Source organism: Alnus glutinosa, chromosome 5 (genome assembly GCF_958979055.1).
Source record: "Alnus glutinosa chromosome 5, dhAlnGlut1.1, whole genome shotgun sequence".
NCBI classification, from domain to species: domain Eukaryota; kingdom Viridiplantae; phylum Streptophyta; class Magnoliopsida; order Fagales; family Betulaceae; genus Alnus; species Alnus glutinosa.
Window position 1 is genome coordinate 25760890 of NC_084890.1, and position 72089 is coordinate 25832978.

Genomic DNA, 72089 nt, shown 5'->3' on the forward strand with positions numbered 1-72089 from the left:
AAAAAAAAAACAAAAAGCAAGAACAGTTTATGCTTTAAATTAAAGTCGGATAAATTATTCATGAGTTCCTTTTTCGAAAAAAAGGAGAAACTTTGTTTTTGGAAGAGCTCGCCAACACCTTTTTTTAAACAATTTTGACAAGTGATTGTGGGAGATTATTTTTGAAATCCACGTAACCAGATAAGTGGTTAGATAATTTAATTTTTAGTTAATTAGGTAGGTCTTACAAGTGGTACCTCACAGCCACTTGCTCAAATTCTCTCAAATTCAAATAAATAATTATAAAACTTCATAATTTATAAAAAAAAAAAAAAAAAAAAAAAAAAGTTAGGTTGTAGGTCCTAGTATTACTAAATAAAAATCTACCTTTTATATTTTTTTTCCTCTTCATTTCTTGGTTGTATATCTTTCACAATCAATGCGAGTTGTAACTTTCCACCCATAAAATTTACGTAGCTTGAAGGATGAGTTCAACCCAATTGGTTTAATAATGTAATTAATTCTGGGCCGGCAGTAGAAGCATTGGAGTAGGTTTCTTACCTGGGGAATGCTGGGCTTAGCCCAACTCTCCACACCCAAATGCTTATATCTTGACATGGCATTACCAGGTCAAATTTTATTTATTTATTAATTATTATTATTATTATTTTTATTTTCATCTTCGAAAGAAAATATAGTTGATTTTTTTTCCGTTTCCCCCCGAACCACCATGGCACCGCCCACCCCGAAACACGCTGTCACTACCCACCATGGACCACACCTGCACCGCCTACCCCGAACCACCACCACCTCTGAAAAACCACACCAAAACCGCCAAGCCAAACCCCACCACCACCACCCAGGCTGAGCGTCGGAGAATACCATCACAACTTCGCTCGAACGCATCAAAAAACTCAAAAAATTGCATCAATTTATCGTTGGAACTCCATAACGTCATTACCGAACAAGACTGATAGACATTTGAGAACAATATTGCATTCTTACACAATCAAGCCTGGGTGATGAAGATTGGATCTGTAGAAGAAAAAAAATATCGGTGGAGCTATAGATTTGTTAAAATGAAGATTAGATTTGCAAAAAAAAAATACCGATGGTTGAGTAGAAGCGGGGGAACCTGAGGTGCTTTTCTCCGACGCTCGGCTTGGGTGGTGGGCTGTGTGGTCCGGGGTGGGTGGTGTCGTGATAGTTCGGGGAAAAACAAAAAAAAAGATCATTTCTTTCAAAGAAAAAAAAAAAAAAAAGCATCTAATGAGATTTGTGCCACGTTAGGGTATAGGTATTTGGATGCGCAGAGTTGAGTATAAGCCTAAGCTTTCCCCTTTTACTTTTATAAATGTTTACATCCTTTTTCCTTGTCATGCATGGTCGGCCACTTTAAATAAAGATTTAAAAGATATGGTATTAGAGGATAAAATAAATAAAGAAAAATATTTATAAGATATGGGAATGAAAGGGGAAGGTTACTTCACATCAGTTTACAACCATCTCCGGCCTGATACAGCATTACAGCCACAACATCAAAGAGAAAAATTTGTACTCCTCTTTTGGTTGACAAAGTGATGACATTGCTACATCAATACATCTTTTCTTTTTCTTTTCTTTTTTAGGTTAAAGTGGGAGTGCCACGTCATGGAATAAAGAGGGGGGTTGTAAAATGGTTGAGAAATGCTAGATATATAATTATACTCATGCTGCGTTAAAAAGATTGCAAAACTAAAGTGCAGGCTATTGCAAGTAATAAAATTATTTGTAAGACCGAGATTAATCCACAGAAAATGGTAAACACTCAAGTAAAATTTATATTATCATGCAGGTAAAAAAAAAAAAAACGGTTGATTGTTGTTTTTTCATTAAGAAGTTGAGCAATTGAACAATTAAATTAACAAGTAAAATGGAGCTAAAAAAAATTAAAGGGAAAAGAATTAGGGCTTCAATGATTCACCTAACATTTTATGACATTATTGAGACATTTTTTACTCGAATAAGTAGAGGGTCGACTCTCCTAATTAAAAGATAAAACAATTAATTAAGCACTAATTAAAATTAAAGTCAATTAAGCATGTGTTTAATTAAAAATTTAAGTTCAACGACATGTTAGGAGAGATTAATCTAAACAAAAATCATAGTGTTAGTAAGAAATATTTTTCCGACACAAAAACATTTGTTGTTCTTGCTTACACAGGTTGATTGGTTCCTCTGACATACAAATTGCTGCTGGGCATCTTTTCTTTCTCTCACTATTTCTCACAGTTTTTCCTCAAATAAGACAAAAGCTCATCTGACATGCTTTTAAAATATGATAAATATCCATTAATTGTAAAAAGCAAAAATGAAACCTTCACGTGGCAATGCAAATTTTTGTATTCCTTAAAATTCTGCCAATTTCCTACGAATATCTAATTAATTGCATTGATACATTATTTAAGTTCAAGTTTAATAAATAGACTATATTCCAAAATTAATTACAAAATACAAAAATTAGTACAGACTAAGCCTTAAGTTAAGGTATGATAATACTTACTTTTAATTTAAAAATATGTACATTTGCATTGAGCTATTACCAACCTAATCTTTGGATGAATTCTTGTTAAATAATTTTTTTTTAAAAAAAAAAATTATAATAGTTAATTTGGAGTGCCATGTCAACATTATTGAATAATTATAAAATACAAATATAATATCTAGCATTACTCATAAATAGTTATAAGTCTAGTATTATTCAAATAAAAAAAAATAAGAAGCGAACATTTAAGACTTGGAATAAGCTATTAAATAGGTGGTTAAAGCAACGGACCAAAATGAGAGCAATTACGATCATATTGTGGAAGGTATCAAAACGGGGTTGAACCAACTGCGATATTGGAGAATCGAACATTTGAAGCGGGATGCGAATAAGGCCGCTCATATTATGGTCAAAGAGGCTATTTTGTATGTTATATATAGAGTTTGAGTTGAAGAAATTTCAACTTGTATATATGGTATTATATCTAATGAGCTTTTGCCCCAAGGTGGCTAGGTGTTTAAATTTTATTCAATTAATAAAGATTATTATTAAAATAAAAAGAAAAATGAAGAATAAGCTATTAAACATACGTTTTATTTTGTATGCCCATATCAATCTTTGTTTATTATGTAAAGCGAGTTCAGCCGCGGGACGCTTTTGGATTTTGATAGAAATTTGCTCAGAATTCTTGATTATATGAATTAAAAGGCATTTAATGCTATTTTTGCGGGAAAAAAAAAAAAAATCCGTTTGTTTTAAATTAAAAACATTTGCAACATTCATTTTTTATTTATTTATTTATTTTTCTTTCTTGAGCTCATATGCAGCATACTTTATTTGATCATAAGGCCTATGTTGGTGGACATGTTGGGTACAGAAACTATACTCTTATCAATATCCAGGGACAGAGCCAGAAGTTTTTATGGGCAGGGGCCAGTGACAAAAAAAAATTATTAGTAGGGGCCAATAAGCTAAATTTTTAATTTTTTAACTTATATTTTTTTTTAACCTTATAATTTTTTTTTTAAGGAAATTTGGGGGGGAGGCCTTGCCAGCCCCCCCTCCCTCCGTCCCTGTCAATATCGAATATTGTATTTTATAATACTCGTGAAGTTTTAATATTATATAACTCAACTCATCATTAGCTTTCACACCAGTTGGTCCAACGCAACTTATCGCGAGTACGGAGGGCAATTTATGATACGAATGCAAATTTGATACGAGCTGAACATAAAATTAGTGAGTTATTAAACGGGTCAATTTCGAGTCAACTTGTTTAATTAACTCATAAGTAACCCAATTAACACATTTATAAAAATCATTTTTTTTAAAAAAAAGAAAAAAATCCTAAAATTTGTTAAACGGGTCATATTTGGATCGAACGGATAAACAAGTTTCATTTCTTAAGAGTTAAAAGCTTGAAAACACTCATTCAAAGGGATTAATCAAGTCGTGTTTGGATTAACTCTACACGACTTGTTTATTAAATTAGTATGAGGGTCAAGTCGGGTCGGGTCAACATATTAAATGCATCGTGCCATGTCACACGCTTATTTAAATGAGCTTTGTTAAGATTAAGAAATCTAACTCATTTAGCTAAATAGATCGTATCAAAATTAATCATTAACAGGTTGTCAGGTCATGCGGCCCAATTCGAACCTGATCTGCCAAACATAAATGGCCAACCCTTCCTTATTCCTTTTTCTTTTTTTTTTTTTTTTCTTTTTTGAAGGAACCCTTCCTTATTCCTTACTCCTACAAAAGAATGATATTATATATGTAAGGTATATGTGATGCACATGCATCATGAATATTATATATATATATATATACACATATACCTTTTACGTAAGCAAAACATTCTCTAGAAAAAATTAGATCTAGTTCCCGACTTACATTGCATACTTCACGAGGTTGTTTTCCCTTGTGTGTTTTCTGGTTTTTTAGAACAATATCGTGGAAAACAGCTAGAACATAAAATAAGTGTCGGAAATAGTCTACTTTTGAGCACTTATACATGCTACGTACCCAAACATATTGTGTTTGGTATATAAGTATGATTATTGTCTAAGAATATGAATAATTATTATTATAAATACAGGAAATTAGAATAAAATGACTATTCATAATCATTCATTTGGTAACGATGCGGAGGGCTGCTAGAGACAACAATGAATGGTGACCGGTGATGGTGAAGGATCATCGAATTAGGTTTCCAGCAGGCCGGATGGAATGGTGGCCAGCAGTTGGGTGCTCTGGGTGGTGGTTGACGATTGGTGAGGCAGGGCAATGGCTAACAGTGGGCTGCACCGGGCGATGGTTGGCGAGGCTGGGTGGTGGATGGCAGGAGAAGAAAAATACAATACTTTGTTTTTGTTTTTTCCCTCAAACACAAAGAATGGTATTTTAGAAAAATAAATTTTAGGTATATTCCATTTAAGGGGAAAATTATCTATAATCTTACAAACTATAGAATATGTATTCAGTTTATGAGTGTATTATTGTGTACCAAACTGACCTAAGAGAAGAACTTGAATGGGAGAAGATTCAAGAGCTAGAAATTGATTGGATTTCAATAGTGCAAATGGCATAGCATCGAGATAGGATTTTAGGAATGAGATATATCTCATTCAAAAAGACATTAATTTTTGTCTTAAATAACTAATTTAAAAACTTATATTATAAAACGATGCCATTTCTGTAATATTTTCTTAATCAAATTTAAAAGGTTTGGGTCCAGATCAACCCGATTCAACCCTACTCTGGTTGATAACCGGCCTGATCGAAACTAGGTTTGAAGTTGGGTATGCAACCCACCTCCGTATATTATTACAATGATTTTATAATTTTATTTCCAAAGCTAGAAGTAAAACTTTTAGCATTACAATGATTTGTAATGCTACGAGTAGAAAACCAGATTAGACTTTTATTTTTATTGTAGTGATTCCTAATTTTTATTTGGATTATATAAATCAAGTATGCATGTTACCTATAGGCTCTAAAAACATAGGACAAAGCCCTAAAAAAGAGAATTTCTTGCCAACATGGTGCATATGACATAAAAGATATTATGGTGGTGTTTGGAAGAAATTATTGAGTTCAATTTTTTTTTTTTTAATAGTAGTAAGAAGTGATTGATGTAATATAAAATAAGAGAATTTATATGAAAAAGTAAACAAGTTTGTATTGTAATTAATTTTTTATTATTTAAATAGTAATAAAAATTATTAATGTGATATAGAAAGTAAAAAGTGTTAGAATGTTTTGAAATCGGTTGTTTTTAAGAAAAGTAAAAATAAAGGAGTGGAGTAGGTTGTTCGTTGCCAAATGCCAAACACCTCCTATGTTTCTCTCGGGCAGGAGAAGAATTTTATAGGGGGAGAAATTCTATATCATATCTTTTACTTCTTTTATAGCCTACAAAATGGGAGAAGAATTAGAATGATTAAGGTATAAATTTTGTTGTGCTGCTAAAAGTATTATAACTTTTAAGATAAATTCGTTACAAACTCGGGCCATTGGCCATCTTATCTTAAAATTAATTGGCGTCCAGTGAAAAAAGCCAAAACTCTTTATAGAATTCGAAACCGTACCCTGCAAGACATATTCTAAGAGCTGTTCACGTGAGCAGAACGGCACTGTTGCACTCTAACAATCCCTCCCTTAACGTGACGCTCTTGCACCACAAACTCATGACATTGGCTTTGATACCATTTGTTGTATCTAGCCTTTGACTATCTAATCTGAAAACAAAAACTAAAGATTCAATTTAACAATATTTATTATGTCAGACACTAAAATATTTCTTAAAACATAGACTTATGCGAGTTAGTTGCATTTTCCCAATTTTTTTAAAAGTAAGTACACATTGACTTTTTGTCTTTAATTTATGTATTTGTTTATCTTTCCTGTTGTTTCCTTCTCCAGTTTTTTCATATAATGGTGTTTGAGTTATTGTGGCTCAATACACTTCACAAATTACCTTTAGTGCTGGCTCCGATTTTGTGGTATCCGTGCCTCAAATCATTAGGCCCGCATCTTCAGAAGCATTGCTCCCACGTACTCTCATTCTTAGTTTTAATTTTGAATTGCCCGCCTTTGTTTTATATTTTCTTTTCTTTTTAATTTGTTCATGTATCTTAAAAAATAAAATAAAATTAAGTACACATTGACTAATTTGATTTGATTAAATGGTTTGAATCAAACTCACCCTATGAAGTCCATCATCACAACTGAAACCCCCCGGGTAGAAATGCCCCCCCTTATCCATTTCAAAAGCCTTCACTTGCTCACTCTCTCCAGCCTTAAACCCCTCAGCTCAAAAACCCTTCCAAGCTAAAACCCTCCATTTTCATCTTCAATTCCGACTCTGCGCACTCGTGTCTCAACCCTCGTTTCAGTTTTCTTGTTTAATATCATACTACTTGACATTTTTCACTAATACCCATTTCGTCTTAACGGGTTGATACTCTGTTTGTTTCGTCGGAAAGTGTTTCCCGGAAAATTTACAGGTTTCGAATTCTTCTTGTTCTCTCAACTTCCATATAACGAATAGTGTAATGAGAATGAGATAACTCCGAGTGATGAGAAAGGAGGGGAGAAAATTTGGGAAAAGTTTGTTTTAGATGGAATTCACTCCCTGCCTCACTGCTTTTGTGTGTGTTTCTATGTGTGTGTGTTTACACGTGCATATTGGGTAATTGGCTTCTATAATTGTGCTAACCGATTGATTTTTAATTCGGTAATTTCTGCAGATGCATATGTGATATGCTTTGTTGAATTCTAATGGCATCTGTTTCAGCAACTTGGTTGTATCAAGGTTTGTTAGATTTAATTTTTTTTATCAGATAAATTCAATTGAGGATGAATTTTGTATTTATTATCTCACTCTAAATCTGAAAATGCTGATTCTGTTAAAAATAAACATATACTACATACATATGCATGTATATATAAACTCTCTTTTTCTTTTTCTTTTTTTCTTTTTTGGGCTATGGTAGATAGAGGTTTGAGGGTTATAGCTTCTGCAGATGGCTTTGTTGCTGGGAAGCCATATTCCAAAAACTTCCAGGTTTGTTAATTCATTTATTCTCTATGCGATTTTTTTTTTTTTTTTTTTGGTTTAATGCAGGTTGCTCAAGGTTTCATGCCTGCAATTGTGCATATTTCTCTTCTTGCATAGAGAATTCTTAGTAAGTGTTATGGGTGAAGCCTAAGTTACATTTTGTTTGGTTGTTAAGGGAATGTTAGCTAAGAAAGTAAAAAAACTAACTCATCAAAAAAAAAAAAAAAAGTGAAAAAACTCAACTAGATTAATGCAACCATGCTGGTTAGTTGGGTGACCTTTCGTTTAGAGTGCCAGAACATCATAAAACGCAAGAGGTCAAAGCTTAAATTCCACAAGATTTCTTGTAACAAAATGACCTTTATTCATCTCTCTCCTGTCTCTTGGTGGGGAACAGGATACCATGTCAGGCAGACATCTTTTATTGCTTTCTGGTATCTATCTGGTCCTCTGGTGGGTGTGAATAATTATCTTTTATCAAGATATATTCATGTTTTTCTAGTGTTTAAGACATTGGTTAAATATTTTATCAAACCAAAAATCTGGTTACTCAAGAAATTGGCATAATCTGTAACGTCTATGCAACTATGATCTAAAAATATGAATCTTAGGGATACAAGATTGATAATTGGTATAATGATGGTCTAAAACTTTGGCAGTAGACTGGTATTATCAAATCTCTGCCTGGCAACTGCACGGTCGTGGTGAGTCAGATTCTGTGAACTTGATTATTTCTGTGGATGTTTTGTTGTAGATGTGGAACAATATTTCACTTCCTTAACAAATTTGAATTTGCAATCTCTTCAATTATCCCCAAAAATGTGGAGACAATACTATGATGCTTTTGATCTAAAACAACTTGACAAAGATTTTCTAAATAATAATAGAGTAGTTCTGTGTTTATTGTACATGGTTGACAATCACCTTCACTTTAGAAATGGTGAAGGTTGTGCTATTAAACATGGTTTTCAAGTGCATAAGCGTTTTTCTAAACAATATATGCTTGTGTAAATTCTATCACAGCCAACAATGACATTCACCTTTGACATAACAGGTAAATGTTGTTATGCTATTAAATATACTTTTCAATTGAGTGACATACATTGAACACAACAACTTCTCTACTTGGACATAAACAATTAGAAGAAGCAATATTGTATGGACTTTATCTTTTCCAGTTTATGAGTTTGGCGAATGGCAACTATAACTTTTGGACACTAGGTATTTAGCTTAATTAGCCATGCCAATCATCACAAGTACTTATCATGTACTTTATCATGTTGCAACTTGCTGCAAGTCTGTCACCCCATTCCCCTTTCTTGTCAATATAAAAGATTAAACCTTGTCCTTCATATCGTGAAATCACATGCGTCATGTGTGTTTGGGGAGAACAATTAAGGTTATTAGCTTCTTATAATCCATCCTTAGTCATAGACTTCAATTTCACAGCACTGATTGATATTAAACCCATTTGAGTCAAGTAACATGTTTCTTTCCACTAAAAGAATTTTAAATTATAATTTATTTGTTATGAGTTATGGATGTTCCACTATACTAAAAGATCCAGAAAGAGAAGGTAATCCTGGATAGATTGAATCCACAATACGATTTCTGTAGGATTCCATATCTTTCCTCTATAATATGCCAACCTCAGGCCTATGCAAAACAAATACATGTCGTATCTAATCTCAATGTAGAGCTGTATTTGTCACTCCGTGGGATGGAGTTTAGTTTGGTAATAAGTTTGACCTATTTTGGGCAAAAAGTCTTCTTTCAAACATTGCATTCTTTCCATTTTCGAAGATTTATACGTGTTTAAGGATTGCTGATGGCATAATCTTCAGAAACAGGCTTCATCTTATAGCCTACCTCTAAGTAGAACTGAGAGTCAACAAGACACAGGTACCCATAAAATACAGACATTGCAGGGACTTGATGATAAACAAGTTTCAATAAATATATTTAAGAAACGTCACATGTAAGTTATTTTATCTGGAATAATGTGCTGAGAAGTTATTATAATTGGTGTGAAGTAAATCAACGTGAAAATGTGAGTAATTTATCAAGTTTGATGAGGGCTTCTGTAATTCTCTCTGTGCCTACCCTAGTTTAGGTCTTTCTGAAATGTTAATACTGTTTTACTTGTGACACACACACACACACATAGAGAGAGAGAGAGAGAGAGAGAGAGAGTAAAGGAAGTTATTAAGTAGTCATCGCTGGTTTCATCATTTTTCTTCCATTCCATCCCCCCCCCCCCCCCCCTCTCTCTCTCTCTCTCACACACACACACACACACACACAGTTTTGATATGAGCCATATCTAACCCATATTCTAGTTGTTCTTGAGCATGCCCATCTTCTTTACCGGATATGTACAAATTTTAGGATTTTACGGCATGTGTATACCACATGCTGGATCATATCCAATGTATGTCTGCAATTAAAATGCATTAGACATGACATGGCTTCTTCAAGGGTACATCTCTGTATCACACCTTTGCCTCCTCCCAATTCGGTTGTATTCCTAACTTCTCCTCTTCCCACTTTGCTCACATCCTGAATCCAACTTGCCTTTAGCAGCAACAGGGTGAGCTATTGAGTGTATTGACAACTCCTTGGAGATGGCAATACCTGCGGTAAAGATTGATGAAATCTTATGCATATAGATTTAAAATGAACATATGAAACAGGGAGAAAAGTGTATATTGTGCCTATGTGTGCACATTTGCTATGTGTACTGTGTAGTTTAGAATAGAACATTAATTTAACTATTTCTGTAAAGTTACAGGCATGGTGGAATTTATCAAGTGGTGATGCCAAACTACAAAATATGCATGGTTTCTTTTAGAGATTCTTCCTTCCAATATCACTTACCCTCGCTTTGGTGTTCTTTTTGCCTTCCTTTGTTATTTTCTTATGGTGCTAACTTATATAATTTTTGTTGAACTGTCTAGTCATCATTTGTAGGTTCATTTCCAGCTGGAATATTGCAAGTTAGACTTCGCTTGAGTAATTCACAGAGGAGGGCACTTCTACTTCCTTGTATAAAGTGTGAGAAGGAAGATGAATCCTTTAAAGAAGTATCTGTTGAGCGTCCACCCTACTATAGTTACATGGACTCGACATCTGGGCAGCTTGAACCAGCCTCAGGTGCTCGTGCAAGTATTCCAGGGCAGGACTTATGGCCAGAAGGCACAGCAAGTCGCGTTAGGGCTGCCAGGGCTCCTGAACCAACTGGCAAATCTTTAGGATCTCCATCTTATGGAAAAAATCCAGGCAGTAGGAGAAAGTATAAAACATCGGTTGCTGCTCCTGAATCTTCAAATGTGAGTTTAGAATCAAGTGATCCACTGGAATCTGAAAGTTCAGTGGACACAACAGAAGAGCCTAGTGCTGTCTCTTCTGATTATGTTGTTTATGAAACTGAACCTGATCAAGAAGAAACTGGATATGGACTAGACAAGAAACTTGGACTTCCTCATCCCTTTGTTGATCCAAAAGTGAAGAAGCCTATAGAAAATCCACTTACTAGTGAAGAACTATGGTGGAACTGGAAAAAGCCTGAGAAGGAGCAATGGTCAAGATGGCAAAGGAGGCGACCTGATGCTGAGACGGTTAGTGCAAATATAAAGGAGAAAAATGAAGGATAACTCTAATTACAATACTTCATATTTTGGTTGTGATTCCATTCTAATTTATGTTGAAATGTAAGAGAGGGGGAGGATTAGAGAGAGAGAAATTTATGTCAAACCCATTGGTCGCTTGTATAAACATTTCCACAAATCGTGCGTTAGGGTGTACTTAATGTGACCAAAGGTCAGATGGCACTAAAATATGTAATGCATGGATGCCCTCACATGTCATTGTGTGATATTTTCCCATCTGATGGATCAATAGGCCCAAGAGTCAAAGCGACTAGATGGTTTTGAACTTTGTGTTCTATTAGCTCTAAAGCTTAAATCCATCTATTGAATTGGTTTTCAAACTAGATGATCCCCTTTTTGGAACTCTTTCATTAGTGGGTCTGCACCTTTATGCATTAGTTGCACGATGGATTATGTTTGCATGAGCATTGCACATAGAAGTATTGTGGCGTGTATTAGGTAACTAATGAAATCCATTTTAAGCGCATTACTCAGCCAAAGTGTGGTGAACACAATTCAGCACATTCTTAGGACACACTAAGAGGCCTTTTATATAAATTTTGAATTTGTATTTTAACTTTTTCAGGTTTTTCTCAAAGCAATGGCTGAGACAGGGCAAGTAAAGCTTTATGGTGAACTTCCAACATTAACTGAAACTTCTCTTTACAGAGCTAGACGACATCTTTTCAAGGAAGAAAGGTATAAATGGTTTAAATAATAGTCTTTATTTTTTTGTTTTTATATTGATTTTATTTAATGCTTCAGCATTTATTGATATCTCTACTGGTTTTTGGTCCCCTCTCTGTCTACACAAAGACATATAAACGTATGAATATTAGTATTTCTATCCTTTTCTGCATGGTACACAGGAAATAGAAATCTTAATTTATGTGAAACTATATATGAAAATGAGGATATAGTGACAATTCATCGCTGAAGCATCCTTTTGCAAACACACACACACACACACACACACACACACCTAAATGGTTTCGATTTAAAGAGATGGAATATGTGTTATTTATATAAAGCCATGAAATAATGAGAATGTGTAGTAAATGTGATGTAGGATGGCCCTTTAACTCTGAGATTTGGGTCTTCAACAATCCATATGAATGGGCTAAAAGGCTCTAGATTTAAGGGTTTTATGATTAGGAAACCGGGTTTGAGATTATGGAGGGTTCGAGTCAAAATTAGAGAAGAAAATTGAGAACAAAAGGTGCTGTCCAGGGGTTGAGCAGTACCCACCATCCACCAAGCCATTGGCTGTTGGCCGCCCTCAACCAGCCATCTTCTGCTGGCTACCATTTCGGCCACCAAATCAAAGCTCCCCCCTGCCAACCACCTTCTTTGGTTAGGGGCATTTTTGGAGACTTGGGCAAGACTTGTTATCATTTGCAGAATGTTTAGTTTCATTAAACACGAGAATACTACATTCTCAATAATTTGGCAGGAAAGGTACATGGTAAACCAAATGAAAAATCCCATATTACTAAGCATTTGATTCTGGAATATCCAGATTCTGTAATGTGGATTTTCATGGGAATCCAGGATTCCCTAAACTCAATGGTCCTTAATAGTTTACATGGCCATAATTACCTGGGTTGTGCCTTTCGCTTTTAATGATATTTTGATTACTTATAAAAAAAAAGTTTACATGGCCATAAGAGAGTCCGAAAAACATTAAAACTCCAACCAAACATGACTCGGACTAAACCTACACAAGAATTAAAATAAACTAGATGCATGAGCAATCAACTAATAACTTAGAATACCAAACATCCTAAATCTGAAAATTACTAAAATAACCCTAACTTATAACATTGGCCTTGCAAATCTTCAATAGTGCATCCTGCATCAAATCGATAGCCAAAGATACTATAAAGTTGCTTTCTTATAGATTTTCTCATTGATAAGAAAGGATAGATGAGGAGGATGTTACTACTAGAGAAGTGCTGGAATAATGGAATGAACAAGTGCATTTAGAAAATTTTGTGATATTAGATTACATGAAAGCCTATTAGGGAACCTTTTCTTTTTTTTTCTTTTTCTTTCATTTATTTTCTTTTTTATTTTTATTTTTCTTTTTTCGTTTTGAGGCTATCTATATTTATGGTACATAGTGGGCATGGTAAACATGTTTGAAAAATATATATAGCTGAAGTGAGGATGTTAACATAAATGAGTGGCAAGAGAAGGATAAATAGAACAATGAGTACAGTCATGAGAAGGTAGAAATGGCGCTGATTAAGGATAAGAAGCATTCAAGTAAGATGGCTTGCCCATGCATGATGAAGATCTATGAAGACACCTATATTGAATTCATTACTTATTATTACTGGTCAATTGATGTGGAGATTAAAAAAAAGAAGAAAAAACCTCAAGAGAGAATATATCTTTAAGATCTTTCAGTCATGTCTATTTTAGGCATGTTTTCCCAATTGCTTGGAATCAATTAAACCTTTTTAGCACTTTCAACCAAAAACCTGAAAAGAAAGGGGAAGAACTTTTACAGAGAAGGCTTTTTTCAATAAAATTTGTACTTAAAAACAAATGCAGCCTTAACAATAGGATTTTGTGGTGCTTGCGTTCTTTCATTAAAATAAACATTTTCTTTGTCCACTTCAACCAGATAGAAAGCTTTTCAGTTTGAGCTGCTTGAGTGCTTAGTTTTTTTTTTTTTTTTTGGATAAGTAATTGATTAAGTTAAGTTTGCTTGCTCAAGTTAAGTTTCCTCACTGTTTAAGTATGATTAAGGTTATTGTTATATGTAAAAGAATCTTCTTTAAACACAATTTACTATCCACAATGTTTTGCTGCCACATGGATTTTTTTTCCCTTACTACCTTTCTCTATGTCATTAGTTAATCTCCTACATAGCCAATCTGCATTATTAGTAGATCTTCTACATAGCAAATCTGCATTGGATGATCAACTTATGCTCTCTCTCTCTCTCTCTCTCTCTCTCTCTCTCTCTCTCCATTTTTTGTATATATTAAAATTTGTGCGAGAGATGGCTGTCAAAATCAATTTGTACTTCATACTCTCTCAACATAACTATTAAATTAACGAACCCCAGATGTTATAACAATAAGGGATATTTAAGCGTGTTAACACAACAAAACCTAGTTGCTGAAGTATGCAGCTTAGTTATCTCTGGAGGTAACGTTATGTGGAGTATGCAGCCTGTCTTATCTTCTTATATGTTAAATCAATGCCCGGAAAGTTATTAAGTATATGTCCATAACCATGATGCTCAATATAAAGAATGATGAGAAGAAGTCAGGTTCATTTGTGCTTGACCTGCTTTCTCACTTTAGCTAATTTACTACTTATTGCTTTGCCACCTGAAATTTGTGATTACAAATACTTTCTGTAGCATTGCAGTTTTATGAAGGAATTTGCGTAAATACTCTTGATTTTGTAGGGTTCGAGCCGAACAAGATAGACTACAAAGAATAGGTCCAATTGCATACTACTCGGAATGGGTTAAAGCATGGAAAAGGGACACTTCACTTGAAGCTGTTCAGAAACATTTTGAAGAGACTGGTGAAGATGAAAACACTCAACTAATTGAAATGTTTTCCCATCAAACAGATCGAGAATATCGCATAATGATGGGGACTGATATCCGTATTCCTAGGGATCCTCTAGCAATGCGAATGAAGGAGGATCAAATAAAGCAAAGTATCTACTCCAAAGCTAATAATTTTTTGCATTATTTCTGTGTCTTCATTTTGTAATCATATTGTCTCACCATATTAATTTCCACCCTAAAAGTTGCAAGTTCTACAATTTTCAGATTTAGTTTATTGGGATGGATACAGCATTAGTCTATCAAAGTAGTGTTTTGTTTACTTATTTGAGCCTTTTTTTTTTCTGACATCTTCAGAGGGGAGGCAGTGTAGGGATTACAACAACCTCTCCTGAGGTTTGATGATATTAAGATGGCATCCTTTCTTGTTGGGTATATTACAATAACCTCCCTCCTGGTCAAATAAATTGTAACAGATGCATAGCCTTAACAGATATGATGATATCCTGCTAAGAGTACCTTTCTCATACTCCAAATATGTCAGACTGTGGAATGACAAATATATCCTTCTTTTGAGTGAAATAGTATAAAAGTGAGTGAGTTTATGGGCACAAGACAAGGGTATTGTTACAAAATAGCATGTCCTATCAATGCCATTTTACCTTTCTGTTATGAAAGAGAGGGTGTTCTGGTAATTAAAAGAGGGAGATAATTTGTAAAATCACCAAACCTGAGGAAGAGGTCATTGTAATATTCCCAGCAGAAAGGGAAGATGGATGTAACCCTTCGACCTCTTTGTGTTTAGTCTATGTATCTAATGCGCGCGTGCTGTTATAAACGTCCACTTGCATGGATTCTTCTGTCTTTAGATGATTTTACATCTCTTCTATAACGACTGTGTAATTATCCTACAATTTCATGTTCGTGCTATTGTCGATGCTTTTATTCTCATGCCATATAACCATTCAAAGCTGTCAGATTTGTCCATTAGTTAAACTGTTCTGCTAGAGCAACAAATGTGAAAATTCGCATTCTGTTACCCTTCTGCCATATTTGATTTATTGTGTTATGGTAATTGAAAACTCTGTTGGCCTTTTCAGTATGGGGTGGAGATCCAGTTTATCCAACTGTGAACTATATTCAAGATCCTGATGAGGTGATTGATTTCAGGGGTCCAGATTTTCATGAACCCACACCCAGTATGCTAGCTTATTTGAAGGAGGTAAAACTCTTAAGCTGTAATCCTCTCATACTCTTTAAGTTCTCTGATAGGGTTCGTCATACTTGATGACATTCTGACCATACTATTTATAAAACAAACTTTTGGTTGCTGAACTGGAAGTGAATCATATTTAGATCTTATTTGGGATATGATGAGAGGATTGGAATTTGTTATATTCCCTGTCTATGGCATACAGAGTTTTGTGAGTAGCTACTTGATAGGCCCATGGACAAAACTTGGTGAATTACTGACAGCTTTTACTTACTTTATTTCTACATTGTGTTAATTTTCTGCCGTGAAGTGTTAGTTTTCTGCCCTGAAGAATTCAACAGGTTGAAAAGTTATTTTCATCTGTTATTATGTCTGTGGACTTGAATTGCATTTTTGGGCTCAGATAGTTACAATAATTACTTCCTGAATATGGGAAATTTGTATGGGAAATAAGCCAAGATTTTTCTGGCGCATATCACTTTCATTATATTCAAGTACTAATCATACTGGTCACAATTCTAAGCAGGGTTTAAAACTTTAACCCAAACCATTTCCCTTCGTCACTGTTATCCTACACCTTACCCTGAATTTTTAATTTTTACCATAACAGAATTTGGAAATAGTAATACTTGAAATTTTAGACCTTTTTTCTTTACTATTAAAAGAAAAAGATAAAAGATTTGAATGTTTTTTTAAATTTAGTTGGTAAGGATTTACATTAGTGTCCAAGCCTAATGCAAAGCCCAAGAAAAGTACCTGATCCCTATTTGACCTTGAGTTGTCATGGGTTTGACTTTGGTTCTCCAACTCTAATTTTTAATGGCAAATGTGAATTGCAAGAATGCTTTGGTAAAGAACACGAGTTTTGTCAAAGGTGTTATTTTAGGCCTCAGCTAACAGGTTGGACGTGCAGTGTGGAAAAGAAGAGGACAAGTGGACTGGATTGTAGGGGCTACTAGTGCTCTGTTTCGAGGGGCAGAGAACAGGGCATTACAGATGATATATGGGTGGCATGGCTGCGATTGTGGCTGATGGAGGAGGTTCCATTTGAGTGGGAGTGGGATTTAGAGCTTTATTAATGCAACTCCAACACAAGACTCTAATTCCAAGTTTGAGTATTGTGCTGCACAACTCTATCCGAAGGCTGTTGATAAGAAGACTACTCTCATCCGAAGTCCTAAGCTAGATTCCTAAGTCCAATTGAATGCTAAATGGATGAGAGCTAAAGAGTCCTAGGTTAAGTCTGTATAGGAGTCTTAGTCTATTCTGAACTCTTGTAATTCTCCTATATATATATATATATTCAATGAATGCTCAGCTATAGAGCACGGTTTAACAGCCTACTTATCCTAGTTTTATCAAGCTTGTTATAGGGTAAAGTGGGGTAGTTTATGGTGCCATATTTGTCATGGGTAGTGTGGTGTCTTAGGTGACTGTTGTGTGTGTATTGCATGAATTGGAAATGGGTAGTCATGGGGTAGTAGATGTTTCATGGTTTATGGTTAAAAGGAGAGGGAAGTGTGCGTTTGCGGGATAAAAAGAAAAACTAATGTGATTGTATGTGGTGTTTCAAACCCTAAGTGAAATTTCTTTAATGAAATTCTCTTCCATTTCTTGAATTTTCTTTTTCAATGTGTTAGAGCCTATTGTAATGAATCAAGAGAGGATTGAGAAGCTAGAAGGAGACATGCCCAAGGTGCATGAAGAGATTTGATGCTTGGAAGTGGCAGCAAGGGTGGAAGCCCAAGCTACGACCAAACGGTTGTAGTAGGTGGACAACACCTTGAAGGAATTGTTGGGATTGCTTGCGGGTTCCTAAAATCAAATTAGTTGGTTGCCAGCAAGCCCCAGGAATTTGGGATCTTCTTCGCGCCTGGCTACAAAGGGTGAGGAGAGATTCACGAGTTCGTGTCTCCCCAGTACATAAAAAATGGACTTTCTGCCGCTATTCTGGTGTGGACCCAACAGAGTGGCTTAACCAAAGAACCCCACAAAAATAGAAAGTCACATTGGCATCCTTTCACTTGGAAGGTGAGGCTAATAAGTGGCTTCAGTGATTGCAATGGGTTCACAAGAAGGTTTGTATGTCATATCGTGGGAAATTTTTAAGAAAGAATTGTTGGCACGTTTTGGACCTACCAAGTATGAAGACTTCGATGAGGTTTTGTCCGAGATTAAGCAGATGGAAACTATGAGAGATTATTGACAAGAGTTTGAATGGTTAGCCAACCATACTAATGATTGGTCTTAGAAGATGTTAATTGGCACATTCCTTGGAGAACGTAGGGAGAAAATTGCTGCTGAGATTCTATGTTTAAGTCCAAAACCTTCCATCAAAACTATTGAGATGGCCTGAATGAGGGATGAATGCCTCTCTCATCAATAGTGATCTCCATGACCTGCCGTCCCAACTATGACACCAACTGCCACGCCTCCTGTCAAGTCATCAACCGCTTCTTCAGGGAAAAAAATCTATGGAAAGAAATACAACATAAGCGAGATAATGGTAGGTGTTTCAATTGTAACAAATGTTTCACTCTTGGCCAAAAGTGTCAGGCTCCATAGTTGTTCCTCACTGAGAATACTCAGTTTGTGGAATGTGAGATAGCCTCTGGAATATCTTGGTTTGGTGGATTGGCTCTCCAATCATTTTCCAAATCTAAACCTTGAGGACAAAGTTCATCTCGAGAGTAGGCGAGTGTTAGGCTCTAGCTAATAGCTGGGATGTGCAGCATGGAAAGGACAAGTGGAGCTGGATTGTGGGGTCGGTGAGTGCTCTGTATTGAGTGGTAGATTGTTCATTACAGGAGACTTATTTGGGTGGCGTGGAAGCGGTTGTGTCCAATGGAGAAGGTAATTCCGGTTAAATGGAAAGTGGATTTAGAGCTTGTTACAGGGTAGATGTAGTGGGGTAGTTTATGGTGCCATGAATTTCATGGGTAGTATGTTGTGTCTTATCTGTTCTGTGCATGAGTGTTGCATGTATCATGTAATGGGTAGATATGCGATAGTGGGGAGAGTGAACCTGTATATATGGAAAGGAAAAAAATCAGATTGTATGAGGTGTTTCCAGCCCTAAATGGAATTTGTTTAGTGAAATTTTCCTGTTTCTTGAATTTTCTTTTCTGGTCCATTATGTGAAACTTCCGTATCTTCTATTCTTTTGCACATAGATGTTATTTTCACTTCTAATTGGATCTTGTGGAAGCTACTCAGTACTCACAATAAAATAGAGACTGGTCTCAAAGATCGGAGGGAAAAGAAAAGGATACTCCCTCCCTGTTATTTTGTTAGCCCTTTCCTTTTTGGTATGTCCCATAATAGATGTCCGCATTCCAAAATTAATACACACAATTATGACTTAACTGCACATTACTTCTTAAAATTAGTACAAAATAAAGTACCAAGTAGAAGGGTAGTTTTGGAAATGATCTTTTGTTTATTAGTCAAAGCAATAATTGATGTTCCCTTAAATATTGGAATTACGGAGACCAACAAAAAATGGGACAGAGGGAATAAATGAAAACATGAGTGACATTTTTATGTTTTTGTTTAGCTTTGCCATCAAGGCCTGATGTGGTTATCTTGGTTGAGAGTGTTGTCCTCAAGTATGTGTTGATATATGTATGTATGTGTGTGTGTGTATATGTCTAAAACATGTCGAAACTTTTATATTATATTAAAAGTAGGTTATTTAAATATTGTCCTTGACACCTGTGATTTTTTGGATTACATTAAGTCCTGATGTTCTTCCCTTTGATTAGCATGGCAAAATCATATCAAGGGAGGAGCTTGAAAAGATTCTGGCAAACGAGAAGACTGAAGAATTAGAGGTAATGAAGCAATACCTTTGAACTTAACTTAGTATATTGATTTTTGTTCTGTATTACCATTTGGACAGATTTTTTTTTTATTGTGTAAGAAAACCGGAATATATATATAGTTACATTTGATGTTCTTGTTATCAGTCAACATCTTCTTCTTGAGAATAACTTCTATAGGGTCTTGGCACAAACCTAGTATTTTGTGCCCTCCAATAGGAAATGAACACATCAGTTTATCACACCAAATGAAATTAGCACGAAAACACATGATTCTTTTCCTATTTTTCTCATCAATCTACAAAACCCCTTTTCCCATTCAAGAGAAACCCATGCCACCGAGAGCACTGCCCACCCCATGGTGTTAATGTATCAAAACTATTTTTCAATATTTAGCATAACCTCTAGCATTTTGAAGAACATCTGCTATATGAAATTTCTTGTCTAATTACATTGCTCACGTGTATCTATCTTATGAAATTGTTTTCAATCGATAAGTTATTTATCCAAGAATCATTTTGAGTTGTGTTGATTTTTGACACTTGAAATACTAAACAATAAATTACTTTAAGTAGGTTGACTTTGAAGCAATCTCACTAGATGAAAATCTTCTAATTATATATAGTTTCTGACCTTAATTTTCATTGTTTGACTCTTGATGCTTTGCAACAAATGCAGATGACTGATGTGGATGAAGCTATGGCACGAGCTGTTGACATTGGTGAAGATGATGTGTGTTTCATTGCCTCATATTTTTTTTATCCTTCTCATCTGTCTCTTTAATTTATTCCGATACGATTGGATTAATTGTCCAACACCCTTCGAAGCCATTTATGGCTGTTCTTCAAGTAATTTCCTTCCCTTTTGACCTATTTGCAATAGGATGAAGGAGAGGATAGTGATGTTGAGGTTGAGGAAGAAGCAGAGGAGAAAATTACACGCAATTGGAGTGTTTTGAAAAGTACTCCTGAGCTACGCAAATCCAAGGTGATTTTTGTATTTCAGTCCATCCTTCTTTGTATCCTGGTTCTGTTGTATGTTTCCATCTCACATTCTCTATAATCTCATTTTGGAAAAAGAAAGAAAACGTTTACAGATATAAGGAAGCTACCATATTGTAGCAATGATAATATTCCAGTTGAATCGAATGCGCAGCCTTGACAATACTTGCATGAACATGGTTAATGTTATGTTGATCCCTGATTGATTACTGTCTGGTCAAGAATATGTGCTATGGTTATTGTCTTTTTAGCCCAATAACATCCACTAGATAGCAGCAACAGGTTCTCTTAAAGAGAAATGACTTAGAACTTTGAAAGTTTTGAGCACTAACTTGTGGAAGTTGCACCTCATATTGCTCTTTGTTTGACAATTCTTATTCATTTCAGGCTATGTAATGTGCTTCCTAATTACCTTGAACTTGCAGGGAAAACCTAAGAAGGAGATTCCCTTGTCTCTGGAAGAAGCAGTAGATGATTCCGAGAACTTGACTGATTTTCTACTTGACTTTGAAGAAGAGGACTGATTGTATCTTTGCTATTGAACATTTCATGATAAGTTTTAGAAAATTACAAGTGAAATAGTCAACACCTAAGTGTATAAATGTTGAAATGGAGCAGTAGAATTATTCATCAAGAAAAAAGAATTCGTTTCTCGTTTTCTTTATCTAAAAAAGAAAAATAAAATCCAAATATTTGTATTGGTTTCTGAGGTGGCATTTACTTTCTATTGCCTTCTCAGCATTTATCATGTCTCATCAGAAAAAAAAATTATGACATTTTTTCATTAAATTCTGTCAATTACGGTTGACAGAAGGATGAAAATTTCTCCATTTTAAATTAAGAAGGGACTATTAAATCTTTTTAATTCTAAGGATCAACCACCAGAATTATAATTTGGCTTCTTCTCTTCTTCTTCTTCTTCTTCTTCTTTTTTTTTTTCCTGCAATATTTCCTGAAATTTGTTTTTTTCTCCTTAATGACACCTTGCGCGTTTGGGCTTAATTTGAACCTCAATTTCTACTTAAAATGAAAAAAAAAAGGGGAATATTTTCCCAAAATAGAAAAAGAGAAGGGTAGGTGGTCATGAATCAATTCAAGGGCACCAAATGTGGTAGTCTAGCTACCTTGGGAAGGTGGATTGTCTACATTGAAGAAGCAGATTATAAAGACGTTTATGAGTATTAAGTCCTGTATTGATTTTTTATTAGGAGATATTAGCCTTTATAAATAATTTCATTGGGATGTAGCTAAGACTTTCCTTAATCAATAATCATAATTAACTAAAGAATATAATGAGTTAAAAGCTGATATTCACTCTGATTTATAAGAAATGTAATCGCCTTGAACACCTAACAACGACTTCTTGACTTATATTGAAAGGACAAAAATTTCCTCAAATTTTGAAAAGTGTCGTGTCCTTGGCATATGAAAAATGCAAGAATTTTTTTTAATAGTATGTACTTTTCACATGTTTTTTTTTCTCAATACCATTAATTAAAAAAAAAAAAAAAAATTGTAGTTCTCACATACTCAAAAAAAACTCATGACACTTTTCGAGACTGAAGTGGATGAAATTTTTTCAACTTTTTAAGAAAATTTATGTCCATATTTTAAAGCAGTTTCTTTCGCTCTATTTACTATCATGGGATGAGATCGACTTATAGTGAGACCATTCAAATTCAAACTACTCTATCTCTTTGAACCTTTTGGCAATTAACTTAATTAAAAGGGAGTGATTGAGGCTACATTTTGTTTTTAAAGAAAAGAGGCCATGGAAGGCACTGATGTCAAATATTAGCATTCATAAACGAGTTTGATATTTTAGGCTGATTTTGTTTTGGCATAAAATAGTTTTTGTCGTAAAATATTTTCAAGAAAATATTTTCGGCAATTTTTTTTTTGACATGTGGCGCGTACAGAAAGCTACACATATTTTTTATATTTTAATTTAATTATATTAACCTAAAAAATCAATTTAAAAATGAAAATCATTTATTTTCTGAAAGTAAAGAAACAAACCGAAAATTGATCCATTTATGGACCCATGTGATCATGCAACCGAATTTTGCCAAAATAGGCAAGATGGAAGCTTCCTAGCTAGCTTTGATTTGACCTTAATGCCCTTGCCTGTTCTGTCCGTTGATTTATGATTTGCACGTCCATTGATTGGTTGAATTTGGCAAAAGCTTCTTCATAATTCACAGTACATAAGTAATTTTTTAAAATAAAAAATAAATGTATATTTTTTTAAATATTTTTTAACCTTAAATATCACCTATGATACGTGGGCCACGTGAGAGGGTAATTTGAGTTAGACTAAACATGCGAAAGAAAGGACATGTGTCAACATTTTAAGGGGGTGACGTGGACGGCCATCAAAAAAATGAACGGAGGTCAGATAGAAGTACCAACTAGGTTTTTTCATTAACGACAAGTACAACCTGTGATACTTTTTGAAACCGAAGCGGCGATTTGATGTAAGGCCTAACCACATATACCTGTGGAGTATTTAACCCTTAAAATTATTTAAATCACGTATAAAGTTCTATAAATAGAGCCTTATACTCAAATCAAATATTAAGGAAATATGTAACGTTTAAGGGATGAATGTGAAGATATAGGCCATAAGCCGAACAGCCTTAACGTTTGTGTTTTCTCTCTTTCCTTTATCTTTATTTATTTTATTATCAGATTCTATAATAACCATATTTTCAAAGATAAATGATTTATTTATTTCTTTTGTCCATCTCCCGTCTTTTCATTGTTTAAAATCACCATTAAATTTGTGGATTCATATTATCTCTTTCGTATATGGACCCCACAGATTCAATAGTAATTTTAAAATCTCAGAGGACGAGATAGGATATACAGCATGTCTTATTTTCAAAACCATATTTTGAGAGACAGAATCTTAGGATTTGATCAATGTATAGTTGGAGGAAAACTGTATACTATTCTAATGGTGTTCTCGACCGTTTTCCCTTCCCAGAGACTACTTCCATTGATGCACAGTGCTAGAAAATTGATCTTATTTTTCAAGATCCGTGAGATACAAAAAATAAGAAGACAACAAAATTAAATCAAACACACACGACACCAAAATTTAAGCGGTTCTTTAATATGAGGTGCATCCGCTGGCGGAACCCAAATTTCTAAACCAAATTAGAGAAGTAAAACTAGTGGTGGAGGCCACACTATTAGCTTGACAGTGAAAGTCACATGTGCTTCAACACAGAGTGTTTCCATATTTAACTGGACTGGATTCAAATTGACAAGACTCCAAGCTGTGGATTGGAAATAAATAATCCCACTATTTTCCTTATTATTGACCATATCACCATCACGTTTAATTTACATGGTTTGTTTCGGAAATAACAATTATATATCAGTTGTATCAGTTTGGTAATGAAGCAATTATCTGTCTTGTAGCATTATTTCTTTCCTCTGTTCTGCTCTGTTTTACGTTTCAGTAAAATTATCAGCTTTCCGCTTATTTGTTCCTTCCCCAACTCTGTAATTTCTTTTTTGTTCAATTTCCGATGGCTTTTATAAAGTGAAATTAAATTGCAAAGAAAGATATTCGTGTTGGGTGATGAACAAGCTAGCAAGCATACAACACTTGACTAGTCCCTACTCTATGCTATTTACAGGTGAGGCAGAAGATGGAGTTCAAGGATGGAAGTCTTATCTCTTTTTGTCAATTGAAATGTGCCAATTGGAATGTGCCACGTCTCTGAGTATGAAGCTTTCAATCAGGGCTCCTAAATTCTAATTCTGCTTAAATAAACACTCTCCTTGCATTTATTTTATAATACATTGCTTAATTACACTCGTTTCTCCGGCGGCCGGTGAGTGCCATTGCCGGTTTTTCTTTGATTTCTTTTATCCACAATTCCGAAATATGTAGAATAGTTGGCTTTTGCATCCGCTTCTTGTGCTTCATTTCTTATCAACTGCATGTTAGAACTCAAGCTTTTTTTCCTTGCCTTTTTGCCATTTATATCACCTGTTTCTTAATTTCTTATATCAGCGGTGGTATTGGAGTGAAAGATGCAGCAGAATTTTCCTGGGACGCCTGGGACTTTCACCGGCCTTTTTCTGAGGATTTTACAGTGCATTTTCGCTGTTGGGTCGATTGCTTTTATGCTCTCAACCAAGACAGACAAAAAATGGGCAACTTTCCGGTATTTGTTCCTTCCCCAACTCTGTAATTTTCTTCCTGTTGTTAATCTCCTGCTCAAAACCCAGTATATCAATATCATATGTTAATCTCTTGAGTAATCCGAGGACCAATGTACATATAATTGTGTAAATGGATGTCAATCTTGAAATGTATATAGGATCAAAGACACTTTTTGATTTTATGCTCTGTCTCTGTCTCTGTCTCTTTCCTTAGTTTCAGCCACCTGATTATTGCAATGGTTTCACAAGTCACCTGGAGCTCTATGCTTGCTGGGTTTGATGCATATGCCTTGGTGAGAAAGAAGGTCCTGTGCAGTCATGATTTCGTTATCGTCTTTGTGGCCGGAGACTGGGTCAGCCTCTATGAAACTTTTTTAACTCTTTTATTTTTTATTATTTTATTTTTATGAATAAGTAGAAACTTTCAATCAACAACTAGACCAGTACAAGCAATCAGCCAAAACTAGCTGAAAACAGAACAAAGGATCAAAACAAAAGGCTCCCACATAACAACATCCTCAAACAAACCAACTAAACAACCAGAAATTTGAACACAGAGCCAGACTGCAGCAAAACAGAGTAATGAAAAACAGCAAAACAGAGCAACTAATTAGCCAGCAACTCTGTAGGAATGTTCCAAGCTTGGATCAATTGTTTCATTTCTTCCAATTATATATAACACCATTGATTTTTAAATTCAACAGGCGATGGCGGGAATGTCTCTTGCAGCAGCTTCTTCCTCAGCTGGCATTGCGGTGTTGTTCTACGGCGACTTTGGAAGCTGCAAGTTTGGAGAAGAATGCCACAAGTTCCAGATGTCAATTGCCTTGGCCTACATGAGCTGGGTAACAAGTGGAATTTCATCTCTTATTATGCTTTGGCTTTTGGCTGCGGGTTAGACCTTTTCATTGTATATATAATTAATGTAAACGGATGGAGATTATCATCTTCTTTCTCCATAGCTTTTCTTTCGTAATCTCTTTTGTATTGCTTCAATACAACAAGAGATCTCGTATTTATACATGAATGAATGAAGACTTTGTTAGCAAATATATAATTAAATGCTAATTAACAATGTAAATAAGCAAGGAATAATTAATAGAAGAAGAATACCATCAGGTCTCATCTTTGGTAATAATCACATCATGAACATATAGTAGAAGAAGAATGAGCCCAGCATTAGACTGCCAAATAAATAATGCAGAATCATAGGAGCTAGAAACAAACCTAATCTGAGCAATAGTGGAGCTGAATTTAGCAAACCAAGCATGAGGAGCCTGTTTCAACCCATACAATGCCCGACCAAGACAACAAGCTTTGTGTGGTAGATGAGTGTATTCAGGGGGGAGACTGCATATAAACTTCTTCATTGAGATCACTATTGAGAAATGTATTTTTCATTTCCATATGAAAAAGATCCCAACGACACACATAGGCAAACTGCAAAAGGGATCGGACAGAGGTAAGTTGAACTACTGGTGCAAACATCTCCTCATAAGCAATACCATGCTCTTGATTGAAACACTCAGCAAGTATTCGAAGCAGACCAAAATTTGAAAGATGTAGAATAAAATGAGAGAAAGATTCAAGGGGATACAGTGCTTTAACAGGGGCTCAAAGAGGATAAACCCGGAATACCAAAATTACAATCAATACATCAAGTTACTGAAGTTAATTGGCAACTAAGGCTACAGAAAACATAATTGTTCAGACATAGATTATTGAATCACACTCAAAGCAATGTTACCTGAGTTACTTTATATATATATACATAGGCTGGCACCCTCATTTTGGCTAGGGGTGGCTAAAGACCGGTTTGGGGGTGTTTGAACCACCCCATGGCTCTTGGGGGTGGCTGAGCAAAATAGAGGTGCCCAAAATCACTCCCAAGAGCCTTGGGGGTGGCTCGACCACTCCCGTTTGGCCTAGGGGTGGTTTGGAACTGCCCACCCCCAAAGGCGGAAAAAAAAAGAAGAAAAAGGATTAGGTTTGACCTTGGGGGTGGCCGAACCACTCCCAAGGAGCATGGGGTTGGTTCGGCCACTCCTAGGCCAAAAGGTGGTGATTCGGCCACCCTTGTAACGCCCAGTAAATTCAAGCTCTTAAGAAATCATTGATATTGTTGGGGAGACAATATCCACATGTTTTTATAAGCAAACCTAAAGTTGATTCGAAAAATTAAAAGATCAAAACCTAAAAACCCTTAAAAACCTAAAAGTTACATTTAAGCTTTAAACTTTGATTGAACCAAAAATAGGTCAAACGAACTCAGATTTAGATGATTCAAAGACCGTTGTACTTACAAAAGAAAGATCTATCATATGGCAAAAGTTAGTAAAAAAGTCCACCAGTTGACTTTTTGACCCGAGCCTAAATAACCTAACTGTTGATATTAAACGAAAAACTGTCAAGAAAAATATCTCCATGCTTCTAGAAACATTTAGGTATAAAAAACAAGAGTAATGATGAAATGATAGGATATCTCAAAAGTAATCATGAAAAGGAGGAAAAATCAATAAAGCAAGTATGAACGCAAAAAGTAGATAAAAGATATTTTGGCTTTATAGACAGAAACTTTGACTTGACCGAAACTACGTCAAAACGAACTCAAAATGAGACGAACCAAAAAGAGAAAATGTTTGTCATGAAGTCCTCTATCTACCCTCAAAATTTCACATCAATCGGAGTACGTTTGACCATCGAAATAATTCCCGGAGTAGGCTGCCCTCTAGTTGGACGAAAATTCTAAATTTCAAATTTACAAGACATTATCCAATAAGCTAATTCTTTTATTACATTTTGGACCTAAATACCCCTAACTTCCTCCTATAAATAAGCATGCAAGGCTCCTTGTTTTCCACACAAAATCCTAGACAACTTTCTTGAAAGCTTTGTGCTTTGGTTTTCTCTCCCTTTTTCTCTCCTTCTACTACACAACCACTTTGGTGTTCTTGAAGTTATTTTTCTCTCCAAATCAAATTGGTGAGTAAATCTTGACACCTCTTCCTTACTATTTAATGTCATTTGTATTTATTACTACGGAGTTGGTTTAAACAACCCCCGTATTTATTTACTTGTTTATTTGTTTCGTTACTACGGCGTTGGTTTAACAACCCCCGTATTCATTTACTTTAAAATGCAATCCTACAAAGTGGCTATGCCGCTAATTTCCCTATCCCTTTACAGCATAATATTATCTTGTTAGGATTCATGTTTAAGTGTTATGTCACCAAGAGCACTATGCTGTGTTTCGGTGCTTACACATGAATCGTTGTAGTATTTATATTCTTATATTATTGTCTTGTTTTACACTTACAATTATTGTGGGTAAACATAATTACTTTAAAATGCAATCCTACAAAGTGGCTATGCCGCTAATTTCTCTATCCCTTTACAGCATAATATTATCTTGTTAGGATTCATGTTTAAGTGTTATGTCACCAAGAGCACTATGCTGTGTTTCGGTGCTTACACATGAATCGTTGTAGTATTTATATTCTTATATTATTGTCTTGTTTTACACTTACAATTCTTGTGGGTAAACATAATTACTTTAAAATGCAATCCTACAAAGTGGCTATGCCGCTAATTTCCCTATCCCTTTACAACATAATATTATCTTGTTAGGATTCATGTTTAAGTGTTATGTCACCAAGAGCACTATGCTGTGTTTCGGTGCTTACACATGAATCGTTGTAGTATTTATATTCTTATATTATTGTCTTGTTTTACACTTACAATTCTTGTGGGTAAACATAAATTGCTTTAAAATACTTATTAAGTTCTTTGACTAAAAGACTTATGTTTAAACATTATGTCACTACGTTTCAATGTTTGAACATAAAGCTTAAACTGTCAAAAACTTATAAGTAATCACCTTTTAATATTAATGACTAAAAACGATTAATGAATGGATATAAAAATAAACAGTTTTAATATTTGAAAAAGGACTGATGAATATAATATCTTCTTTGTATATATATTTATTTATGACAGAAAAGGAGCTAAGAAACTACACCAAGGAGTGTAAGTATGGATGTACTTACTGAGGAATGATTCTACGTTTCATTAGGACTGTATGGTGTGTGTTTATTGCATGTGGTTGTTCATGCATTGCATGTTGTGTCCAATTAATATAACGGCTGATGAGATAGCCATCAACAAGTTGATGTAGTAGCAAGGGGAGGGAAGGCTAGTCAGTGGATCCAGGGGGTTCAGAGTGACCCAGGGGTATCCGAAGGCCTAATATATAACTAATGCTGGGACCAGTAGGATTCCAGTGCAAACAGGTAAGACTTTAAGTGTGAGGCAAAGGACGTGAACGGGTTCAGATAACCTAGAACGAGAGGTCTGAAGTAAGATGATCCTAAAACACAAACTAAATAGTTACTACGATGCATATTCATACAACCTTTACATTTGCATTCTATATGAACTGTTATTAGATTGATAGTAACGTAGATATGAAAATAGATGACTCACTTGTTTGTCTATGCAAATATGATAACGCCATATTTGCATAGTTACTGATGCAGATATGGAGAATGAAGGCATGGACCCATATGCCAATTTTGATGGTTTTTGAAACCATCAACGAACTATCATGTGCTAGCTTAGAAATTACTAGTTGCGCTTATATGTGTTTTGTTTTATGGCATGTAAATATTTATAACAATGTCATGTTCGACATGTTTTATGTTATATGCTTATGTGCCGCCTGTGGCACTAATTTTGATGCACCTAGTGTGCATATAGGATGTAAAGATAAACCTAAGTAACTTTTAATAAATGTATCGAGGTATTTCAGTCAGCTCTATATGTGTTATGCTATCAATTCCTAAGTCTTTAGAAGAAAAAAAATATATTCCGCTGCGAGAGTTTATCTCTGATGTAGTAATGTCACGTGAAAACCGGAGGTTTCTGCTTACGAATTTGCAGGCTCAAATTCGGGGCGTTACAACCCTCAAGAGACAAAAAAAAAAAAAAAAAAGGTCAGGGTTTGGCTTAGGGGTGGCTGAACTCACTCCCAGGTCAAACGGGAGTATAGCCAAAAAAAAAAAAAAAAAGGTAAGAGTTTGGCCCTTGGAGGTGGTTCAGCAACTCCTTTGGCCAAAATAGGGTGGCCTGCCGCCCACTTATTATTATTATTTTTTTAACTTAATTTTTAATATTTTTAAATTAAAAAATGATATGTGGCAAGGGCATTAAATGAATATTTCAAAAAAATGGGTCTTTTTGAAACATATTGGTAGTCTGGGGCTAGAGTACCAGGGTTGATATTTTAAGAGGTTACTTCCAAAATGGCTGGTAATTTTGGGAGCTTAAATGTAATTTTTCATTTTATTTGTTATTAGTGAAACTAACTTCATGAATTTAATTATCTATCCAAATACAATTTTAATTAAAATCGTAGCTGTGCATAAGGAGGAGATAATATTAAAAAAAAAGTAAACTTTTGCTTTTTGGGCTCTTTACATTTGAAGAAGAATTCTGACCAATGTTTAATAACATTGGTTAAAGAGCCTGTTATATGATATTTTTTGTCCAATGGATTGGATTTTTTTGGTAGTTTGGTAAGCCATTTTAATTAAAAAGATAAAATAGCTAAGCAATTGTAAAGAGTTTGAGAATTTTATATGTAAACCTTGCAAATAAAACCTGTGTTAATTTGAATTTAGCACGTGTAATTCTCCTTCTTGAGAAACACTAGAAACTATAAGAACTCGTACCTTTGTTGTTACAAGGATAAAGACTATATTTGAAATACTACACTGATGTGGTTTTTGGCTGATCTCTTTACAATTGAATTCAAACTAAGATCATGGCTTTGAATGTTTGAATTAGGAGTTGGGTTATTTTGTGCTTCAACAAAAACCATACTACTATTCCACAACTATTTCATCATATCGATGTGGCATGATTTAATAACCCTTTATTTATTTTAATAAGAACCAATCATAAGGCTTCTAAATTTTGTCATGTCAGCAAAATGAGATAGTGACATCGTTTTTGGCACTTTGTTTTATGAGCAATGTTGCTCTTCAAACTCATTTATCCACCTTTTTCACACGGGATGTAACGTATTTTAAATAGCTTTTCTTTATCTTTTTTCTTTTTTGAGTGGCTGACCTACTTAAAACGTGTCACGTCAGCTAAATGTAAGAGAAGTGTGATTAATAGCATTACTCTTCTTTTATTCTAATGTAATTCCTTTTTTTAGGCCCATGAAGAACATATATGGGTCATGACAACGAGTAATGCTATAAGGAAGACTCATTTGCTCTTTGAGTCCTCTCCAAATGGATGTGGCATTAAAATCACCATTGAATCAAAATTCAGTAGTAATCTATCACACATAATTTTAAAAGATATATCAATTTTAGGATGACTTAAAGAGAACATGAGTCATCTTTATAGTATTACTCCGTAACAACATGATTGCTTGAAGATGAGAGCACTCCTTTTATTGGATGTTCTCATTCGAGGCTAAAATTCTAAAGAAATTGGTAGCAATTTTTCGAAACAATGGAAGCTACGTGTCATCTCCAATACTATGGGCTCGTTTGGTATGTGACATAATCATTCCATTAGGAAAATGAATAGATATTACTGAAAATGAAAGAAGTGAAATAAAATAGGTATTTTTGTTTCTTAGTTTAGTGGCAATACATATGCTATTATCAGAATTGTAACAAAATTACTAAAATACCCAAAATATATATATGAAGAATAAAATAATACTTATAAATTAAAAGAAAACGGAAAACCTTAAAAAAAATCTTTAGTTGCAAATCACCATGGCAGAACCACAGGGTGGTCTTCACCCACATTCGAAAGAACTGGTTGCGGAAGGATAGGATGAAACAAGAGAGGGTGATAATCCTAACCCGTTCCTCGGATTTGGATCAAAGACGTGGCATAATCCTAACCCGTTCAATTACAATAAACAACCACGATTTAAAGAATTGCACTCAAGAGTCCTATGGTGAAGAAGTTTTGTAGTAGCAATACTCTTTTAATTTAGAATAAGAATGTATAATTTCATTAGGAGTTTAAAATTAGAATAACTTAGAGATAATAAATTATCTTTGTTGATAACATTAAAATTAGGATTAGATTAGGATTTAAATGTTACATTATTGATAACATTAGAAGTTATTTATTCTTAGTTAATTAGTCTTTTACTTTACTATGCATCGTAAGTGTCTACTGATAAAATATTAGCTATAACATTTAAATCCTAATCTAATCCTAATTTTAATGTTACCAATAAAGATAACTAATTAATTATCTCTAAGTTATTCTAATCTTAAACTTCTAATAAAATTATATATTCTTATTCTAAATTAAGAGTGTTTTGCTATTACAAGACTTATTCGGCCATAGGATGTACACCCGTAACAAAATTTTATGCCCCCATGCTGATAAATGTCAAAATCAAGCCTTTGAATATAGACTCCAACTCTTAAACTATCACTGGTAGGAAGGTCTCTACTAAAATGATTCAAAAATAGACCAGTCTTAACACTTGAGATCGAGTTCATTCGTTAAAGAGAAATGATCCCTACACTCATTTCTCACAACAGTCCCACAACAAGCTGACGTGGCTAGTAATATTTTATTATTTTTTTTGTTTTGTTTTTTTTTTTTTTTTGTAAAAAAATAATAAAATATTACCAGCCACATCAGCTTGTTGTGGGACTGTTGTGAGAAATGAGTGTAAGGATCATTTCTCTTCGTCAAATGGCTAAGTTACATGAACAAGCTGGGTCTCGTTGCTTTGTAAGTGGTCTTCAGCTTCCTGGTTGGTGGCCTATCCTTCTTGAACACCAACGGGAACTTGATTCTTGGAGTTGTGGAACTGTTTGGTGCTCTCCCTCTTGCAAAGCTTCGAGGGGATGGGGGCAGTCTTGATGATTTGGATGCAAGGAAACCTGACTCTGTGTCGAGATGCCATCTCATTGTACACCAGTTCGACTTTGATACCTCAACCAAATACCATGCATAGTTCTTGATCTTGGTAGGGTTCTTCTCGAAAATCTACAAAATCCCTCCCAGTAATATAAAGAATTACCATTAGAAAGGAAAGTATTGGCAAAAAATCTGCAATACAACAAATTATACACTTCATCCGACAAATAGATATTCGTGGAGTTCGATCTGATTAAAATATGTTAACCAGGCAATTTCAAGCTTGTGAATCTTGTTACTGCAGTGACATGCCACACAAACAAACTACCTACGTACTCTTGATTCAACAAACTTGAGTAACTAGAATCCCTGGTTGGAGATTTAAGTTTATGGTTGTGGAAATTATATGAAAAACTATATATCAAACACAACAACGAAGCTGCTATATGGACCTAAGCTAGAGGACTACGAATACTACACAGCATAAAGATCATCACAAGTACTGGCAAAGCCTAAGATTTCATGAGAACTAAAACTTACGGTAATTGTCCATCTAGTCTAATTACATTAAATTCAAATGGTACACTGAAAGCTCGATGGTGCTAGAATGACAGTGGAACAGTGTACGAAGACAACCTACAAAGCTGCAGTACCAGGCTAATATCATTTGAAAGGGTTTTCACAAGAAATTGGTAAATTATCAGATTAAACGGGAAATTTTTACTTTTTCATCAAATTAAACTATCATTTATTTTCTTCCACAATCCATTAAAAAAAATTCAAGCCTACAAGTCTTATGGTTTTAGCCACTGCCACACAGTCCTAATATGTTGGAATACAATGAATTCAAAGAACTGTTATAATTGTCATTGAATGATAGAACTACAGCTAGTTTACAATGCACTAATTTTAGTTCAGTAGCCCAGCCCTCAATGTAATAGCAAAAGGAAAAAACAAACCTCAAACACCAACATTAACAAACAACATATAGCCACTTCCCCCGCCACCAGATGAAACCTCTAACATCTCTTCCACAGTGAATCTTCATTATGACAAGAACCAAACAAACATGACGAAACACTGTTCCTTCATTAAAATGAAGGAAGAAAGGTTTCTAATTACCTACAAATTATCCGACAAACCATCTTAGACAAAATCGAAAATATACTAAAAGAATATACCTCGTTAATGGAAACACTACACACAAAAAGAGCATTTATGAACGGTTTTTTTCTAGACAATTTCTGAAATCGTCTAGAAAAAAAAAATTGCAGACAGTTTTTTCGAAACCGTCTGTAAAAAATTTATTATGGATGGTTTAATCAAACCGTCCATAAAATTCCAGACGGTTTTATAAAAACCATCTATAAATTTATAGACGGTTTTGTATAAAAGTTCAGTTCCAGACGATTTCAAAATGAAATTTTTTTTCCCACCCCATGTCATCAATCAGCGTGATGCCCCAGATTTCACCACATCCATCCGATTTTTTTTTCCGGCCAAAATCACAACTGTCCGTGAAACAAAACAATCACAACCGCTTCCCTCAAACACATCTAAAGACCTAACCCTCGAACGCTTCCTTGACTTAAAAAAAAAAACCCTAACTTCCCTTCTCTGAATCGAGCCGATCGAAGAACCCGCCTCAGATCTTTGGGGGCAGAGTCGTCGACGATTGCTACCTGCTTCTTCTTCAAGAACGACGGCAACGGAAGAGAGCTCCTCCGATTTCTCTGGTTCGGTTTCTCGGATTGCACCGCCGGTTTCCGGCTAGATCTAGGGTTAGCTACATCTCTGGTTCGCTTTCGTTTCCTTTTATGGTTTGGATTTGATTTGGGTGTTGATCTGGTTTTGATTGGATTTGAGTGGCCGGATTTGATTTGGATGTTGATCTAGTTTTGATTGGATTTGAGTGGCCGAATTTGTGGTGGTGGGTGTCGGTTGGGTCTCGATCTCCCGTTCGGGTGGGCCAGGGAGAAAGGGGCAGCGGGACCGTCGGTTGGGTCTCTGTTGATCGGCGGTGGCAAGGTTGAGGAAGGCGATCTCATGGACCTAGGACGAAAATACCCTTATCATTATATAATTAATTATATTAATATATATAAAAAAAATTAAAAATTAAAAATCGCATGGATAAGTGGATAACAAAAAAAAAATTATAAATTCTGGACGGTTTGGCCCAAACCGTCCATAACCTGGATTAGCGAACCATTTTTCTGAACGATTTGAAACCGTCCAAAAAAAACCATCTGGACCTTTTTCTAGACGGTTTTTTGCAATTTCTGAAACCGTCCAGAATTCTTGAAATTTTTGTAGTGAAAGAATTTGTCCATTACTCTTCTTAACCTTCTTCAGCTTCCTCAGAAAATACCTAATCCACACCAACCAAACAACATTAAACCAAAACTAATAATCAAATAACCACAAACCCAGATCTCAGTTCCCTCCACCAAAAATAAAAAACCCAAAGATTTCAACCAAATCACTCACCAAAACTTGGACTTGGTGCGAACCTCGTTCGTAGCCCAGAGTTTCATCCAATAAATCTTCTGGTGCTCATCATATTCAGTTGGCAGAGCCCTCCCAACGACTTGGTTGTAGCAGTTATCTTCAACTGCTACTGTAATTTCAGTGAAAGAATGAAAGAAAGAAAGGAATAAAAAAAAAAAGAAGAAAAGAATGAGAATTGAAGAAGAATTCTGAATTTTATTGACTTGGCAATGTTCGAGAGCGCCAATCTCCAGCTATTTCGAGAAAGCTAATCTCCTTAGTTCAACAAAACTTTACAAATGTCAAAACGTAATTCTACAGCTCAACTTTGCTCAATATATTGCTATTGAACTCCTACTGTAAAACATAATCAAAATGCATACTTTTACAAGTAAAACGACATTACAACTTCATGCACGTGCAATACCGAACTACCGACTTCCAACTAGAATTCACTGTCTTCAACTGGAATCCACATATTGCACTGCATACTCCATAACTGCCACGTTTCCTTCTAACTTCCATGCGTGTAACATTACTTCCCTCATTTTAAAACACCTTGCCCACAAGGTGTGGAAAGGTGTCTTTCAATTGATGAAACTGTTCCCAGGTGGCCTCCTCTGGAGTCTGTCCTTCCCAACGAATAAGAAGATCAACACATGCTTGGTTGTTCTTTGGCTTGATGCGACAATCATGGACTTCAGCAGGCTATGGCTGTAAGACACCCTCAAAATTAACTGGTGGTAATGTTGGAATCACAGAAGAGGAAGAACCCAATTTAGCTTTGAGTTGAGATACATGGAAAATCGGATGAATCTGGGCTTCTAAAGGTAAGTCCAGCTCATAGGCAACTTTCCCCACCTTGCGAAGAAGAAATGGCCCGTAAAAGCGAGGCGATAGTTTAAGTGCCCTTCGAACAGTAATAGTTGACTGCCTATAAGGTTGCCTAAGGTAGACTAGCTGACCAACATCAAAATTCCTTTCAATCCTTTTCAAATTTGCATAATGTTTCATACGTTGTTGAGCTTGATGCAGGTTCTGCTTAAGGAGAGTAAGGATCTGCTGTCGTGTTCTAAGCTCCTCATCTACTGCTTCCACCCTTGTAGTCTTGGTATATTGGACAGCAACCGGGGAGGGGGTACTCCATAAATAGCTTCATAAGGAGTCATCTTAGTTGTAGTATGCCAACTGGTATTGTACCAGTATTCCGCCCATGGTAGCCAACTAGACCATTGCTTCGGTCTATCTTGAGTAGAACATCTCAAGTAATTTTCCAAGGCTTTGTTGACAATCTCTGTTTGACCATCTGTCTGTGGATGATAACTAGAGCTCATATTAAGAGAAGTCTCTTGCAATCTAAAAAATTCTCTCCAAAAAATACTAGTGAACACAAGATCTCTATCAGAGATGATTGAATTAGGCATCCCATGCAACTTAAAAATCTGAGCCACAAACACCCTATCCACTGTGACTGCAATATAAGGATGGGAGAGAGCAATGAAATGAGCATACTTAGATAATCGATCGACTACTACCATGATAACAGAATGGCCCTAAGAAAGAGCCAATCCTTCTACAAAATCCATTGAAATTTTAGACCAAACCCGAGTTGGAATTAGGAGTGGTTGTAGTAGCCCTACAGGGGAAACATTCTCCTGCTTATTCCTTTGGCAGACTCCACAGTCCCAAATGAAATGCCTCAAAATACTTCTCATCCCCTTCCAATAAGAATCTTTCTTTTCTCTCTAAAATGTTTTGTCATAGCCAGAGTGACCAGCCATCAGATCACTATGAACAAAAGAGAGGACCTTTTGTTTAAGCTGAGGAGACTAGCCAAATGTAATTCTGTTTTTGCAAAGCAGAATTCCATCCCTGCATGAATACTTGCAAAAGTCCAGCTCCTGATTCTGCCATTAAACCAACAGAGGTTGCAATTCAAGATCAAAAGCATATTGAGTCTTCAATTCCTCCACCCAATTAGCCCTTGGAATCGATAGAAATGACATAATCATTTCAGTGTTAGTTTCAATATCAGTATCAGTATCCCATTCCTCCTTCCTGGACAACGCATCAGCTACATTATTTTTAGGGGTAATTACCTTTTCCCCCCATGAACTACCAAAAAATGCGCGATGCCCCCATGGACTACCAACTTGACCAAAATGAGCATTCAACTACCAAAGACAACCATTTTCCTCCCTTCTGTCAGTTAGAAGGGTTAAAAGAAACAGTCAACTGGTCATGTGCCGTTTTACATGGGGGCATGTTGGAAGATGGTGGTAGTTCATGGGGGGAAACAAGGAAGAAAATGAGGGTAAAACGGCGTGTGACGGTCACGTGACCCGTTGACCGTTTGTTTTAACCCCTTTGACTGACGGAAGGGGGGAAAATGGTTGTCTTTGGTAGTTGAATGCTCTATTTTGGTCGAGTTGGTAGTTCATGGGGGCATCGCGCATTTTTTGATAGTTCATGGGGAGAAAAGGTAATTACCCCTAATTTTTAATTCCCTTCTTATATTCCACATTGAAATCATATCCCAGCAACTTCGTAAGCCACTTTTGTTGAAAAGGAGGGCCAACCTTTTGTTCCAAGAGGAACTTTAGACTTTGCTAATTAGTTCTTACGACAAAGGATTGCCCTAATAAGTAAGGCCTCCATTTTTGAATGGCCGTAACTAAGGCAAAAAGTTCCTTTTCGTAGGTTGACATATGCAAGGCTTTACCCTTAAGGGCTTTGCTAAGGTAAGCAATCGGCCTTTTCTCCTGCATCAACACTGCACCAATTCCTAACCCACTTGCGTCACACTCAATAACAAATTGTTGAGAAAAGTTTGGCAAGGCCAAAACAGGTGCTTGAGTCACAGTTGTTTTGAGTGATTGAAAAGCCTCCTTAGCCACTATTGTCCAAACAAATGCATTCTTTTTCAACATACCAGTTAATGGAGCAGCAATGGAACCATATGCTCTAATAAATTTCCAATAGTATCCTGTAAGGCCCAAAAAACCCTTCAAAGATTTGATACTTTTCAGAAAAGGCCAATCTAGGACTACTTTAATCTTCTTAGGATCAACACACACTCCTTGTGCAGAAACAATATGGCCTAGATAATCCACTTTTGCTACTCCAAATCGACACTTGGACATCTTGCCATAAAGCTGATGCTGTCTCAGCAACTCTAAAGTAAGCTTCAAGTGGCTTAAATTAGCTTTAAAGTCCTTACTATAAACTAGTATGTCATCAAAAAATACTAGTATGAATCTCCTAAGGTAGGGATTGAAGATATGGTTCATTAAACTCTGAAATGTTGATGGGGCATTGGTGAGGCCAAATGGCATCACCAAGAACTCATAATGCCCTTCGTGAGTTCTAAATGCCATCTTAGGTATATCCTCATCTTCTACCCGGATTTGGTGGTATCCAGATCTTAAATCCAGCTTAGAGAATATTTTGGCTCCTTACAATTCATCAAGTAATTCATCTATAATAAGAATATGAAATTTGTCTTTGATTGTTACATTATTGAGGGCCCTGTAGTCCATGCACACACGCCACGTGCCACCGTCTTTCTCACCAACAAAACCGGAGAAGAAAATGGGCTATGACTTGGACGAATCACTCCTGACTTCATAAGATCCTTAACAATCTTTTCTATTTCCTCATTTTGATAAAAAGGGTACCTATAAGGCCGAACTGATACTGGAGATATCCCTTCTTGCAAAGGAATAGCATGATCATGGGATCGAACCGGAGGTAACCCTTTAGGCTCCTGAAAGATATCTTCAAATTGCCTTAACAAGTCTTGCAATGGCCCCTACAACTGAGAATTAGTTGCTGTCTTCTGTGCTATAGTAGACCCTAAATGTAGCCAAACTCCTTTACTCTCAGCCTTAGAGAGTTTAAATGAACTAGCTTCCTCCAAATTAAGAGGACCCTGGCGAATACCTTGCAACTCCATTGGCTTCCCCAAATAAGAAAATTGCATCTACAACTTCTCAAAATCCCATAGGATTGGACCTAGGGTCTACAACCATTGCACCCCCAGCACCACATCACACCCTGCCAATGGCAGAATGAAGAAGTCTGAGTTAAATGAAAATTCTTGGAGCTTGAGACTAACTTGATGACATTTCCCTAGACTAGGTACCAACTAACCATTAGCCACCTGAACCTCCACTCCTTTATGAACCATCGGTTGAAGTCCCAACAAAGTTACAATCTTCACATCCAAAAAATTATGAGTGTTGCCTGAATCAATCAGGACAGTCACTTTTTGATACAGCAAAATGCCTATTATCCTCATAGTCTTAGGACTAAGTGAACCTATAATGGAATTTAGAGATATTTCCGAAAATTCTTCTAAAAAGAATTCTCCTGGGTCCACCTCTTCAGGGTTTAAATCCTACACCTTATCTTCTTGAACCTCTCCAATGGCCTCTATCAAAAACAACTTAGGCACAATACAAATGTGGCCTCTAGACCACTTGGAGTCACAGGAGTAGCACAACCCTTTTCTCCTTCTTTCCTCCATTTGAGCCTGAGTTATCTTTTGAACTGGAACCAATGCTTGGCTTTGCTGCTGCCCCATAGTTCCTTTTCCAGATTGCCCTACTGGAATTTGGGGCTGAGTAGTTGGCCTTTGTGGCCTTGGCATTGCAACTCTAGTACCCATAGTAGCATTGTTCCTTGAAAACCCACCTGAAGATTGCTGCCCCCCAAAAGAAGCTGAGTGATACTGAGAAGAATTTCAACTATTTTTGCCTAACTTCCTGTTGGATAGAATGGTTCAATCTTGAATATGAGCCAAAGAATAAGCATCTTTAAGGGATTTTGAGTTAAACATTCTCACAGGCAGTCTTATCTCCTCTTTTAATTCTCCAAGAAACATGCTAAGCTTATGGAAATTTGGCAAGTCGTGCACCTTAACGGCTAAAGTATCAAATTGGGTTTTGTACTCTTCCAGTAACCCAACTTGTTTAAGATTGGTCAATGTCTCAATGGGATCATCATAAGATCCTGTGCCAAACCTAATGGTCAAGGCTCTCAAGAACCTACCCCAACTAGACAACCCCCCAGTTGATTTTAATTCTTGAAACCAGATGAGGGCTTTACCTTCCATGTAGAAAGATGCAAAGAGCTTCTGTTTGTCTGGTGTAGCATAGTAATCATAAAATTACTCGGCTCTGCAACTCCACGTTTCTGAATCCTCTCCATCAAAGCGAGGAAATTCCAGCTTCACAAGCATGGTATGAATCCCATCTCCGAAACTACTTCCCTCATGAAAATAAGGCCCCACCTCACCAAAACCTTGCCCCATATTGCCCTGACGACACCCGATTTCCTATTGAGGCGGCATCTGTCGCTGACCTTTACTCCACCTTTCATGAAGCTTAGTATTGTTAGCATCGATCATCGCCTGCACTTGCTGCAACAACTCGGAATGCCATGTTATTTGATCCCTCACCAACTCTGACTAAAGTTGGTCCTGCTGATCCATCTGTTGATCCATTCGAGCTTCAATAGACTCCAATCTTTTCCAAATCCGTGCGTCGTCGGCCATGTTTGCAAACCTTGTTTTCATAAGCATGATCAAGATCAATGGGCTCTGATACCACTTGTAGCAATTATCTTCAACTGCTACTGTAATTTCTGTGAAAGAATGAAAGAAAGAAAGAAAGGAATAAGAAAGAAAAGAATGAGAATTGAAGAAGAATGAGAATTGAAGAAGTATTCTAAATTTTATTGACTTGGCAACGTTTGAGAGCGCCAATCTCCAGCTATTTCGAGAAAGCTAATCTCCTTAGTTCAACAGAACTTTACAAATGTCAAAACGTAATTCTACAACTCGAATCTGCTCAATATATTGCTATTGAACTCCTACTATAAAACAAACATAATCAAAACGCATACTTTTACAAGTAAAACGACATTACAGCTTTATGCACGTGCAATATCGAACTACCGACTTCCAACTGGAATCCACATATTGCGCCGCATACTCTAGAATTGCCACGTTTTCTTCTAACTTCCATGCATGTAACATTGGTACCAGTGAAACTGCACCTCCAAACCAAAACACCATTAGCAAAAGCCTAAACCCTAATCCTCTCTTATGTTTTAGAGAAAATGATAAAAATTACAAATTAAGGGAAGAGGTTCTCAGTTTTGTCTCTTGGATTTTACCATAAACCAAAATACAAACATAATGTAAACACTAAAATTAGAGACTAAGCGTAGAGATTTCAGTGGATCTGAGAGATGGATCGTAGACTTACCTTGAAAGAAACCATCATCTGCCTCTCTTCCTCTCTCTCTCTTGCTTTGCTTCTCTTTGTAAGAGCATTTCTAGTAGCCTCACCAAATTTTACTAGCCAAAATAGTTAAAAACCATTTTTCTCTATTCTGGTGAGACACTTTTTTAAAGTATCACAACAGCCTCACTAATTTAACTATTTACTATCACTATTACATTTAAATAATACTTTTTTTCAGATTTTTTTAATTCTTTCTCTATTTAATATTTTTTGAATGTTTGTCTTTTTCTAACAATCATATTTTTAAAAATTGTTTCGTTTTTCGAAAAAAAAAATTATGATTTATTTTGATAAAATGCATTAATAGTCAAGGCCACATTTTTAAAATGATAAATATATAATAAATCCCTAAGTCAACGCACGATTTAAAAATAGTCTCTCACTTTTTAATTTTAAACATTTACTCAACTTTTTCACGTTTTTGAATTGGGTTCTTTCGTCCATTTTCATCCAATTTTGTAAACTCTATTTGGCTGAGTCACCAATTAAGCCTAAAAACAACGCCGTTTCAATATTTCTTTTTTTTTTTTAATAATTTTATTTAAAAATAAAAAAAAATGAAAAAAAGGAAGAAAAAAGAAAAAAGAAAAAAAAAGGGTGGCTCAGCAACCCCCTTAGCTAGTCTGGGGTGGCTGGAAAAAATAAAAATGATAGGTTATGGCATTTGGAGGTGGCCGAACTACCCCCGTCGCCCATGGGGGTGGTTCGGACACCCCCAAAAGCCAAACCCTCTGAAATATTCTTAGGGTTTGCCCATGGGAGAGGCCAAACCACCCCCATGGGCTGGTTCAGCCACCCTTATTGTGGCCAAGGGGGGTGGCTTTTTTTTTCAATTTTTTTTAATTTTAAAATAAAATTATTAAAAAAATAAGAAAATATTGAAACGGCGTCGTTTTTAAGCTTAGTTGGTGACTCAACCAAACGGAGTTAACAAAATTGGATGGAAAATGGACGAAATGACCCAATTCAAAAATGCGAAAAAAGTTAATAAGTAAATGTTTAAAATTAAAAAGTGAGGGATCATTTTCAAATCGCGGGTCAACTCATGGATTTATTATACATTTACCCTTTTTAAAAATCCATTTAAATAATTGATATTCGAAAATAATTTCCAGCATTTGAAAAGCTCCCGAATTTTTTTTAATTTTTTAATTTTTTTATATTGATAACAGAAATTTTTAAAAATATTACCAAACACAAGGCAAACAGACGTTCAACATGTGTTTGGTCGGATTGTAAAGAAAGGAGGAAGAGAGAGAGAGAGAGAGAGAGAGAGAGAGATGACAATTTTTATAGTTTTTTAATGATTTGGTGAGTGAATAATACTCATCAAAATTGGTAAGTAAATTTTTTTGGTTAAATTGATGAGGTTGCTATGATTGGTTTTTGTGCGTTTTTACCAAATTGCCTCACCGAAATAACTAAAAATGAGTTTTGGTGAGACTATTAGGAATGCTCTAAGAGAAGCGGATTCAAATCCATGGAAATTGCCGTGCTAGGTTTTCTTACAATTTAGGCCGTTATATACATCTAATGGCCTAAAACATACGTATGTTTTTTTTTACTTTTTTTTTTATTAAAAAAAATGAATTTGAAATTTGAAATTTAGATGAAATATGCCGTATGCCCTTTCCCCCTTTCATTTTCACCCAAAATCTAAAATCTCCTCAAATCTCTCCCGCCATCCCCATCTTCCCTCTCGTCCCACCCATCGCTGACCACAAGCAGCAACGCCAACCCAAAGGCCGAGCACCGGTGACACAGCAACTCCATCTTCGACAACCACAGATTTCCATTTTTTTCTTTTTTCCAACCGTGCCATCTCTCTTCCAACGTAATCCATCTCCTACCTTTTCCACCGACAACCACTGATTTTTGGGCTTTGTTTCTAGAGGTAGATTTTTGGATTGAATTTTTTGGGTTTTGGGGTCTAAGTCCGATGATTCATTGGGATTTGAAATTATTGGCCTTTATATTTCAGTTTCATGCTCTAATCTGCTGTTGGATATGTATATATCTTTTATTTAAGATCGGATTAATATTATAGTTTGACAGTGAATTGGTTTAACTCATACCTTTGCTCAAATGAAGATATCGAAGTTTCGGTCTACAAAAATCCAACATGGAGCTTAGCCCAAGCTTAGGATCTTCTAACAAGGAGAGTCCCTAAAGAGATTATCAAGGTTAATCCAAAATTTGAAAATGTAGCTCATTTTGCATAAAATTAGGGCTTAAGGATTTACCTCGAATCGTTTAATGAAATCGAAGTTCTAATACCAAGAATCATGTTTCCGGTGTTAAATTCGGCGTTAGAAACTCCCTTGAATCAATACCCGAACATTTGGCTCAAACTACAAGAGAGTTAGGGAGAGAGAGAGAGACGGATGAAGGTGAGAAAAGAGCTAAAAATCAAGTTTCAACTTTTGTATATATCGCAGCAAGTCTTCATGATAAGACTGTTTCTTTAATTTTCGTCATGACGACTTCGTGACAAAACATTTTTGTAGTGTTTCGTCATGTCTAATTCCTAATGAAACCATACAAAGACTTGGGCCTTGTTTGGCAAGGGAGAGAAAATTCTCCCTCTCCCTCTTCACTTTTCCAAAAAACAATCAACTTTAAAATATTCTAATTTTATATCACATTAATAATTTTTTATTACTATTTAAATAAAAAAAATTCACTACAATACAAAACTTTTTCACTTTTCTATACAAATTCTTTTTACTTTATATCACATTTATCACTTCTTACTACTGCCCCCAACTCACACTCCCTTATCAAACTTAGGCCTTGAGAAATCTCCCAGACTTGGGTCATCATGACTGGTTCATAATGAAATTGTCAATCATGATGAAATGTCACAGAGACTTCAGCAAACTTCATGGAATTGATGGATACATGATTGAATGTTACAAAACTCTCAAAAGCCACCATTTTCACTCAAATTTTCAAGTCTGATTTTACCACATTAACCTATCTTATTTTATTTACTTATAAAAACCTATTAAGTATTTATTTATTTATTTTTGGGCATTAAATGCTTGGCGTGGAAGTCGTTGTGTCTAATGGAGGAGGTAATTTTATTTTATTTTTTCTAATTAATGAGGAAAAAAAGAATTACAATGGAGGCTCTTTCCCATTCTTGATCCGAATAGAAGAGAGAACAGGAGATCCTATGGGAATACTTTCAAACACAAGGTGAGAATTGGACCATTTTGCTAACACATGTGCATGATAATTTGCACATCTAGACACTTTCACAACAGACCAACTATAAAAGGAAGATAGAACTAAGTTAATATCAAAGAGAAAACTAGCAAAATTCCAAGAGGAAAAAAATAAGAGGATTAGATTATTAATAGCTAATACAACCAAGAGAGCATCCGCTTCAAGAACAAAAGAAGTCACTCCACAAGCAGCAGCCAACCGCGTGGTTAATAGGACAGCAGTAGCTTCCCCCATACCAACATCCGTGAAGAAAAACTTCTGAGTAGTAGCACCAATAATATTACCAGTAGAATCACTAACAACAGCAGTTGCAACAGCAAAATCCCCCCTAATAGCAACATCAAAATTCCCTTTGACAACACTAGAAGGAGGAGCAAACCAAAGTGAGGGAAGAACAAAGCCACTCCAGTCACTCAAATTGAATTCTAGAGAAGCAGCTATCGTCTTGGAAGCTTTTACAAGATCTGGTTTCAGGCCTTCAAAGATTAACTTGTTCCTAGACAACCAAATGAAATCCAAAGTAAAAGCAGCAAAAATTTGAAATTTCCAAACCTCTTTCCTAGGAATTGCCAGCAACAAAGCAGAATTAACAATAACAACAATCCAATCAGCAATAGGTCTAGCAGCAAAACTTGTGGTAATAAGAGGCCAAGCGGAATTCCACCAAAGCTGTAACGACCCACCCCAAATGATACAATATTGTCCGCTTTTGACTCCCCCAAACCAGACTTCCCAGAAGGTCACCCATTCTGAGATTGCTCTCGCAGAAGCACGCTTAACTGCGGAGTTCTGATAGGTTCATAACCATCACGGCTTTAAAACGCGTTGTGTCATAAATGGTGCATTTATACATATAAGCACATCCTCATTCCCAGGCGATATGGGACGTCACAATCACCCCCTCTTTGGACCTAGCGTCCCCGCTGGCGTCCCTCATTGGGCTTGTGCACGCTCCCACCATCTCAGGCTGGGCAATGACTCTGATACCATTTGTAACGACCCACCCCAAACGACACAATATTGTCCGCTTTTGGCTCCCCCAAACCAGACTTTCCAGAAGGTCACCCATCCTGAGATTACTCTCGCAGAAGCACGCTTAACTGCGGAGTTCTGATAGGTTCATAACCATCACGGCTTTAAAACGCGTTGTGTCATAAATTGTGCATTTATATATATAAGCACATCCTCATTCCCAAGCGATGTGGGATGTCACAAAAGCATTCTAGGCAAATATCACTCAAAGAATAGATGACTCAAAGTCTCCTGGGGACCTTTACAAAAGGGACAAACCTATGAATCCAAATCAACACTCGAAACAAATCTCCCAATATTGGTATGAGAAGGTAATATATTCTAAGCAATCTTCCAAAGCATATATTTAAGCCTGGCTTGAAGCTTAAGGCCCCACAACATAAACCATACCTCAAGGGAAAAAGGACCAATTATACCAGAAGAGGAAACCGAAACTAACTCGTGAGCAGATTTAACTGGAAAAAAAAAAAAAAAAAAAAAAAAAAAAAACCTAAAGGAGATGGAGCCCACTGTTAATAGCTTAAAAATGCATATTTTCTCTATTAAAATAAACATTATCATACTATATTTTATCATAATTCTTGCATTTTATATTTAATTAAGGAATATTGTTTAATTATTAAAGTTGAGCTTAAATTGGTATTAATGCAATGAATTGCTATTTTGTAGAAGACTAAAAGGAGAAAGACGCGTGGAGGACCAAGGAAATAAATAATAAAATTCGTGGGGTCCACGTAGAAGAAAACAAAATATGGAAAATAGGAAAAGCTTTCCATAACAAGACAATTGATTTTCTTTCCTTACCTGGCAGATTTATGGGGACCTAACTCACACATATTTCCTACCATGAAAGGATCAGCACCTAATTAGCTCTTTCCATGCATAACTCACCAATACATGTATGGAGACATGGAAAAGTCATGCGCTGCATTAATTGTCGAGATACGCAATTTATTTTCCATGAAGAGCCAAACTTGCAATAATTCTTAAACAAAGAAAGAATCAAAAAAGCATGTGTGTGGCATCGAAAGACCAAGCAAATTAATCTATATATATCATGCTTTGCTTGTGCTAAAAGGGGGGGAAGCCGAGAGAGAAGCCAGAGGAGAAACATAGAAGGGGGCAATTATGGAGGCTCTCGACCGGTTTTGTTGTTTGTTATTTTTTATAAACATAAGTGGTTAAATCTCTAGCTAAGGCTAGGGGTGAAGCCTAGTATTTTTATTATGTATTCTTGAGACTATGTTATTTGTTCTTCATAGATTAATGATTAAATTTGGGGATGATTTTTATTTGAGAGTAATTTAATGAAACAAGTTTATTTTGATTCACTATGATTTTTGTTTATATCAAATGCTTACTTTGTTTGATTTGATATGATTCGAAAATATATTGAATGCTTAATTTATTGTGTCATGTTTTTAAAATCAAATTCATAATCAACCCATATTTAATTTATTTTACATTTACGTTGCGCTTAATTGTTCTATTTTTTGATTAGGAGAGTTGATTCTCTACCTAGTTGAGTTAAAAATATATGTCTCAAGAATATGTAATAAAATGCTAGGTAGATCCCTGAAGTCTTAGTGTTTTCTTTTAATTTTTCTTTTTATTAATTTAGTTTAGTTAATTTTATTTTAGTTTATCATCTATCCATTGCTCCACTTTTTAGTGGAAAAATCCATTTAATTTACTTTTTTGCACAATAATAAGAATTTTACTTAGTATCCACCATTCCCTGTGGATCGACCTCGTACTTACCGAGAATTTATTACTTGGGAAAACCTACACTTGAGTTTGTACCCTTTGTGGTCCAACACCCACGACCACTTATCAAATGAGGTAACTTGAGGAATATGAATATTCAAAATATTCTGAACTGAATCAAGATCAAACATATCACACAATAACTGCGAATTCCAAGATCTACCACCAAGAAGAATCAATTCAACCACTATAAGTCCATTTTGTGCCACTCTTGTGTCCCTCCAAAAATAAAGTAGCTTTTAAAATTACCATTGGGATTGTGATTGATCACTATTGAATTTTATTAAATGATGATTTTAAAAGCCACCTCATTTTTTGAGAGATATAAGAGTGACACATGAGGAACTTCTAAAATTACTCTGGATTTAGAGCTTGTTGCAGGGTAGAAATAGTAGATTTATCTTGATGCCCTCGGATTAATTGTCCAACACCCTTTTAAGCCATATAGGGCTGTTCTGAAGTAATTTCCTTCCCTTTTTACCTATTTGCAATAAAATCAAGAAAAAGAATTCGTTTCTCTTTTTCTTTTTCTTTAATCTTAAAATGGAAAAATAAAATTTAAATATTTTTATTGATTGTTGATGTGGCATATACTTTCTCATGCCTTCTCAGCATTTATCATGTCTCATCAGCATTTATAAGTCTATTTTGTGTCACTCTTGTGACCCTTAAAAAATGAAATAACTTTTAAAATTATCATTGGACTTGTGATTGATCACTATTAAATTTTAATAAATGATAATTTTAAAAGTCACCTCATTTTTTGAAAGACACAAGAGCTTGTTGCTGGGTAGAAATAGTGGATTTATCCTGATGCCCTTGGATTAATTGTCCAACACCCTTCTAAGCCATTTAGGGTTGTTCGTAAAGTAATTTCCTTCACTTTTTACCTATTTGCAATAAGATCAAAGAAAAAGAATTTGTTTCTCTTTTTATTTTATTTTATTTTTTTTCTCTTTCTTAATCTTAAAAATAGAAAAATAAAATTTAAATATTTTTATTGGTTGCTGATGTGGCATATGCTCATCAGCAACCAATATTTTTATTGGTTGTTGATGAGCATTTATCATGTCTCATCCGCAAAAAGATAAAAACAAATAAAGAGATCATCTCAACATTTTTCCATTAAATTCTGTCAATTATGGTTGATAGAAGGATGAAAATTTCTCCATTTTAAATTAATAAGGGACTAAATTGAATCTTTTTTAATTCTTAGGATCAACGACCAGAATTATAATTTGGCCTTTTTTTTGCAAGAAACTACTAGTTAAAACATTTCATGGAGATTATATTTACATAATGGAATTTCTCAAAAAAAAAAAAATTAATAATAATAATAATCACTACAAAAGACAATTACTTAGCCTTCATGAACCTATTTAGTCCTTAAAAGGTTGGAAGTTTTTAGAGATTAATAATTCATTATATATGAACGATCAGATTTCTTATTATTTACAAGTCAAAAACATATTCCATTTTTATGTGACTTTATTTCTTCTTGTCTAAAAGTAAAGAACTTTGAAAGTTGTAGTCTTGTAAATGGGCTTAGTTCTACCAAATGGGCCTTTAAGGCCTTGGGCTGGAAGCCTACGACATTGCTTTAAGCTTCTTTCTTTCCTTGGGCTTTTTATTTTCTCATGGACGCCTGGTCTTTGATTTGTACTATATCAGGCTTATCAGCTCATGTCCTGTAAACTGTCAAAAAGCTCTTCAAGTTTCTTTTTCTCCCTCTTGTTTTTTCACTTGTTTACTTGAATCCTGATTTTCAGTATTTTGTTAATAGTCCAAACAATAAATATGAGATAAATTTTATATGACCCAACAGCTCCAACAAGAAAGCGGGTTGCTTGAGACTTGTTTGAGCATATGGGCTTTATAAGATCTCACATTTTTTACCCGAATTGCTCATTCATTTTTGAGACAAACTGTTGATGATATGCATACGACCAATATGGATAATGGGTACTTATATAGTCTTTTTGTCTTGTAGTATACACAGCTTGTATCTTTTTCCTGGTTTATATTATTTGGAAAAATTATAGTTTAGTCTCACAAACTGCCAGTTGTTTTGCAAATAGTCTAACGAACTATCAATGCTTGGACTCTGGCCCCCCAAACTACCAAAAAAATGTTCATTTTGTCGAAATATGCCTATAATACACCTAACACATGTCATTTTTCAATTAAATAATAATAATAAATAATAATTTAAAAAACAAAACAAAAATTTTATTTTTTATTTTTCCCAGGCCACCTCCAGAGGTGGTTGGCACCACCTCTAGGGTCATTCACGGCTAACCCCCTAGGGTCGAGGGTGAGATTTCGGGGTAGTCGAAAGCCACCCCCAAGGGTCGGGGGGTGGCGCGCAGTCACCCTCGGCCATTGGGGATAGCAGCGCGGCCACCCCTAGTAGGGGTGGGCAAAAAACTGCAAGATCCAATCCGACCTGCAAAAACTGCCCCGCCCCATAGAACCAGTTTTTAGGCTAAAAAAAACATGGGTACGGATCTCAATTTGGGTTACCCATACCGGGCGGGGCGGGTTGCGGGTTTAGGTTGTTTAAAATACCAGATCTCTGCCCCGCCCCGCTAACCCTTATGAGACCTAAAAAACCCTACCCCTTTCGTCATTTTTCTTAGGGTTCGTTTGGGTTTACGATTTTAAAAAGTGCGATTTAAAATCACGATTTTAAAATGTGCGATTTGAAAAAAATGATTTTTAAAAACGCAGTTAAGCGTTTGGCAAAATCGCAATTTAGCATTTAAAATCGCAAATTAACCTTTAAAATTATGCGTTTTTAAAAAAGTATCATCTTATCTGCGATTTGAAAAAGCAGATTTTCTGTTCAAATCGCAATTTTTAAAAACTCAGTTCCCAAACGATTCATGTTCTGCGATTTGGTTTAAAATCGCACTTATTATCTACGAAATCGCAATCCCAAACGCACCCTTAGCCGCATACCTTTTCTTAACCTAATAAAGACCCATGCGCCGCCTGCCCCTTCCTCTTCTTCCTTTTCTCCTTCATTCCCTCACCACCTCACCCCATTTGTCTTCTTCTTTTCCTCTAATTCTGATTTTTGAGGAAGACTGGAAGAGCCCCTCCATTTCCTTTTCTCCTTCACCCCCTCACTCCCTCTGAAGAAAGACAGAAAGAGTTTCAGAGAGATGGAAAGAGAGGCGGAAAGGGACCAAAGGGTTAGACCAACAAATGCAACCTCTAGCTCGAAGCCCGTCTTCCCTAGAACGATCGCCCCACCTAAACCCTCGTACATATTTTCATTTCGTTCGATCTTTCTTTACTTTTATTTGAAACCATTCAAAGTCATGCTTTCTAGTTTCTATTGGAATTTGGAAGCAATTCTAGTACCTACACCCTTTCCTCGGTTGATTTGGCCTGAATCAGGAATACTCGCCCCGCCCCGCACAACCCGCACCCATGCGATTACACAGTAAAACCCTGCAGCTATAGGTAGAGATTTTTGCACCCGTAAGGTTGCGAGGCGAAGGCCAAAATAGCATAAATTCGCCTCACCCCTTCTCGTGCCTAGTCCTAACCCCCAGCCTTGGAGGTGGCGGCCCGCACGCCACCCCCTACTCTTGGGGGTGGCTTTCGAGCTACCCTAAAATGGATTTCGGAGTGGTTGTGTGGCCATCCCCCTCCCCAAGGGACCCTAATACCCATTTTCTTTTCTTTTCTTTTTTTAAATAAATAAAAAAAAATAGTTTTTTTTTTTTTTTTTTAATTTTTCTTATTTTGTTAATTAAAAAATGACATGTGGCAGAGGTATTATAGACATATTTCGACAAAAATTGCATTTTTAAAACTTTTTGGTAGTTTGGGAGACCAGAGTCCAAGCGTTGGCAGTTCATAAGACTACTTGCAAAACGGTATGTAGTTTAGAGAATTAAATTGTAATTTTCCCATATTATTTTAAGGACAATTGGAAGATTTTATTATTATTATTTTTTAATTCAGTCTATTAAACTAGAATATATTTCTCACATATAATCCTTCGTGAAAGTAGGATTTGATTCCAAAAATCTGACACAATTGCAAGAGAATTTGCTAACTAAACCAACTATAACGTCATAAAGAGTAATATTATTTAGTAAACTGTTATATTATTATCATACAACTAGACTGATCTGGTAATGAAAATCATGATTTTGATCACCAAAGGCTTATAAAAAGAAAAATCAATGACTGGTTTTTAGTGTCACGTCATCCCAATCGTATGACAATTGTATAGCAGTATAGTTTACTAAGGGTCCGTTTGAGTTTCTGATAAGTAGAATTTAAAATAATAATTTTGTGCAATTTGAAAAAAAATGATTTTTAAAAACACAGTTAAGCATTTGGCAAAATCGCAAATTAGTCTTTAAAAAATGTGTTTTAAAAAAAAAAAAATCATCTTACCTGCGATTTAAAAAAACAGATTTTCTGCGTTTTCAAATCGTAATTTTTAAAATGCGGTTTCCAAACGATTTATGTTCTGCGATACAGTTTAAAATCACACTTACTGTTTACGAAATCACAATTTCAAACACACCTTAATTAAATAACATTTCTCTATTTCATAATATACAATCTCGCGTATTTGCGGGAGTTAATATGGGTCCAGGACTTGGGCTGAGGGCCTGGACCATTTTTGAGAATGGGCTCGGTTCGGACTTTGAGATTACTATTATTTAGTTAAATAAGGAACCTCTCAAATTATCTGTTTGAATTTAAGAGAATTCAGACATATTATTGTAAGAGACCGTTTATATAACCCACCTGACTAAATAAAAATTGGGCTGCTTAACCACTTATCCGGTCAGGTGAATCTTATAAGTGGTCTCTCACAATTATCCGTACGAATTCTCACAAATTCACAAATAATTTGAGAGGATCGTAACCCTATTTACTCACCTTTAATCCTATACAAACATTAAAATTACAGTATTTGCGATAATTTTGGTAAAGATTTGTCTTTGTGTAAACGACAAGCAAGATTGCAATTCACGAAGCGTAACTGAAGCATTTTATTCCATCTAAAAATTAGGCTATATTCCATTTCCATGGATGGTTTCTTTCTTTCTTTTCTTACCCAATTCAAGCCACGTTCAAATTTGAATTAGATTCAAGTCATCCAAAATTACCAGATTATTTTTAAAAATAAAAATAAAAATAAAAAATAACATTACTTCTTTTCTTTTCAGAAATAAGAACCACAATTTTTGAGTGATTATTTTTTAAAAAAAATAAAAAATAAATCACACAAAATTTCTTCTCAGTGATGATTTAATTACCTTGACAGGAATTCAAAGTTTCAATTCTTTTTGTCCAATATTTCCATGGCCAAATTGGAACAAGAATTTCCTATAGAGTTTCTTCAGGCATGTTTGGAAAGCCATAAAGAGATGCAACCAATCTTTAAAAGAAATAGCTTGATTTTGTTTTTTTTTTTTTTTTTTTTGCTTTATCTAAATTTTGTTCAAAATATTCATATTCTATTTAATCATTTTATGGAAATATGTGTAATTATATGTAAATACAATACTGACAGATTAAGAAGTAGTTATTTATATATGTTACAAAATTTGGCAAAGGAAAACAAAAAAATTTAAAACTTGCTATACTATTTGCCACTGAATTATTCTATGGCTTGCTATACATTATTCAGGATTCTGATGAAAGTTCAAAATGTTCTTTATCTTCTCCTAATGATAATTTTCAATAACTATGCAGCAAGGGCTGTAGTTTTACTTTCTATAAATTAACACAACCTCTTTTTCCCAATAAATAAAATAAAATAAAAAGAATCAATCTTCAATGTAATAATAAGCAAATCTGATCATTTCTATCTATATTAAAAAATAAATAAATAAATAATAAAAAGGGATCATTTCTCTGTTTCTCATGAACAGTGAAAAAGAAAAGAAACCAATAATTTGGAGTTGTGTGATACCTTGAAAGTTGGTGGCAAAAGTCTTGGGAGAATCCCATGAAAGAATGAGATTAGGCCAAGATTTTTCTTATCTAAGCAGATTTGGCTTTTGAAAATCAGCATAGTTATACTTTTTGGGCCTTTAGTGACTTCCAGACCATATTAATTAAATGGAATAATGCTAATTAATTAACAAGTACTCCAGAGGTGTCCCCCTCTTCCCATCTACCTTAATTAACTTATTCCCATGGCCTACACTATCTACCTGATGCCTTTGCAAGATCTTAAAAGTGCTTTATGCACATTAAACTTGTATTAAATTTATCAGTATATATAAATTGTAACACTATAATTGTGCTCATTATTCTCTATGGAATCAATGAGATTATTAACAAAAAATAAATCCATAAGATTACTTAAACAAAACTGTACTTTGATGTTCTTTAGATTTGGTCCCTTTTATAATATAAATAGGTTCTTTCTTTAACTTCAAATCACCTAGCTAAGATATCCTTGTGGAAATCAAGTTACCCCATAAGAGGTATGGTTAATCAGATCATTTTTGCCTATATTTTACTTTTATTATCTTTTTTTTTTCTTTTTTTTTTTGCCTAATTAATCACGTAAAACATATAACATGTATAGCAATCTAATGGGATATTACAATTTTAACTACAACAAACTGGCGTGTCAGTTCACGTGACACATACCGCACCGGCCATGCACAAACAATTAAATTTGATTGTAGCCGACACTGCCACGTCTATATATAAGTGTACGTGACAAGCACTTACTATGTCAACAATTAAATTGGATTGTTTTTGACATAGCAGCGATAATGCCACGTGAACTATCATATCAGTAAAAGTTGTAGTACTCTTAAGTATTTTCCTAATTATAATTAATGCATACTATTGGCCGGGGTTTCTATATCGCATTTTGAAGGGATTGCGGCCGGATTACCCTGTAAGCTTCAAGCAGTAGTACTGGTGGCTCTTGAAGACAAAGGAGGGAGACATGCATAGAGACAGAGAGACAAAGAGATTAGAGTTGAAAAGAAATTGGATTATCGTAGGTGACAGATCAGATTTGACTTGAAACACAATAGGATTAGCGTGGAGTTTGTATGCTGTTTTTTCACTAACCCAGATGATATACAAATGATTAGAAAACATAACTAAAACAAAACTTTGTTAATTGTTGGAGACGGCATGTCGCCCAGAACATGACCAAGGACAGATCTAAACGCTGCTGGCTTGCTTTCTTGCTTTGCCCCCCCCTACAAAAAACCCTTTGAAAAAACACACATATTGCAAAAGGGAAACCACAAACATCTGGTCAACATGTTTGATTCTGTGTTTTGTGTCGACGATCTATCTCTACCATTCTATTCTATATATATTCTCTCTTTAATGTCGTATTTGAGAAGGACATTAATGACTAAACACTTTTTATTATTAATAATCATGATTAGTGGCCCTTTCAAACCAACCTTTCTCTGTCATTAATAAGTCATGTTAACACTGCATACTAACATGATTAACAGATGGGCTCCACACTGATCATCGGACTTGTGTTAGTGTCGTCATTCTTCTTAAATCTATATATATATATATGTTCCACTTTTCAATACAAAGAAAACCTTGGTTGTTAATTGGAGGAGAATTAATTAGGATTATCTCATCTGCATATATTTATTTATTTAATTTATATATTTATCTGTATTAATTCTGCGCCGCAAATCTCGACTCCCATGTTAATTAAGAAATCTTATTAATTAGAGACGTGCACGAAATTAACTGCATATATATATCAATTTGCGTTCTTCGCTTCCAATTTGGCGCCCACCATGAAAGCCCACCCAAAACTACTCTATTTTTAATTCCATAGTTAACCATTAATTTTTATTTTATAATATTAATGTGGTTGTTTTAACCGACCATCATTATCATCATCATTATTATTATTATTATTATTATTATTATTATTATTATTATTATTATTATTATTATTATTATTATTTTAACAATGATTAATTAAGATTGTCAAGTCAACATTACGGGATACAAATATAATTTTTAGCATTACTCGACTTATTCCTTTGCTCAGTGAAACGAACACATGACACCGGTTTTAATTTTGACTTGAAACAGCAAAAATATTCTAAAGCAGTTATAAAATTCAGAAGAAATTACACATCAAATTAAACCAAACAAGCAATTAATTTATTTTTTCGGTTAATTACACTAGGGTTTTCCTGACTCCTTTTGGTACGTTGAGACTAATTAATCCATAATAATATATTTTGAATGAATTGGATAGCGGTTGTTCCCAGCCTCCAATTCAAGCCTTTCCCATTTTCTCCCATTTTGCTACCGATGGGCATATATATATATATATATTAAAAGTTGTAATTAACACACCTTGTGTCTCCTGTTGTCAATGGAGGAAGGGTGAGTAATTAGGTCAAGAGAAATATTGTGTTATATATAACAGTCCTAGGAAGCTTGCTGCTTTCATATATATATACATAATCATGCATTCACCATAGAGAAGACAATTGTTGGCTGCTGGTCTTAGGATGTTTTTCAAAAGCATGTAATAATTATCAGGTACAATTGTTGGCTACACTTGATCGATCCTTTTTTTTTTTTTTTTAAAGCAAGATACGAAATATGTAAATTAGAAGAAAAAATTATTACAATTACTCCAAGTGTCCGGCGTATGTTTCAATTCTAAGTGTCCCACGTAACTTAAATACAACCCAGGGAACAGCCGAAACAATATAGCAAATTAAAGACCAAACACAAAAAGAAAAGCCCTAGCCTTGTCAAGAGGACGGTGTCCGGGGAAGAGTTTGTGGGGAGCAAGAGAGGTTTGTGAGTGTGTTTTCCTTGTATATCCTGGTTCTTTAATCTGTCATTGGAAAGGACATGGGTGCGGTGTATATTCAGCTATCTATGGCTGACAAAGCATGCAATAACTATAGATGGTTTCTAGTTTGGTTTGATTAGTCCCAGAAGCTTTTTGAGTTTGAGCATATATGGGCCACTGTACGTACGTCTTGCTTAACCTAAATCTACTCAAGCAGATCGATTCTGCAGCCTGCAAGTGTGCAACTAGCTAGAAGTGAGTGCAAATTGTTTCTTTTTTTTCTTTTTAAATGTCCTTACCTGAATAAATTATTTACAAAATAATAATAATAATAAAAAGGTTAATTTGTTGAGTGTTCAAGGTAGATCCTATGCTTGTTTAGGCCAATAGATCGATCAAGTCTCCCCAGGTTCTAATTGTTTGTCAGCCGTTTGGAAGTGATCAGGAAAAAATGATCTAGTAGTTTGGTAGACCACTTGATTTAATAGGTATTAAAGAGTTAAATCTGTTTTGGGACTGAAATAGGTGTTCTTTGCCTTGTTATAGAACGAGTGTTTCTCGTTTTGTTATGAGATACGTGTCCAATTCCAACAAGTCTAGTTCTCCTCTTCCTTTTTGTGTGTGTATATAAGCAAAAGGGTTTGCGTATAAGCAAGAAGAAGAAGAAAGATTATCAGTTTCTTGATCAAGTGGCCAAGCACAACTACTATAGGATGGACATAGTGCAATTTAAATCTTCAATTAGAAGAAAGTGAAACTCCCCCCCCCCCCCCCCAAAAAAAAAAAAAAAAAAATGGTACGTACGAATTAATGTGAATGAATGCCGATCACATTCTCAAGATCAAACTGCCCAATTCTTAACCTCAGATATTTTATCATTTCTATTTTTATAGCTAACATAGTTAATGTACAATATCAAAAAAGTTTAATGGACCTACAAGGGTTGGGACATGCTACAATGGTTCAACTACTAAGATCCCAAATTTTAAGATAAATTATCATTCTTGCCATCTGGGACTTCTTCACAGCTCAAGCAGCTATCTCCCAAAATTTAGAGAAAATAATTATCAAAATTGTTACTCCCATCAACTTCTCTTGTGACCCAAATCTGAAATCTGGGTGAAGCTCTCGCAACCCTCCTGACAGTTAGGTTAACAGTCTCCCTTCACCTCAATCATTTCATTTTGAAAAGGGACTCTTTCAAAATATCCATAATTCTACATGTAGAACTACCGAGTAATTCTACATGCATGCATGTATACTAATTGTTCATTAAATATTTATAAAAAAAATTAGATAATTTTTAAAATTATTATTTGATCAAAATCATCATGTGATTAATCACACGTCTAATGATAATTTTAAAAGTCACCTTATTTTTTTATGAATATTTAACGAACACTTAATATATATAGACTAATTAAGAGGTAATTCCTAAAACTCAACATCTATTTGTAATATAGTAAAAAATAATCATAAACAAACTCTTTTAGAATAATAATTATTATAAAAAAAAAATGCTTATAATAACCAGTTTTTCAAAATAAAATAACATCAAATCAGGTTAAAATAAATTCCTTTTCTTTTTTTCTTTCTAAAATTGCTTTAGGGCAAGCAAGCAAGCAAAACCCTAACCCTAGTGTACCACTCAGGAGAGTGTGGAGTCCCGATGGATAGGCGCGGAGCCGCGGCGCAAGAGCCGGCTCAGAGAGAATGCGGTCTGACGCCAGCAGGCCACGACCCCACCTGTCCCGTCAAAAAGGGGACGACGAAATCTAGATTGAGAAATTTCGTGGGACCCACAAATCTATACGGTGAGCTGTTGCTTTTTTGACATCTATCGCTTTTTCCACAATCTCTCTCTCTCTCTATCTTTCTACTCTAAAATTAAAAAAATAAAAAAAATAAAAAAATAAAAAAAGAAAGAAAATATGGGGAAGAGAGAGAGAGAGAGAGAGAGGGGCTAGCTGTTGATGATTCATGCAAAGTACTAAAAGTGCGTTATATGGGTAATGGGTGTATGACATTATATTCCACCAACCTTTTTATATATATATAAATATATATATATATATATATATATAATTTATTTATTTATTTATTTGTTCTTAGTAATCATACATTTTTTGGCTTTAATTTGGTTTGCCCTAGCTATTTTTGTGTGTATATTTACATGATTGCCATGGTCGGTGATAATTCTTGAATGGGATATTTTGGCCGACTCCCTTGAAAAGAGAAATGAATTTTTCAGAAAGTGTGAAAATCTTGACCAACTTTCTTCCTATTCTTCTGTCTTTTTTCCAAACGATTTTTCTCCTAGTTTTTCACAAGTTTCATGAATCATAGATAGATTTATTGTGAACTGATAATTTTATAATTTTTATGGGAGGAATTCAGATTTCATATTTTTTAAATCAAATTGTAAATTGGGAGGAGCATTTTCATTGGGCTAAATTCCAACTACTCTAAATCTAAATCAAAACCTAACTTACCTACAAAAAAAAAAAAAAAAAAAAAAAAAAAAAAAAAAAAAACCTAACTTTAAATTGAATTCATTGACTTCCTGCGGCCTAATTTTATGATCTATAAGTTGTATTTTTTTTTTTTTTTTTTTTTATCAGGGTATTCCAAGGTGCCTATTTTGGTGGACAATACTGCGGGTACAGACCACCCTTCAGTGTAACCTATTCCATGTGCAGAAGTTCATAAACAGCCCCAAACTAATCCTCAACCCCAAAGTCATAGCCACTCAAAATCGGAGCGTTGAATTGCGAACTTCGCCCGAGTGACTGGCCCCAAGAGAGAAGTAACATCGAAGGGTTTCGAATTAAAGACCTTATGAAAATTATTCCCTAAAAGCCTCCAACCTTGACCACTCGGCCAACTCCTTAAAGTTATATAAGTTGTATTATTCAATAACACTAAATATTTTTATTTCTCCTCACATCAATTTACGGGACCTGCTGAAATATATATATATATATATATATATATATATATATATATATATATATATATATATATATATCCAAGATACTGTTTTGTCCATTGCTAAGCTACTGTTTTCTCTGCTTGACTGACACATTGTAAATCATACGTTTGTAGCTTATGCTCCGTTTGTTTCGGCGTAAAATGATTTCTGAAAAATGATTTCGGTATTTTTCAGTGTTTGGTAGGGGCGAAAATAATGGTCAACCGGAAAATGATTTCCGTTTGACCAAAAATGCTTAATAAATTTCGGTCCGTAGATGGTAGATGCAGTCGACTCTTTTTTAAACAACGCAGTCGACCTTTACATTCAAGCAGTTGAATATTGTCGGATTTCGAAAAGCCAGATTCCGACTCTAGTCGGTGCCGGAATCCGGCGAAATCAGGCAGACATCGCCGGATTTTGGAGATACCGTGCCAGATTCTGGCCAGAGTGACCCGGTCTTCTGCAATCTGGCCGGATCTGGCCAGAACGGCCGGACCCCTGGCATCTGGCCGGATCCGACCGTTCTAGCCGAATCTCCGGCCAGTCCGGCCGGCATCCTCCCAGAACGGCCGGTTTCGGGTCAACTGGCCGAGATCCGACCATTTTCTGCCGAATTCCGGCAAAAATGGGCAGATTCCGGCAACTTTGCCGGAATTTGTATCTGCCAAATATTAAAAAAAATATTTTTATATTATTTTATATTAACATTTTTTATTTTGTGAATAAAATTTATTTTTTTAATTAATATGATTAAATTAAAATATAAAAAATATTTGTAATTTTTCGTATGCGCCAAACACCGAAAAATGATTTCGACGGAAAATATTTTTCTGAAAAATGACTTCCCTGAAACTATTTTACGACGGAAACCATTTTACACCGAAACAAACGGAGCATTAATTAGATTTCCTTCTTTTATACCTAACAAACCCTAACCTAATATGCTTCTTGATCGATGAAACGGATCTTAATTATCTCTACTTCGAACAAATGAGGAAAATAATTATCTCAGAAATCATGAAAGTAATTTCCTGCAGGCTGATATTTATAATCTTTTGCTCTCCATCTCGGTATGGACAGCTTAATTTGAAGTCTTCTAGATGTGCTAATTTTGATGTACACTTTATTATTAGATAGGTTACTTTCCGCTCCGTTTCCGTGTATGGTGGTATTCCATTTTTCCTCTTTTTCTTAGTTCCATTAGAATTAGGATCGACAAAGACACTCATTTGCAATATTTTCCGGGTCTTACCCTTTTTTTCATATTTGAATAAATAATAATAAAAAACATATCCTCCAAAGATTATAAATTATGTATCCTCTCGTTTTCAGTCGTATTCCTTATAATGGAGATCGATTGACTGAACTCCAAAGTGCATTAGCTGTCACAACGTTTGCATTCTCCTTATGTAAAATACATTTATTAGCCTGTCGGCAATCGACATGCAGCAAATTAACTCTTAAACAGTTTTATTATCTACGGGAGGAACAAATCGACAGCCCGATCAATCCACATGAAAAAAACAGTAGGATTAGTTCGATATTAAAAGCTCCAAATTACGTACACAACTGCTTGCTAATTGACCACGACTAGTCTAGCTCGTCGTTCCGATTCGTTAACAAACAATTTAAAACACAAAACGTTCACAATTATATTTATATTAACAAATATCTCAAAACACAAAAGAAACATCCTTAAAAGTTATTTGTTTCTCTTTTTCTTTGTTTTGTTCTTCCCGTAAGCATATTATAACACAGAAAGTTCCTAAGCCTTGACCACGTGCAGTATATATATATATATATATATATGTGCTAATTAAAGTTAAATAAATAATCAGTTATATTTAAACATTGTGAAAGTCAAGCATATATAAAGGGTCTTGGCTTTAAAGATGTTACGCGTTTATTAGTGGGAAGAATAAATTCCAGGAAAGCACGTGTAAGCCATGCAGTCCAACCAACCGCGTTGGATCATGATCAGAGAACGTACTTCCCCTCCCACCTCCCAACTCCCACCTCATTCAAAACTCACAAGTACTCTTCGTTGCCATTTACCCTAATTTTGAAATTTGTTCTCCAACCCTGTTAATGGCAGAACCAGGATTTTAAAGGCATGGACAAGTATAGAAAGCTAAATCATCTGACCATTTAGGGTACGGTGAAAAATCATCATTGACGGGACTTTAATATAAAAAATTTAATATTATTTGGATTGTACATCAAAGACCCCTCAAGTTTAACTATTAAGGTAGTTCTGCCAGTGGTCATGTTGTGCCTATGATTCAAAGTACTGTCCATACAAATGTTTGATGATATGGTAGGATTAATGGTATGCTACTCATCGATCCAAAGAAAATTAATGGCATAGTATAATTGAGTGGACCTCACCAAGAACAAATATCTTGTACCAAAATATTATCACTTTAAACCTAGATGCATGGATTTGTTGCCCAAAAAAAAAAAAATAAGAAAAAAGAAAAGAAAAGATATGGATCGATGCTATATGTTTAATGTTTATCATCCATCAGTGTAGTGAGGACCCACCAGTATTTTGGGTTCTGATCTACTTGGCGAAATGCGATCTACTTGCAGGGACACATTCCTTGAATTTGAGAAACTGGGCCATACAAGAAATGGTGAACTCATGGGACCTAGCTACTGAAACTCCAGATCATATATATTCAAGTCTTTTGTTCTCCTATTTTTTTTTTTTTTTTAATTTAAAGAATTATTTGATTGCAAAAAATTGGGATTAAATTCCAGATATTCTGAGCTCAACTGGGTGATTGAGATCATGATCCAGTTGGTGTTCGATCACATGGGTCGTCGGTCGTTTTTTTTTTTTTTTTTGGTTTGAATATTACATTGTTGATAACATCTTCATCGACAAGATTTTCTCGTACCCCACGTGATTGTTACTACGTTGAAGTATCAAGTAGATCGATCATCGATGGCTACTAGGATTCTAGCTTGGTTTAGATCGATCAAATCGATAATAGTATTTCTAATATTGCTGATTGGTTTCTTTTGCTTGTTCTGATCTTTCTGTCTACCAGCCTTGAATCCCTTGAAGTACGTTTATTTGTTTTGTATGCATGTATATATATATCAAGTCCACAAGGTACAAATAATGCTGATGATTAATTAATTTATAGCTTTTCCATGCTCATGTTTAATATTCCTTCATGCAGGCATGACACAATTAGTAGAAGACAGATTGTGTTAATTTATTTATTTATGAATTTCTTGTTAGTTTCCGTTTGTTTTGTGATCTCGATCCAAATGGTCACTACAGTCAAAATTTTCCAAAATTTATGCCTGAATATTGTGAAAGAATACTCAATCAGTCAAGTAGGGTCCTATTTGATATGTATATATATATATATATATAGGCATGCCTAATAAGCTTTTGACCATAAATTGAAGGGTTTTCAATATATAACAAGCTCTTTCTCCACATGCATGCCTAGGCAACAAAAAAAAAAAGAATAAAAAAAGGGAAAAGGGAAAAAACAAAAAAAAAAAAAAAAAAAGAGGACAAGAACAAGAAGAGGAAGAATTGTATGAATAGTTTACATAGGTTTTCATTGGATATCAAAAGCTAAACATGCTTTCATTGAGTCAATGATTAGGTCTTGAAAGAGACAGAATTGTCATCTACCCTTAACTTTTGGTCTTCAGCTCTTAACCACATCTTTAAATGATAGTGATTTGGTCTAAAAAGCATTTCATATTTAGCCTATATCTATCGGTATCCTCTTCCCCTTAGGGTACATTCTCTCCATTTGAATACTATTTTTCCTACCCTGATTATTTCGTAAGAATCATAAACCATGAGTCCTACCCCACTGGAAGTCACTAAAGAAAGATTTGATTAATTATGATTCTAAGAATTTTAGTCAATTTCGCTTTTCACAAAAACAAAATTAAATTAAAGGCCTTTTAGACTTGAATCCAAGAATTGGATGTTTATTTAGGTTAATTTGGGTGCTTAGATTCTATATCCCATCTAATTTTTTTTACTTTTAAAGTGTACGACAAAGTTATTGAAGATAACTTCTTATATTGCACAACGAAGTATAAAGTATATTAAGTATAAATGCATACATAGTTTGTTTTGGATGTGTCATATTATTAATCGAATTCCCTTTTCAACATAAAATTTCTTTGATATTTGATATACCGATTAACCACTCGACTAACCCCGAGCTAAGGAGACACATTTGGCCCGAAGCCCCGAGCAACTGAACCTTAGTTATAGATCTCTATGGGCCAAACAAATTAGTTAACCCGTTGTGCATATAACAAAGGAACACGTCGCAGGAACTATCCCGATATTTCTGACAAGGAATCAAACAATACTCTTAACTTGTCAGCATGCATATAGCACTAAAAGAAATCTAATAACAATTGTAGGAGGCAAAGAATTTAATTAATGTCATTCTCCTGCTAGGACCGTGCCTTGTCAGCAAGAGACATCTGTCAAAGGATGTACATTACTAGATGACACACACCATATATATACACACCTAGTAATATTGTAATTAGCGGATGACATTTGGCCAAAGCCATGTAGGAGAAGTGTAACACCCCAAAAAATAAAACTCTTTTTTTAAAAAATACATGTGGCTTTTAAATTAATGTGTGTTAATTGTATTTTTCTTTAATGTCCTCCTATTTTATTTAAAAAATAAATAAATAAATACCTATGATCAATCCTAGCAGGGGGGCGCTACTGTGCTAGGATCAATCCCAAGGTCCCAAAAACCCTATGAATCAATCCTAGCTAGATCCTAGATCCTAGTGTGTCAGGAACAAGTTTTGTGCACCCAAAGCTCTAAAAACTCAACCCACAAGCCCTTTATACCCCTAAGAACCCTAGAAGAAGTCGTTTTCTTCTCAGCCTCCATAAGGGACGGAGAGAAATGGAGAAAAGAGAAAAAGAAAAAAGAACCCAAACTTGAGGTTTCTTACAACCTGAAAGGAAGAAACCTATCATTTTCAATCCCTTTCTCCAAGTAAAACTCACAAACCTTGCAAACCCATTATCTTTCTTTATGTAATCCTTATTTATACATGTTGTTTGGTTGTTTAAATCATATCTTGGGATTTAGGCCCCGTTTAATAACCCCCTCCCCTCCCCCTTTCCTTATTTTCACTTCTTTCAAAAAAAATATCAACTCAAAACATTCTTAACTTTTTTTATTTTTTATATTACATCAACAATTTTATATTATTATTTAAATAAAAAAACCCACTATAATACAAAATTTTTTCATCTTTTCATATAAATTCTCTCTACTTTATATCACATCAATCACTTTTTACTTTCACTCAACAAACATATTCTCCCCTAAAGAAAGGGGAGGAGAGGGGAGGGGAGGAGATTACTAAACGGGGCCTTAGAATAGGTTTCTTTTAAAAGGAAGAAAATGTTATTTTAGTGATTTCAAAAGAGAATTGGTATTTTATGTTTTCCTTTATTTGTTGTTTTCACTTTTCAAAAGAATGATCCATGATTTTTTTGTGAAAAACTTTATGATTCCATGAGATTGATTTTTACAAACACATGTTCAATCGATATTTTATATACACACAAATGCATGTTCAATCAATATTTTATACACGCACACCTTTATTTGTTGTTTTCAAAATTAAGAAGGATCCATAATTTTTTGTGAAAAACATTATGATTTCATGAGATTGAATTTTACAAATACATGTTCAATCAATATTTTATATACACGCACAAATACAAGTTCAATCAATATTTTATTCACACACATTCCGATTTTTTCACTCTAATAGGTGTTATAAAGTAGTTTTTTCAATTAATTACAAATTAATTAATTTATAAAATATTGCCAGTAAGGTTAATTATTATTATTAATTAAATATGTGGACATTACATGAAAAAACACTCGGCGTAAGTAAGGGAGGGCAGCCATTCTAAGTAGACACTTTGAACACCTTACTATTCTATCACCAATGATGTAAAACGAAATCCGGTGACGTCTGGTCGTCGTGGCTGGAATTTGGCCTAGTTTGGCCAGAATCCGACAGAAATTTTCAGATTCCTGCCAAACTGGTCGGAATCCGGACAATATGGCTAGAATTCAGTTGTACTGGATGAATTCCGATGGCGGATACCAAATTCTGGCGACCATCGCCAGATTCTGGCAATCAAGTACCAAAATTCAGGGATTTTCGGCGGTAGAGTCGAGCTACCAACAAACTCCAATGCTCGGCGGTGGTGGATTCTCATAAACGTGCTTGAAAGAATGAAGAGTTTAAATCCAGGAAAAAAAAAAACCGTAAATTGTTTTCTAAAAATTAAAAAGGCTTTTAGGTTAAACTAAAAATGATTTTCGTGACCATTATTTTTGTCCCCAACGAACACCAAAAAAATGTCAAAAATATTTTTCAAAAATAATTTACACTGAAACAAACGGAGCGTTAAGTATCATAGATATTTCCACCGACAAGTCTTCAAACTTACTTTCAATGTCTCTTTTACAATTTTAGTGTGAGGTTAGTCATGCAATCAACTGTGTGCATCATTAATATTTATATATACATAAATGTTTTTGGAAATCTTAAATTCGCAATTTCTGAAATTTTCTCGATCGGTCATTAATTTCAATGGATATGGTTAATTGAGTTGAGCCTGATGAATGCCAGCATTTTCAATAATACTGTTGGCTGATTGCATTATAGGAAGAACATTAATTAAAATTATGTTAAACTACCATTTATTTCAAAAGTTTAAAAATGATAAAAATAATAATAAAATAATCATTTAATAATATTTTAACATTTTCTCTCAATAAATGAGCCTCAAAATTTTAAGACAATTGATGATCTAACATGATATCAAAACAAAGATATTAAGTTCGAACCTTATCTCCATAATTCATTTCCTATTTTAATGAGTAACATTAGGGATCAGACCATCATTTTATCTTCTTAAAGTTGATGTGGCTTCTAAAATCACCATTAGATTTGAAATTAATCACTATTGAATTATAATCCAACTATAATTTTAAAAGTCACGTCAATTTTAAAAGGATAAAAAGATCGATAATCTCTAATATTATTCAAATTTAATTAAATATTTTATCTGTCAATCAAACTGTATAACATGCCATAGATCCAATTGATCACCAGCATCATATCGATGATCACAACCAAAAAGTGCTTTTTATCATAATGAATTTGCACATGCAACTTTTATTCATGCAATTAGAACAAAAAGTGAAACATTGAGCATGCATTGAAGAAAGATCGATCGATCGATCCCCCAATTTGGGACGAATTTTAAGAAGATCGATCGACAGGCCATGTAGCTCAAGAAAAATGTGTTGCTCTACGAAAGATTTTCCCATTGTTATCACAATTGCATGAGACAATAAGCTCTGGATTTTCACCAAAAAAGGTGAATGACGTTAGATTGATTAATTTGGATCTGAAAATGAGACAATTTAAGTTAATGCATCTCCCATCTTTCTACCAAGAAAAGCACATGTGCTAGCTAGGCCGGCGGCCAGCTTCGATGACAATTGATAGTTTCTTTGGATATGGATGTTTCAACTTCTGCTTGATTGTATACATATCCATTCACACGGAAAGTGAGTGGAAGACTTTCAAGTTTGATGGCGACCCAATTGACTTCAACTTTTAAAATAACTGGTAATTTAATAATTTACCTTATATTTTTTTTAAATAAATTTAAAACCGTGCAAACCTTAACAAATGTCTAGGGGATGAAGTCACTAGTCACTGTTAAATGATTCAATTGACCAAAAATTGAATCAGTTTTTACGATAGGCCTAAGGTAAGTATAAATTCGTAAGGAAAATAAAAATAATTTAAAAGGGTTCAGACTCCAAATTTAACGAAATTCGTTTTCATTAAAACGCTGTCGTTTTTTAACCAAGACTTTTTTAAAGCAAACGGTTGTTGTAGTTTTCTTTTTTTGGTCGTTTAAGGGTAAGATCGAGCAGTGACGGAACTATTAATAGACCAAAGGAGGCCATACCCCTTGGTTCTAAGCTTAAAAATTAGACTAGACTTTTATAAAAAAAATAGATTTGATGTCTCGTTTATACTTTTGCTCCTCTAGATAAAAAAAGTTTGATTATGCCCATGAGTAGGAGGAAAAAACCCTAAGAAGAAGAAAGACAGGTATCATGTAGGTAAACTTTTTTGTATTTTATTTTATTTTTAAGCTATATGCTTATATTGTGTACAGATGTAAGCATGGGGATGTGGAAGTATTTCAAGCTTTACTAATAAAGAGGGGTGGCAAGCTTTAAAGAGTAGGGGAGAGGTCCCCTAACTACAGAAGCCAGAAGGCATATATAGGTAAAGAGAAAAAGGAAGTCACTTTTTTCAAATAGGTTACAAAAAGTCTACCCACACAGCATTGTTGTCAACAAATTCAAACGTAGAGTTCATTAGAGCATGGAGCGTTTACATTGGCCTCCTTTTTAGCTAGTTTGTTAGTACTGTCATAAATAAATAAATAATAAAAAGAAAAGAATAAAAAGAAAAAAAAGAAGAAGAAGAAGTAAAAAAACTTTCCTATCTTGCAAGCCATTTTTTCTAAGAAATTGGCTAACTACTACAATACTGACTGAGTTATTGAAACTCAACAATGCATTAAAAATGAGTAATACTTTACATCATCTTTATATCTTTCTGTCATTCTCCTAAAGTTAACATTGGCGTGATCTCTCATAGCATTTAGTATATACGGATTGGTTTTTTTGATTTGGGAGATCATCTCGCATAGGCTTTAGGAGGATTGGAGGGAACGAGGGAGGTGGTGAGAATAGTGAGAATAGATAAATAAATAATTTTTAAATGTATTAGTAAAAGTAGATAACTTAAATGATGAACCAAATGTAGGTGATTTGAAAAAGTTATGTAGTTAAAATAGAAGAATAAAAAATGGTGTTCTTTATCTAATTTTATTCTAAAAACATTTGTTAAGTCGGATGTGAATGCTTTTACGCTAGCTAAATGTGATTTTGGTTGGCCATGTAGTAAAATTGGACCCCCCCCCCAAAAAAAAAAAAAAAAAAAGGTCTCATTCCGTTAGTCATTTTAGCTATAAAAAAAAAAAAAGAAAAAAAAAAAGATGGTTATTATAGTAATTAGCAAATTTCAACAATGCATAAGCAAACATTTTTAGGAATAGTAAAAAATTGATATTCTTTTTAAATTGAATAATGAAAGTTTATTGCTAAAAAAATAAATGTTACACCCGTTCTCACTTCCACACTCTGAAGAGTATTTTCTCTGATATGGCAAATTATCATTTCTCTTGTTAATATAAAAAATAAGATGCTTAGTGTTTTGTAAAAATAAGTAACTAAAATAAAATAAATATAAATATAAATATATGTACCTCATTGCAGGGGACCATCTTTAGCAAACGAATCATATATATATATCCCCTGCAATGAGGTACATGCAATAAATAAGCTTAATGGACAGGACCTAAACCCAAAGAAACAAGCATATTGTAAAGATGGAGATGTCGTGCTCAAGTTATAAAAAACCCTAATGATCACCCCTCAAGATATATAAATGCAAGAAACAGTAATAAATATATATCCATAAAAGCACTTTTATATGTGTCCAAATTTACATGGACTTTGACTTACAAGAGATTAAATCTCAACTCAATCGTCCTTAGGCTTGCAATTAATGGAGACATTCAAGATAAGAATTTGTTTGGGACAAGTTAATTACCACTTCACTTGTCGATCGCAAGCCTAATTTCAAATTTCTCGCCAAACTATAGAAAAAGTACATTTGCATTTGCGATTTCAAAATAACGAATTTAAAACGTAAGATTTGAAAACGGGATTCTTAAAAGCACCGTTAAGCGTTTGATAAAATCGCAATTTAACATTTTAATTGTACGTTTTTTTTATAAAAAAAATGCACTTCAAAACAAAACATTTTTTTACAATTCAATTTAAAATCGCATGTTTTATCTGTAAAATCGTAATTCCAAATATATTTTAAATGGTGTTTACAAAGGTTATTGTATCATTTAAATCAATAGCGTGCATTAACAAAACCCTATTTTGTATCCTATTAAGGTTAACGCAATTGAATTGAATTTATTACTTAGAAAACTTAGTTTTTTTTTTTATGTTATTTTATTGATGAGAAATGATTTATTTTCTTCTCGTCTCTTTTTATCCTTTCACTTTTGAAAATCACCATTAAATTTGTGGGATTCATATTGATTCCTCGTATGGACTCCACAGATATAATGATAATTTTTAAAAATAGTAAGATGAGAGAATGATGTATAACACATCTCTTTATTGATTCTCATCATTAATTTTTCCATCTTTATTCACTGCCATTTTGGACCATTCAAAATTTTAAGTTTGTTTGGAATTGCGTTAAAAAATGGAGTTTTTGTTTATAATTTTTTTTTTAAAAAAAAAAAAAAAAAAAAAATCATTTTCAAGCTCCCCCCCCCCCCCCCCCCCCCCCCCCCTTTTTTTTGAGCAAAAAAAGACAAAGAAATGCTTTTTAAATTTTTTATTGAGCATACCCACTTTTATTTTGTACAATTTTTATTTTAATGTATTAAAAACACTTTTTAAACTTATTAACGCAATCTCACGCCGACTATAAGTATTGGAACATCATTATCTCAATCTCAAATGAAATATCAAAATTTAAAATTGATACATCTAATAGTGTATATAAAGTCAATGATGTCACGTCTTTTAAAAATTTAAATAATGTAAAATTATGTACATTATTAAATACATTAACTCTAAATTCTGCCCATAAAATAAATAGTATTCATTTCATTTGAAATCGAGAAAACCCCTGTTCCGTAAAGGTATTGCATGCTTAATAATTAAAATTGGAATTCTTTGTTACCATCAAAATAATAAATAATCTTGCAATTTAATGATTGAGATTTGAATTAGAAATGAAATAAAATAAAGTGGTAATTTTTAAAAAAAAATAAAAAAATTTGTGAATGAAGAGTGAGGAAGATGGTGAGGGACCCATTTATTTATCCAGTAATGTATCGATGCCTTTCGGTGGCATTTAATTACGAGAAATGCTTGATATTTAAACTTTTTTTTTTTTTTTTTTTTTTTTGAATTTGATTCTAGCTTAATGTTATAATAATAAATTTTATAAAATTGTAACACATTAAATTAAAATTTAAATCTAAAAATAAAAAAATAAAAAAAAATTGTGTTTTGATATTTAGAGCATTCGTATAGTTAGGTAACAGTGGGGTGAGGGTGTGTGTGGAATTAGGGGCGTGGGGAAATTTATTGCGTGTGCCATTTCTCCAGGGTACGAGTGACAGCAACCCAAGGAAAAAGCAAACACTGCTTCCCGTCACGTCCCATCACAACCCGCTGGGTCCCATTCTTTCCTCGGCCAATGGCTCCGATTCCCAGTACAGTACACATTCCCCCCCACCCTCTCTCTCTCTCCTAGCTCATTCATTCACCATTTTCCCATTTTCTTTTTTTCTTTTTTCTTTTTTCTTTTTCTTTTTTTCTTTTTTTTTTTCACCCCTCTCCCACCCTTATTTTACTTAATTTGACCTAAACCTTCTCTTTCTTCTTTCTTCTTATTTATTTTTTTCAAAATTTTAAGCAAAATCACGTCCCATTTTAACAAATTTTTCCTTCATTTTAATTAGAAAAAAGTTACATTAATTTATTTTATATTCTCACTTTTTCAAATCATTTAAATCGCATTCTCTATTTTAACTATCTATTTTTATTATTTTTTTGTAAATATTTAGTCTGTTTGGTGTTCAATTTTTTAAATCAAAATTTAAAAATCGAGTATAAGGATTGGCATTGTAGTATGGAATCATGAGGGAGTAGTTTTAGCAGCACGTAGTGCCGTTAGAAATATATTGGTAGAATTTGTTTTGCTTGAAGCATTTACAACTTTATATGTGTGAAATTTAGGGAGATGAGTTTTTATGATATAATTTTGGAGGGAGGTGCGAGATGCCTTACAAATTGTAACTGCGGTCTAAGATGAGAGCAAAAATTGGTCATATAGTAAATGGAATCAAAGAAGGAATGCGTCAACTAAGATCTTGGATGATGAACATGTAAAGAGTGACACGAACTCAAACACTTATGTTTTAGTTAGAGAGGCTATTAAGTATGTCATATAAAGTTTGGGTTAAATAAACTCAAAATTGTATCTATTGTATTGTAATCAGGAGCAATTTCTCCATGTTTGATCGTTGTTTTATCAATAAAAAATGCAATTTGTTAAAAAAAAAAAATATGTATATAGTAATTGTGTGAATATTTTTCGTCGTTTGATGCCTTGACTTGTGTGAATATGTATTTAATTGAGGAGATCTATATATATATATATATATATATATATATATATATATAAAGAAGGAAAATACCATGCCTAAATCCCTTCTAAGAGAGAGAGATTCACATAACTATACACGTATTTAATCTCGGAGATCTTTTAGCACTAATGCAAGAGATTTTATTAGTTAATAATATTGATGCAAGAAATATTCACATGGCGAAATAATACACATATATTTTTTAT

The 72089-nt window shown here is 34.5% G+C and overlaps 2 protein-coding genes and 1 pseudogene across 3 annotated transcripts; 2 read left to right on the forward strand and 1 right to left on the reverse strand.

Moving 5' to 3' along the window:
* The first annotated feature begins 6705 nt into the window (after positions 1-6705).
* On the forward strand, positions 6706-21478 carry LOC133869925 (protein PLASTID TRANSCRIPTIONALLY ACTIVE 12, chloroplastic). Of its 2 annotated transcripts, none has more exons than XM_062307021.1 (11): positions 6706-7014; positions 7258-7322; positions 7504-7574; positions 10526-11185; positions 11802-11914; positions 14643-14902; positions 15851-15972; positions 19728-19796; positions 20463-20516; positions 20667-20771; positions 21211-21478. In XM_062307021.1, the coding sequence occupies exons 2-11, from the start codon at positions 7289-7291 to the stop codon at positions 21307-21309; spliced, it is 1587 nt and encodes a 528-aa protein (XP_062163005.1). In that variant the 5' UTR covers positions 6706-7014; positions 7258-7288; the 3' UTR covers positions 21310-21478. The 2 variants fall into 2 exon arrangements, with proteins under 2 accessions (XP_062163005.1, XP_062163006.1); XM_062307022.1 differs by having other exon boundaries at positions 7534-7574.
* A 3357-nt stretch (positions 21479-24835) lies between these two features.
* On the forward strand, positions 24836-25878 carry LOC133869166 (CASP-like protein 5B3). The gene is made up of 3 exons (XM_062306120.1): positions 24836-24969; positions 25188-25320; positions 25672-25878. The coding sequence occupies exons 1-3, from the start codon at positions 24836-24838 to the stop codon at positions 25864-25866; spliced, it is 462 nt and encodes a 153-aa protein (XP_062162104.1). The 3' UTR covers positions 25867-25878.
* A 6841-nt stretch (positions 25879-32719) lies between these two features.
* LOC133869889 (large ribosomal subunit protein eL20y-like) lies at positions 32720-35478 on the reverse strand (annotated as a pseudogene).
* Positions 35479-72089: the final 36611 nt, after the last annotated feature.

Bases quoted from the DNA above. Each gene is read 5' to 3' on its own strand.
- LOC133869925 (XM_062307021.1), top strand. From the start codon at position 7,289: ATGGCATCTGTTTCAGCAACTTGGTTGTATCAAG. The intron at 7,575-10,525 runs GTTTGTTAATTC...TGAACTGTCTAG, and splicing joins CATATTCCAAAAACTTCCAG to TCATCATTTGTAGGTTCATT. The intron at 15,973-19,727 runs GTAAAACTCTTA...CCCTTTGATTAG, and splicing joins TGCTAGCTTATTTGAAGGAG to CATGGCAAAATCATATCAAG.
- LOC133869166 (XM_062306120.1), top strand. From the start codon at position 24,836: ATGCAGCAGAATTTTCCTGGGACGCCTGGGACTTTCACCGGCCTTTTT. The intron at 24,970-25,187 runs GTATTTGTTCCT...CCTTAGTTTCAG, and splicing joins AAAAAATGGGCAACTTTCCG to CCACCTGATTATTGCAATGG. The intron at 25,321-25,671 runs GTCAGCCTCTAT...TAAATTCAACAG, and splicing joins TCTTTGTGGCCGGAGACTGG to GCGATGGCGGGAATGTCTCT.